At 32.6% G+C, this 72,089-nt stretch overlaps 3 protein-coding genes and 1 long non-coding RNA gene across 5 annotated transcripts; 2 read left to right on the top strand and 2 right to left on the bottom strand.

Moving 5' to 3' along the window:
* Positions 1 to 4,958: 4,958 nt before the first annotated feature.
* Positions 4,959 to 41,071, bottom strand: LOC149898092 (putative sodium/potassium/calcium exchanger CG1090). The gene is made up of 16 exons (XM_090115551.1): positions 40,769 to 41,071; positions 18,919 to 19,078; positions 18,273 to 18,406; positions 17,893 to 17,997; positions 17,265 to 17,406; positions 16,581 to 16,691; positions 13,363 to 13,540; positions 10,527 to 10,673; positions 9,897 to 9,982; positions 9,254 to 9,372; positions 8,527 to 8,637; positions 7,770 to 7,851; positions 6,780 to 6,944; positions 6,285 to 6,387; positions 5,476 to 5,606; positions 4,959 to 5,180 (listed from the first exon to the last, which is right to left on the bottom strand). The coding sequence occupies exons 1-16, from the start codon at positions 40,778 to 40,780 to the stop codon at positions 4,981 to 4,983; spliced, it is 1,986 nt and encodes a 661-aa protein (XP_089971677.1). The 5' UTR covers positions 40,781 to 41,071; the 3' UTR covers positions 4,959 to 4,980.
* LOC149898093 (uncharacterized) lies at positions 30,756 to 31,828 on the top strand. Its single transcript, XR_016458071.1, has 2 exons — positions 30,756 to 30,888; positions 31,443 to 31,828. It is a non-coding gene; the product is annotated as an uncharacterized LOC149898093 (long non-coding RNA).
* Positions 41,072 to 57,503: 16,432 nt separating the features above from the next.
* Positions 57,504 to 59,718, top strand: hkb (zinc finger transcription factor huckebein). 2 transcript variants are annotated; one of them, XM_090115354.1, is made up of 2 exons: positions 57,504 to 57,521; positions 58,780 to 59,718. In XM_090115354.1, exons 1-2 carry the CDS (start codon positions 57,504 to 57,506, stop codon positions 59,716 to 59,718), a joined length of 957 nt encoding a protein of 318 aa, XP_089971480.1. The 2 variants fall into 2 exon arrangements, with proteins under 2 accessions (XP_089971480.1, XP_089971479.1); XM_090115353.1 differs by lacking the exon at positions 57,504 to 57,521 and having other exon boundaries at positions 58,759 to 59,718.
* Positions 59,719 to 69,549: 9,831 nt separating this feature from the next.
* LOC149898095 (uncharacterized) lies at positions 69,550 to 70,872 on the bottom strand. Its single transcript, XM_090115523.1, has 2 exons — positions 70,842 to 70,872; positions 69,550 to 70,490 (listed from the first exon to the last, which is right to left on the bottom strand). Exons 1-2 carry the CDS (start codon positions 70,870 to 70,872, stop codon positions 69,550 to 69,552), a joined length of 972 nt encoding a protein of 323 aa, XP_089971649.1.
* Positions 70,873 to 72,089: the final 1,217 nt, after the last annotated feature.

A 72,089-nucleotide genomic window follows, 5' to 3' on the forward strand; every position in this document is an offset into this window, starting at 1 on the left:
AGCTTATTTATTACACACTCAAACACTCGATGAAGTTCATAAGCATGACTATAATAGTTTTGAAAATCGGTATCTAAGATACACTAGAAATTAAAATACGAAACACTTAAGTTGAGGATCAACTGACATCATCGTTCATGATGAAATGACTTAATTTTTATCGTCAGTTACAGACACAAACGTCTATTCATAATTGAACACTAACATTCGTGCATAGATTATTATTATCATATATTTATACGCTTACAATTTTCAACGCAACAATCCTTTCAAGCTGACTAGTATAACGCAATTTTAGACGATCATTCGTCCATACATAGGTTAAAATTGTATTTTTTATCTATGTACTAGCGTTTACTATCTGCCAGGCAGTGTATCGGTTGCTCCTCTAGATTTAAAATGTGCATACATTTAGCTACACCGCTCGTCAAGTATGGCTTGACCGCTTGAAGCAATCACAGTTTTCATGCGTTTTTTATATTGCTACATGTTTACGTGAAAATATCTACACATTGTAATGCTTTGGTATTTACATGTTTTGGGTTAAAACTACAGTTTTAAGTTTGTATTTAAATATTTATTTCGTTTTTATACGTGTTTTGCGATAAGACAGCCTATATGTCTCGCTCTAGACATCGAAATATTCGAATGTTAGAAATAGAAAAGAAAATAGTGACTAGAGAAGGCATTTTGCTACCACAGTACAAAAAATCATGAAGGCGGTGTATAATTTTATAGGTGCATCGTTTTTATGCTTTATTTGATGGTATTCAATATTTATAAATAAATTTTATTCAAAAGCACCCAATCACGAATCACCCGCCTTCATGAGGTAGATATAATATTAAACTACATTTTCAAACATTATAATGACTAACGTTACATTGGTACATTTTTAAGGGTTAATTTGGAACAATTTTAAATTGACATTTTAATTGATTATGAGTTTAGTTTTAGAATGGAAAAGTTTTTAAACATTTTATGTTACATTTGCTTTTATAACGAACATGCATTTATAGAAATTTATTCAACATATTACTAATTATTATCTCTTAGTCTAGTCTACGAGACAATAAAAATTAAACCTTATGAATTCATAATATAAGTCACGTTATATTTTGGAATGACACAATTATTACTCTTGAAATTAGTCAAACAGTTTTTAAGATGGAAAAGAAATATCCACAACACTTAAGGCTGTGTACGCGGTCCGTGCGCTGTTTGGCTCAAATATGTGATTTTTCAAACCAGATTGTCCATCAACCACTTATCTTACAAACATATGAATTACTAATAATTTTAGGAAATTTTATTGTCTATGTAGTTAGTTAAGAGTTTTTTTCAATTAATACAGTATTTCTGAATACCATCAAGATAACTGAGCCGATGATTACTTGATTTCACTTTTAGTGTCAATTTCGAAGCTAAAAATATCTGAAATTGCTGACAGATCTAACACACAATTATTTTTAACTAACTGCAAAAATCCTTATTAAAATAGTTAGTTAAAAGATTTTTTTTATTTTGGACTCCTAACTTACGAAATTAAAATCCGAACAATGTGAATTTTTTTAGAAATTATAGTCGACAAAATGATTAATTTCACCAAGATATTTGACTTTATTGAATATAATTTATACATATTGCAATAAAAGAATGTCTTACTTATAAGATAAAATTTAAAAAATCAACTAAGGTACCTCTATTATTTTTCTACAATTTTTTTTAAAGTACTATAAAACACTGCGCGCGACCCGATTAAAATCAGTCGGCAGCGAGCCTTTCCAGAGAGAGGACATGTTGCTCGGCGCTCTCCTGTGGACCTATGCTGTTCATAGTAAAAGGATAGCGCAAACCGCGATCTATCGTAATAGATCGCGGAGTTTTTGACTTGCGTTAAATAGAATATGCGCTCTTAAGTGGATATTTCAAAACACGATTATTACTACACACAAAAACGCTCTACTTTAAATATTGTGAATTACCTAATAATATTAATTGACACAAATATGGGTATACTAATTGTGAATTGGGTAGGCAATGTGGTGTATTGAATGTATTTATATATTATTTTATTAACTATGTCGATTTTTTCAGTACTGAGTAGGTAGGTACATACTTTGTGAGATATTTTACCTCAATTTCACCTGAGAATTTTGTTCCAAAAAAGCTTAATATCATTAAAAAACAATTTGAAAGCAAAGGCCTAATTACTATTTTTTTAAGTATATATAACTATAATGGGCCCTCTTCACAATGGGCAGCGTTGGGCGAGTAGAGGCAATCATGATAGTGTAGAGGGCCTGATCAGCCGCCGATCATAGATATTCATCGGCCGTCATTGTAGACGTTTAATTATTATCGCCGTAATGGCGGCAAACATCGCCCATCATTTGTTGGGCCAACGCTGCCCATTGTGAAGAGGGCCCATTATAGAGATCTCATTACAGATTAATAGACATATAATATAAGCGTCGCCTCCATTCTTACATAGTTATATTTTTTAAACAATTTCTACAGCTTAAATAATATTGAGCTAGCTAATACAAGACAAAGATTACATTTAATAGAATTTTCAATAAGTTAGTGATAACACATATATTTCCTATTCTAAGATAATATGATCTATAAAATATATTTTCTAACAATTATTATGAAAATAATAACGAACATAATATAATAATTATTGCTCGATAAATGATGTATATTTTAATATGATCATGACATTATTATGATTAAAAATATATGGTAACTTTGAAGATGGTCAAAACCGCTTTAAACTGAAAAGTGCGCGATTTGCATAATTATATTATGATTATTATTTATTATAGTTTAGTCTAGAATCTCAGTGGAGAAAAAAAAGTTTTTCGACAAATATTATTGGTTTGTTGTCTGTTGATTTTAATTATTGGAATTACGAAGGCTAGTAGTGCTTTTTATTATAAAAATAAATTTTAATCATTCATGATTATGATTAAAGTTTTAAGTAAAATGAGATTCTACGACAAACCTTTATTAATAAATTTATTAATTTGGGAAGATTATACGAGGTAGAAAATATATAAAATTACTAAGGAAGCATTGGTACCTACTTTCTGAATATGTTATTATAATATAAACAACTATTTTTCAATCTTATTTCAATAGGCCCTGTTTAAAAATAATCCAAGTTTGAAATAAAACTAAATTTCAAAATTGATACTAAGTAAGTATATCTATAATTCGTAATTTTGTCGATGTATTTTTTATTATTGTACGAGAATTCATTTAATACTGTATTTATTATTTTTAGGATCATAGCCCTTTCTAAATTTACTAAAAAATAAAACGTAAATGATGGAAAGTTACGATAATTTATTTGTAAATAAAACAAAAATATTATTAGTTACTTTTTTATATGCGTTTAAAATAATTCATTTTTGTCGATTTGTGCGTGTTACGAAAGTCGTACGCTTGGATTTTTATGTTATATTATATTTTATTCATTTTTTGAATAATTAATACATAATGGTAATACATATTATTGTCTATAATTTTTATCCGACTTTTGGAATAAACAAACCTTTGAAGAGCATTCGCTTCAAAGTTAAAAATGAAGAATTTTAGTAGAGTAAGAATTCTCTTAAATTTACGATCTGTAAATATAACAAAGAATAAAAATAAAATTTATTAACCTGTAATCACTTCTTCCATTAAAATAATATTTGTAGTAACGTATGTAAATAAATTATTTTATAATATTTTTTGTACACACGAAAACATTAAATAATATCTTTAAAAAATATGTTTATTTACAATGAAAACAACGAGTTACATACAGATAATAAATAATAACTTTATACAGATTATGCATAGCATAGCTTCTGAGACATTAGATCTGTCAAAATATTGCCGCTCCCCCATAATAAATTGATAGCATTGAATTATAGTTCAATTATCTATTTTTCATAAGATTTTTCATATCTTTTTAGATAATAATATGACAATTTATTAAGAAAAATTATGCTATCACAAATGCATTCTATTTATTTCTCGCATTAGTTATATAAATCAAACCTAAATTAGGAGTAGGTAAGATAATAACATAAATACTTATATTATAATATAGTTTATAGTTCTACTCACACATTTTTTATGACACTATTTGGGACACCAGCCCCCCTAGACAAGTGGCTTTCTATTAGCGTAAAGTTCAATAGAATAGATTATGAATGTATGAGTCATGAGATTGACGTTTGATTACGACGACGACGACGATTGATTACGTCAATCTCATACATTCATAATCTATTCTATTGAACTTTACGCTAATAGAAAACCACTTGTCTAGGGGGGCAGAACATATAAGATAGTTCGATCTACATACGTCGTTACATTTTAATAATATAAATATCATTTTGTATTGTGATATACGTTTTATTTTAAGCATTTAAAGCAATTTTATGCCGTAACGGCGTATCTATATCACTTGATGCGTTAATCTAAATAGTTCTAGAAGTTTCAACCAATATGAACATCTACCAACGTGTAAGAAGAGAAAGTAGACGTAAAATAACATCGTGGAAGCGGTTTTATTTTTTTAACAAAACGTTAAGTAATTTTAACGTAAATAAATTGTAGGCATTTATAAAAAATACTTTTGTTATAACCAACCAGCACTGCCGCAAAAGAAAAAACAACTTCTGTCATCATCAAAGTCTGTTTTATATTACGTTCAGGCACAGTCGTTGCCAGTGTCAAATTAGTCATTTCAAAAAAAGTAACCCGTCAAAGTCAAAACTTTTTTTTCAACGTACACGCTCAAACTCCCAGTGTCAAATTAAAAAGTCATTCACCTAGTTCCCCTTCGAACAGGCCACTAACAAAACCGATAAAGAATAAAAAAAAAACCGCTTCCACTTGACAGCTGTCTCCCGTCACCCGCCACACGCCACCTGTCACCTGTCACCCGCCACCTGTCAGCTGTCACCTGTCAAACGTCTAATACGTGGACACACAGTCGGGCGGGTGGTATATGCCGAACACGTTGAGCTCGTACAGGCTGGCCAACGTAATGAACAGCAAGTACCAAACCATGAGCACGGCGCCGAACTTGCGGTCGAGCTTCCAGCCGTTCGCATGGGTGGCGAGCACTAGGAATATTACTGTCGAGAACAGGGATAGCGTGGAGTAGATTAGGCCTGTAAATAAATGTATTTAATTAAAGTTTGTTTTATTTTCATTAAAAAAAAAGCTTTTGAATTGTAATGACAAAACTTTGAAAAATAAAAAAAGCGTGAGAGCCGAGCACACGTGTCAGGAGTGAAACTTCTTTAGCAAGATTCAAAATAGTCACTTTACTCTGTGACGGGACGGTATTGCCATGACGCGACCTTGAAATTTTACTCTGAACGCGCCTAAAGAAGTTTCACTTCAAAAACCTATACCGATTTTTTTCGAACTTAGTTATAGCAAAAAAACATAATATATGCCTACCTTTGCTAATAACATTAACATGGCTGCCGGGGTGTATAATGGCGGTCTGTATGAACCACGGCAGGCCGAGACACACGAGTATGTCGAACACGTTGGACCCCACCGCGTTGGATACCGCCATGTCACCGTAACTGCATAAATGTTGTCATTTTTTATTATACTGTTATAAAAATGAATACAAAGTCGCATTTTAAAGTCGGTAGAGTGTGTTGTAAATTCGGTTGGAAGTGTATTGTGAGGTCGGTTGGGAGTGTGTTGTAAAATTTGTTGATAGTGTGTTGCATAGTCGGTTGGCAGTGTGTTGTAAAGTCGGTTGATAATGTGTTGTATAGCGGGTTGATAATGTGTTGTAAAGTTGGTTTATAATGCGTTGTAAAGTCGTTTGATAATGCGTTGTGAAGTCAGTTGTTAATAAAACTCAAACTCAAAAATTTATATTTTATTCAATTAGACTTCTTTTAAAAGCACTTTCGAATCGTCATGACATATTTTAAACATTTACCACCCATTCGGAAAGCAGTACGGTCTATGGAGAAGAACCGGCAAGGAACTCCATATTTGCAATTTTAAATACGTTGTGGAGTCGGTTGGCAGTATGTTTTAAAGTTGGTTGATAATGCGTTGTGAATTCGGTTGGCAGTGTGTTCGATTGATAATGCGTTATTAAGTCGGTTGAGAGTGTATTGTAATATCAGTTGACAACTTGTGCAAACGTGCGTTGTAGTAAACGTGCGTTGTGATGTTATCAATGGGTGTATAGTGTGATGTATATACTTATGTGTTTCTTTATTTATGTGTGCATGTCTTACCCTTCCTTGATGACAGCGAGTGAAGAAAGCGCATCGGGCACGGACACGCCGGCCGCAACGAACGTCAGACCCATCACTGTGTCCGGGATGCCCAGCGTGTAGCCTGGAATATAATATTATTTATTTATATTATGTCATTGTAAAGAGAGTGAAGTAGAACATAATAAATATACTTTTAAGACAGAGTGCACATGTTTTTTTTCTAACCGTAGCCTTATGGCTGTAAGTCATAAGTTTTTAATAAATTGATGATTTAATAAATTATTATTTTTTTAATTTAGTAGTGAACGTCAAATTTAGTTCGAACGGAAAGTTTTTTTTTTCAAAAATGAAAGATGTAAATCTAGAAACTTCTATAAAGCAGCTTCAAATTGTACACATATTTATGATAAAATATATTCTCCAATGAGAGAAACTTCAATCAATTAACATAAAATTTCAACCCTGAAAGAAAAAATAATTGGCATCCTAGCCTTATTTTTTTTTCATACTCACCAATAACAGTAATCATCCAGACCATGAAATACGAATAGAAGGAGATCCACAGCATCGATATAATGAAGGTGATGGGATACCATCGCCCGCGGCAGTCCGGCATCGTGCGGCGACACGACCAGTGCACCGGGAACGCGACGTACCAACACGCGAGTTGCACGAAATCTGATAGATACATTATATATAAATATATACAATCCATACTAATATTATAAATGCGAAAGTAACTCTGTCTGTCTCTCTGTTACTCAATCACGCCTTAACTACTGAACTAATTTGCATGAAATTTGGTATAGAGATATTTTGATACCCGAGAAAGGACATAGGCTACCTTTTATTGCGAAATATGTACCACGGGCGAAGCCGGGGCGGACCACTAGTAATATATAAATCTCGTGTCACAATGTTTGTCCTCAATGGACTCCTAAACCACTTAACCGATTATAATAAAATTCGCACACCATGTGCAGTTCGATCCAACTTGAGAGATAGGATAGTTTAAACATGTAGGTACCACGGGCGAAGCCGGGGCGGACCGCTAGTATACTATAATAGACACTTTATTGTTCACGAAAAATATTTAGGGTAAGGGCATTGGATAGTATTTTTAAAAGAATTGTGGATACAAAAAACATTTTTTGTAATAAGTAAAAATTTGCATGCTGCTTTTGAATAACGGCTAAACATTCTGTATTTACTGCGCATGAAAGGGCTGACCCGCCGTGTTGACAATAATAATTAGCAGTCGCCGTAGCCGAAATCGGCAAGGAGTGATTATTATTATTATTTACTGTAACTAAAAAAAACATCTTTTTACCACTTTATCGTAAATAAAGAATTATGAATTATGAAAAAAAGAGCGTGAGTCGAGGATACGTATATGTGTGGGCCAGATTTCGTGAAAATCGGTTGTGCAGTTTTTGCGTGAAACAAGTAAACAAACATACTAACTTTTGCATTTATAATATAAGTAGGATTAGTATTACTTACTGGCTCCAATGGGTTTAACAAGCGGGTCGACAGCTGTCTCAGGATTGTATTCTTTCGCCTTGTAGTATGGCTGTTGATTTGGCTGAAATTAGATTGTTAAATGCTGTAAGTATAAATAAATAAAAGAAATATGTATCATGAGTATAGAACTTCTCAATTCTGTAGAAAATTATGTGCATTATACAATTATTGGACTATTTACTTGAGAAAACAACTTAAAAGGGTAAAACGACCCTATTACTGAGACTTCGTTGTACGTCTGTCTGTCTCCAGGCTGTACTCATAAACCATGATAGCTAGAAAGCTGAAATTTTCAAAAATGATGTATTTCCGTTGCCGCTATAACAACAAATACTAAAAATAAAAAAGTAAAATATTATGTAAGGGGGGTCCCCATAGTACGGAACCCTTTGTTTAAACTTGAGGTACGTAATGGTATATAACGTTTAACATATGGTTTAAACTTCTAAACGCCTATAGTACTACTAATTATTTGTAGATAAAACAAGTTCTAAGTACATTGATATCAGTTCTATCTTTTAAATGAACTGAAATGCTATTTAGTATTTTCTATTGTTTGATTTTACGCGAGTATTATACATTTAGAAATTAAAGACTTTTAACGGATTTTAAACGCGATTTATTCATTCTATAACGAAACGTCGGGAAAATAATAGAATGAATAAATCGCGTTTAAAATCCGTTAAAAAGTCTTTAATTTCTGAAATGCTATTAATAAGAAGTAATTATAATATACCTGTGGTGGTTGTTGAGGTTGTTGTTCCGCTTGTCCCGGCGTTTGTGGCGTTTGTACATCTTGTTGTTGTGGCTGTTGAGTTACATTCCAACTCTGGTTAGCTGGTTGTTGCTGGAAAATATAAAATATATTAAGTACGTGTTTGTAAAGGTTCTAGTTAAATTATCTTACGCATTTCCTAGAAATTTGGGTATGAGTTACGTGTGTGTAAGTGTAGTGCAGTGTGATTCATTCATGCTATATGCAAGTGTATGAAAGCCGTATATGAGAGTTACCAACGCAGTATCTTGATCTCATATAATGTTGGGATCACAGAAGGTGTGAGGTTCTGTTATATATTTGTTTTTAGAGGTGTATAGTGTACACTTGAATTAATGAATGAAAATCTTTTATTGCTATAAAAATACAATACAAATATACTTTTACAGGTTGCTGATAGAATTTCATGCAGCGTGTAAGTATTGTAGTGTTGTGTAGTGTAGTGTAGTATAGTATATTCTAGTGTAGAGCAGAGTATTGCCGTGCAGTGTACAATTAACAGGGCTGTCTCCTATTTCATTTTAGGATCCTATGTATAATTGTTGTAAGCGATAGTAACAGATATTATATGCGAGTTGTGGAATGTAGTGTAGACTGTAGTGTAGTACAGTATAGTATAGTGTAGTGTAGTGTAGTGGAGTAAAGTATAGTATAGTGTAGTGTAGGGTAGTGTAGTGTAATATACTACCAGCGAAGTCTCCTGGCTCCACGCGTTGTTGGTATCGTCCCACGCACTAGCGGGGTCCCACACGGGCGCCGGCTCCGCGTTGTACGCCGCGTTCTCGTACGCACCACCCGGGTTGTACGCTATATTGTACATGTTATTTACCTTGTACATTGTGATAAATTATTATGGGCGAATTGAAAAAAAAGTAGTGATAAATGAAGTTTATCACTTCACTTACCACTACGTTTTTGTTAGAGTTGAAAATTAATTGATCAAAGAGAAATTTGGAATTTAGTTGTGTGTCAAATCTGAAGGGACCATTCTTTTTAACATGCTTTTATTAGCTTCATGTGCATGTTTGTATGTAACCGACTCCTTTAGACTCGATTTTGAAACATTTCAAACGGACAGATTTAATAAAAACTTTGTATGCTTATTAAAAATCGATGACAATATAATAATCGGTAATCGATCCTTAATAAATATACAAAGTTTTAATTAATTCTGTCCGAAAACATAGGCATGTTTTTTTTAGTTTTTTCACAAATTTCAAATTATAATTGTACAAAACAGATAAATTATTATGGTCCGTTTTGTAGCCGTAAATAATAAAGATACATAACAGTAAATAGAGCCATAGTAAACAAATAAAACAGTAACTCACGAGCGGGGTCAACAGGCGAGTCCTTAGTCTGTCCGTCCACATTGCTGTAGGGTGCGGCCGGCGGTGCGGGCGGTTGGCCGCCACTTCTGTACAGTTAGATATTTGTTTTTATTAAGAAATTATTTTACTTTAATTTATTTATATTACGAAAAAGTCTCTATTTAATAAAGGTAATGCAAATCATGTTTTTTCCATGGTTTACTCCTTTTATTTGTTGTTTCCGTGAGTTGAAATGAATTGTGTTTGTACTGTTAAAATTTACGAAACAAAACGTTGTTTTTATCATCTCATTAAGAAAAATCTTATCATATAAAATCTGCGAGAAGTGGCAAATACTTTAGTAGTGCAATAATCTCCACTCTATCTTTATGTACTGTATCTTACTTTATTTAACTGTATTCTATTCCATTTTACTCTATCTTACTCGGTATAATGCAAGACATTGCATTGTACTGCATAATATTGCAATGCATTGCATTCTACTCCACTACACTACACCCTACTCTATTCCAATACACTACATTCTACTCTTTTCCACTCCAAATCAATTCCATTTAACTGGACTGCACTCTAGTGCACTGTATTGTATCTTACTACACTCTACTCTACTGCAGTGCACTCTACACTCACTTGTAAGTAACAAGCGCGGCCTGTTCCTCCCGTGTGGGCAGCTTGAAGGGCAGCGGCCACGTGAGCACCCAGGCCTCCAGCGTAGTGTTGAAGCGAAGCGCCACGCAGTACACGCCGTACATTATCAACATGAATAGCGCTTCAGGCCTGTAACATGTATATTTAATATTATGCTTTAATATACCTTATAAACCTTGTTTTATAATAAACTAGCGGTCCGCCCCGGCTTCGCCCGTGGTACATATTTCGCAATAAAAAGTGGCCTATGTCCTTTCTCGGGTATCAAAATATCTCTATACCAAATTTCATGCAAATTGGTTCAGTAGTTAAGGCGTGATTGAGTAACAGACAGCAGAGTTACTTTCGCATTTATAATATTAGTATGGATGTGCTATTTATTAAATAGGTTTGAACTTGAAGTTGGTGCCGAACATTAAGCACTTAGTATTAAGCCCGTGCACCGACATCAAACCTTTTTAATAAATAGCACATATAAATAATATGTAGTAAATAATAATGTCAAATCTTTTTTATGGTACGGGAGCTATTAACGTTTTAAAAAAAGTCATTTTAGTATAGTTGGGTTTTTGATATACTGTTTCTCTTGCTATTTCGGTTAGAGTCCGCGCTGTCTGGCTGGCGGTAGTGGTTGCGTTTATTAGTGCGCACAGGAAAATATCCGTAATTTAAAGTCATTTATTAACGCGTAATTGCACGCCTCATAAGCGAAGCGTTGAGGTGGGTACTACTGTCGCTTCGCGCAAAACATCTGATTTTTCAAACTTAAAATTTTTAATCTTTTGCCTGTAGATAGATCCATCAGACATAAATTTGTTATTGCAAGACGTCTTTTTCGTTGCATACGCAATTTTTTATTTCAAAATCATTAAAATGTCATCGAAATAAGTGAAATTACATCAATGAAAATTAAGCTCTCCGTGCGGTTATAGCTTTTTTGAAAATTAAGCCTCCGTGCGATTAGAGCTTTTTGTGAAAATTAAGCTCTCCATGCGATTAGAGCTTTTTGTGAAAATTAAGCTCTCCGTGCGATGAGTTTTTTGTGAAAATTAAGCTCTCCTTGTGATTGGAGCTTCTTGTGAAAATTAAGCTCTCTGTGTGATTAGAGCTTCTTGTGAAAATTAAGCTTTCCGTGTGATTAGAGCTTTTTGTGAAAATTAAGCTCTCCATGCGATTAGAGCTTTTTTGTGAAAATTAAGCTTTCCGTGCGAATAGAGCTTTTTGTGAATATAAAGCTTTCCGTGCGATTAGAGCTTTTTGCGAAAATTAAGCTCTCCGTGCGATTAGAGCTTTTTGTGAAAATTAAGCTCTCCGTGCGATGAGAGTTTTTTGTGAAAATTAAGCTCTCCGTGCGATTTTATGCGGTTATCAATTCGGCCGGTATATTTTTTTTTAATGTATGTACACCGATTACTCCGAGGTTTCTGAACCGATTTACGTGATTCTTTTTTTGTTCGATGCGAGATGGTGTCGAATTGGTCCCTTAATTTTTTTTTTCGGATAGGCCCAGTAGTTTTTATTTTATGAGCATTTTTGTCTGTACTCGATGACTAAGTTGATATGTAGCAAGTAACTTTGATTCACTTCCCGGTAACCGATTGAGCTGAAATTTTGAATACGTATGTAAATTTGATAGCGATGAAACATTATCATGACATGAAGCTGATTTGATGATGGAATCGGAAGGAAGCTATAGGAACTCAGTAATATATTGACTCAACTTTATCGAGTTTGGGCTCGTTTGATTCGTGTTGAAACATACACGTAAAAGTATTAAATAAAAATAACTGCGTTAAAAACAACCGACTTCAAAAACGGAAAAGTAGGAAATAAAAAAGATTTGATATTATTAACTACTACATAATATTATTGTACATATTTCGCAATAAAAAGTGGCCTATGTCCTTTCTCGGGTATCAAAATATCTCTATACCAAATTTCATGCAAATTGGTTCAGTAGTTAAGGCGTGATTGAGTAACAGACAGACAGACAGAGTTACTTTCGCATTTATAATATTATAGTATGGATGTTAAGCTCAAACACCAAAAAGGGTTATTATATTAAAACAATTCCCTTATACCACAAAAAATAGTTCCAACTCAAATTGAACCAACAAATGATGTTGATGTTAAAATCCATTTATCAAGCATATTGTAAATTAAATTAATAATAATTGATATTGTAAATTAATGTCATTTGAAAGTGTATTTTTTATTGTGTAATTATTAATAGATACTAATATACAAGGTGTCTCAAAAGAAAGTTTATATTTTGTGGATGAATAAAAAAAAAGTAAGCGGTGTATTGAAAAAATGTTTATTAATTATTAAAGTGCATAATATGGGAATTTATTTCTTAAAAATAATATTGTCCAAATGCAGTCCATTGCGTTCACGGCACTCATTTAATCGAACAGTAAAATTATTTATGACAGCTCGGCAGGTAGACACAGTGATGGCTGCCATTTCGTGTCGAATATTTTCTTTTAAATGCACTAGAGAAGTTGGTTTGTTGGCATACACTTTAGATTCCGCTTACTTTTTTTTTATTCATCCACAAAATATAAACTTTCTTTTGAGACACCCTGTAGTTTTAAGGTCAGTATTAACAATAAAATGGATGTATAATCTGAAGCAAATAAATAAATTGTTTATTTGCAAATAAACATGGCATACATAGGTCTTAAAATACATTATTACAGCATGTTTAGTCGTCATTAAACGGCATTACTTTAATACTTTATAAATTATATGTCACTTAATCCTTTTTATTTGAATAAAATAAATAAATAAAACTGCATAAATAATCAACACTTACCAAGAAACATAATTATTCGCAATAGTGCACAGCATCACCAATATAGAGATCGCATAGAAGAAACAATCTCTACACAATGGCCACCAGTTGAGATGAGACACTGTGCCCGCGCACAACGCACAGACAGATATTACGAACATTATGTTGAATACCGCGGAGCCTATTACTCCGGATACACCTGTAGACAATTATAATAATTTGAAATATATGTTATTCGATAAATATGGAAATTTGTAAAATTGCTAAGCTTGCTGTAAAGTTTTAATCGGAATAAATCGACTTTTAAATCTGTTACAATGTCAATAAATAATTTTATTTTATAATGTATAAAATAAAATTGAACACAATAAATTGTAGTCTTGTAAATAAAAATAAATAAAATCACTCTAGTATTCACAATGTGTCTATTCTACTCTACTACGTACTCTACTCTAAATTCAAATTCAAATTCAAATTTCTTTATTTGCGGAATGTAGATTTACAAAGATGTTAGGTAAATACATATTACATAGGCTCTTAAACATTCTGGCTCTTAATTGAGCATGCAAATATATTATAAATTACAATAAACAATTTTATATTACACAACACTAGATCCCATTAACATTATATATATATTAAATTATAGCAGCTATTATAAATTTTTACAAACAAATATTTCGGTCGAATATTCGGTTCGGAAATTAGTTTTTTTTACTTAATATTATTATAATAAATAAAGATACAAAAGTCAATACAATATTTAAGCCTAAGCCAAGTCCTCGTTCATCTTACATGTCAGAAATTCATTCACCGTATAAAAGCATTTTTGTTTCAGAAATGAAGTAATCCTCCATTTAAATTTATTAAGATTACAACTCCTTATATTTGGGGGAAAGTGATTATAGATTTTTATAGCCATTCCTTGACAATTGGCACAAAATAATTTTGATTTACACATGGGGAAGCGTAGTCGGGTGGGATCCCTAGTCTGAAACAGGCAGTCTTTTTCAAAAGTAACAAAATGATATGTATGTTTTTTTACGAAAAGAGCTATCTCGAGAATATAAAGGCAAGCTACAGTCAGGATCTGTAACCTTCGAAACATCGGTCTGCAACTATCAAGGGGTCCTATTCCTGTTATAGCTCTGACACACTTTTTTTGGGCTAGAAAAGCTTGGTGTACGTCAGTAGAATTACCCCATATTAAAATACCATATCTCAATATAGAGCCAACATAGCCGTGGTAAGCAACAATAGCGGCCCTTTCTGAAACCACATTACGTAATTTTCTTAGAGCATACACGAATCTATGAAGTCGTGATGCAACTGTTTGAATTTGCGATTTCCAATTACAATTCTTGTCAATAATAACACCTAAGAACTTAGTTTCTGCAAGCTCGGTCATTGATGTTCCGCGAAAAGTTAAATGTAGTGGGGTTGTTTTATTTTTATAATTGTGAAATTGAATAAAGTTTGTTTTACCTATATTAATGTTTAAATCATTAGTTTCTAACCATTCTATTACATTTTTAATTGTGTTATTAATAACGGATTGGTAGTCAGTAAGTTTGTTATCGGCAATAATAATTGATACATCATCAGCAAACAGTACACATTTATGCGGTGTTATATTGGGCAAATCGTTTATATATAGGAGGAATAATAAAGGTCCAAGGACGCTTCCTTGCGGCACTCCACTTCTGTTATATTTAGGAGCGGATCTGTGCATTCTAACGTTTAAATCCGAGTGTGCGTGGGCTATTTCTACGTATTGTTGACGATTTTTTAAATAGCTTTCGAGCCAATCAAGTGCTGGTCCTCTTATTCCATACAGATTACATTTATGGAGAAGAATATTGTGATTAACAAAATCAAAAGCCCGACTCATATCCAAGAAGATCGCTGTAACCTTTTCTCGCTTGTCCATATGCTCGATCAATGTTTTTACTAAATAGAATGTAGCCAATGACGTTGATTTGTTTCTTTGAAACCCACACTGCTCTTCTTTAATTATGTTAAATTTTTCTAAAAATGAATTTAATTTCCTATACATAGCTTTTTCAAATACCTTCGCTAGAATCGGGATCAGAGTTATGGGTCTGTAATTGTTAAGCATCTGTTTATCACCTTTTTTATAGACAGGCTTAACTATAGATATCTTTAGGCAGTCTGGAAAAGTGCCCTGTTCAAAGGAAAGGTTTACAAGGTGAGTAATAACGTCTGTCAGTTCTGTCTTGCAGTGCTTTAAAACGTGGGTTGTAATAGAGTCGTACCCAGCGGCTTTAGTATTTTTAAGGGATGCTATTATTGAAGATATCTCTAGAGTAGTACAGGGTGTCAGAAATATAGATGAATTCGATGTTTGAACACAACTAAAGTCTGGTGCTAATCCAGTTCTTGTTTGCGTTATGTTAGTAAAGTGGCTATTGAATTCATTGGCTATTTGATTCGTGTCAGTGACAATTTTTCCGTTAGCTTTGATTGGACCTATTTCATCAAATGACCGCACCTCATCTATCTTCTTTTTGATTAAATTCCAAGTTGCTTTAGACTTATTAAGTGCATTATTTAAGTAGTTTATGTTGACAAGCCTCTTGGAAGTCTTTACACATTTTTTTAGTATTTTACCGTAGTCTCCCTGTAGTTTTTTGTTTTCAGAAGTTTTATTTTTGTAATAGTTATAAATAAGTTGGCGTTTGGTTTTGCAGGATTTCCTGAGGCCTTTCGTTATCCATTTAGGTGCATGGTTATTACAACTTACTTTAATTTTAATAAATGGAAAGCAGAGATTATAGAATAGTACTAGATTACTGTGAAATTCTTCGCACGCTTTATTACTATTTAACTCCTCGTATACATTACTCCAAGTCAGGTTAGACATGCAATCTCGGAATTTGGATAGATTTTCCTTACAATAATCTCTTCTTTTAATGAACCAATGTTTAATTTTTGGATTAGTTTTTGTAATAGGTACCGAGAGTGATTGACCAGTGTTATGATCAGAAAGGTACAATTGGTGTACATCACCCTTCGCCCCATCTATATTGCTAATTATATGATCAATACAGGTCTGCTGGTCTATTGCACTGTATTTGTTACATGTGAAATAACTCATATAGCGTAGCATTTCATGACCAAATAATTAATGTTATGTTTAATACGATTCCAGAACTTTCGAAAAAGTAAAGATAATCTTATATTTACATAATCTAATCTAAAATTATAATAAAACATACCAATATCATCCTGCGCACAGAACACTCCAATCACGACGGTAGCTAATTCAGGCGCGGAAGAACCCGCCGCCATGAAAGTCGCACCGGCAACATCAGGCGCTAGCTTTAGTTCTGTAATTATTTGTGGTTTTTGAGGAAATAATATGAATAAAAAAAGACGGGTTGGACTCCGGGAGTGCCGGCAGAAGTAAAAACTTGATTATTAACGTTGAGCATGTTTGATATTACGTCTTAAGCTTTTTCGATCAGGTCACGTGTCCTGACGCGAGTTTAAGATTTTATACCCAACGCCGCTAAAGAAGTTTTCACTTCAAAAATATAAGAATGTGTTTTATTTTTGAACATCAATAATTTAAATTAAAAGCACCATTTTTACAAAAAATTTGGATGTTGTAAAACGGAGCAGTACAACACACTCACTCGCACTCACACTACTCATTCGTTTGTTAAAAATTCAATTTCATCTCAAATTTTAAATTATAAGTTGAATTGCAGGATGTGGCAACTTGCCCAAATTGAAGACTTGAAGATTGAAAAGTATACAACGCAATACAAATAATATATTTATTCGATAGGTATTGAATTGAGTCTAGTTGTTTTTTATTGATTGTGAGTCTAGGAATTTATTGTATGTGATATTTGTAATATTTTCAATATCATAATTGTAATGTTTTTGCTACTTACCTTCACAGATCCGATCCAAACTGCACACAAAGTATTCATCACACACTATCGCGAGTCCAATAAAAGTGAACACACACACAAGTATGTGTATGATGAGCCCGCCGTGCTTGCGCGCGTTTTGGCCCATGAGTGGCCGGGGGAACTGGGGACGGATGTATTTTATTTTTAATATCATTGCAATCCTACTAATATTATAAATGCGAAAGTTGTTACTCCTTCACGCAAAAACTGCTGTACCAATTTTCATGAAATGATGACGCACTATGCGGGTTTTCCTTTAACTAGTGGACGTAAGGTGGCAGGTTGTATTAAGTGACAGTGAAACTACTTTAATGAGATTTTATATCATCTTCGATATACATAAGATTAAATAGATATAAACAGTAGCAATACTAGTTGACTCATTTACGCGTTTGTATTGAGTTTCGCTACTGTTCGTATATATTTACTGTGATAATAGGCTAGGGACTTTCGGCTGAATTTTGTGTGATCATAATCAATTCAAACCTGCCAACAAGTATATAAGGATAGTTACACAACACATAAATAATTTCCATTGATAATATATGTAACTATATGGAAGTCTTCACATAGATTTTTAAAAAAGTCTAGATTTCAGTCTAAATACCTGTTCAATAGCGGGTGGAGTACAGTTATATCTCAAGGGATGTACCGTAGCTATCGACATCTCTAGTATTTCCTCTTCTTTGCGAATGTCAGCCGTTTCTTTATCCTACAAATAAATATATATTTAAATTAGAAGGTAATGTGTGTTTGTTTGTAAAAACGAGTCTAAATTTGTCACAAGTGTAAAAAATAACAACGTGAAGACGTTAAAAATTGGCATGAAGAGAAACTTCTTTAGGCGTGTTGAAAGTAAAATTTCAGGTCGCGTCATGGCAATACCGTCACGTGGAGTAAAGCGACGATTTTGGTATCTCTGAATCTTGTCAAAGAAGTTTCACTTCTGACACGTGTGCACATGCTCTTTTTTAAGTTTTTACTCACATCCTCATAACCAGCATCTTTTTGCCTTTTCTTCTCGCCTTCTTCATCCTCATCCAATTCCTTCATAGCTTTTTTCCCGCCATCAGTAACTCTATCTCCGAATGTTGCTACGCTTGGAGTCACTTTTAATGGTTCTGAAAAATTATTTGATTTGATTTGATTTTTACATAATAATTAACTTTGTCAATCTGTCTGTTACTAGGCTTTCACTTTCAGAATTTTTAAAGGCTTTAGAGAAAATGTCAGATCTAAAAAAGTGGTGTAGCAATGCTACACTGACGAAAAAACATACCTAAACCCTCATTTGAAAATACATTTACCTCGTCATCATTATTTATACGATGCACATCAACACTAAACTCAAAACTAAAGGGCATAATAATAATAAAAGAATCCTTTCAACACACTTAGTGAAACTTTTATTACATCGTCTCAAACTTTTTGGTCTGTGTAGCGCATGTCGCGTGACGGTCGAACCGTACGATAATTATCGTACAAATACGATAATTTTGTGCCTAAGTTTCACTTTTACCGTGGTTTCATACAACCACACAACATTTTTTTTTAGGTTTAAGTGAGTAGACCGTACGTTTACATAAACAAAGTCATGACCCCTAAAGAAATAAAATTATATAAATACAATTACCTTTATCATCAAGTTTAACAGTAGCAGCCGGTACGGGGGTGTTCTCCGGGAGGTCCTTGACAGGCTCCGAGGGGCTTCCGATCACGGCTTGGAACACGGAATATGCGATGAAGAATATGGACACCGTCAGCCAGCGGTGCCGGCGGGGACGCCGCATCCTCTGTAACAATTCAAATTCAAATTTGATAATAAATTCAAATTTGAATAACGAGAAAGGGGAACCGTTTTTTTGACTGACCGTATGTATTGATTTTAGTATTGTTTCTTAAAAGAGTTGATGAATAATAGCAATTTACGATTCCCCGAAATTCTCAGAAAACAGGGCTCAAAATATCTGCCTCAAAATAAACTATGTTCCTCTTATCCAAAATGACCATATTACTTTTTGAATGAATGAATGAATAAATACTTTATTTGCACCAGAAACAAAATAATAAAAAAAAATACAGACAATAGAAAACGTACAAAAAGACGGCATCGCTAATACAGCGATCTTTCTTTTTCTTTTTCTTTTAGGTACAAGATTTTTAATCAAATAAAATTCATGCAGGAAATTTATGATAATCCCATCCTACTATCCTATCCAATCCTACTAATATTATAAATGGGAAAGTTTGTGAGAATGGATGTTTGTGTATGCGTATGTATGTAGGTTTGTTACTCTTTTACGCAAATACTACTGAACCGATTACAATAAAATTTAGCACACATACAGAGGCTAAACTTGGATTAACACATCGGATAGGTTTTATCCCGGAAATTCCACGGGAACGGGAACTATGCGGGTTCTTCTTTGAAAACGCGAGTGAAGCCGCGGGCGGAAAGCTAGTTAAACCAAATTTGTGATTGAAATTTGAAAACCGCTAGTAAATAGGTATAAAATTAAATTCATATTACTACAAAAATACGCTTTGAATTAAAATACTGTAGATCTTACAAAAATAAAATAAAATCCAGACAAATGGGAATAAATTGAGGCATGCGTAAAGCACATATTTTTCCATGAAAATTCTTCTATGTAAGAAAGGTGTGCTAAGTTCAGCAGTGTGTGTTATCTTTCACGTGTGAATTATAATATTTTATTGAAGTTTTTTGTAGTTTTTTTTTTTATATTTTTTTTTTATTTTTATTACTACAACCGGCAAAGGAGCGGGCGGTACACTTGATGTAAGGTGTTCACCGCCGCAACGTTAGGTACCCTTGCGATTGTTTTGCCGGCCCTTGAGAGACGCATAGGCTCTTTTTTTGAAGGCATCCATATCGTAAACAGATGGAAACATAGTTTATAATGCTACATCTGTAATAGTTTTGTATACCTCCTGTTTAATTTCTATATAATCATGCTGTTAAGGCTGTTAAATAAGAGAAAGATGGTTACCTAAATATATTGTTAATTACTTCAATGTTCACAACTTTTCCTAACTTGTACGTTTTCTTTGAGCATTAAGCTTTGAAAGCTTAAAAGATAACTTGGAATTCTGCCAAAGGGAATCGTGTATTACGTTAATGACTAAAATTACAGCAAAATGTGGAGTTTACGAAGAATACTTTGATAAACTGTGTTTAAATTTATGTATTTTAAAATTAATATTCAAGTATTTTAAGAGCTTCTAGATACTATTGAGTATTGGGTATTTCGAGTATATGCATTATTTTTTGTTACCTGAATAATTTATTTTAAATTCTTTCTCTACATACAAACTGCATTTCTTCGATTAACGGTAATCTAGTCTTGACATTGACGGATTATGTCAATGTCATAACACCAAGGAGGGAAAAGTAGAAGATTCTACATTGAAAGCAATTAAAAAACGCAAGAGAAATTAAACGTAGTATATTCGGTTGAGTAAATAATTGCACGAATAATATTTAGGTATTCTACTTATAAGTATATTTATAACATCAATCCACTTACAATTCTATGATATATCCACATTTTTACACATTCAACAAGTTATATTTTATTGACATCTGTCATATTTCATGGAACGCGATATAAAACCTCCTTGCGCGCTTTTATATGCGGGAAAATGGCGGGAAATATATTTTTATTGATCACTTCACCTCGGAGAGACGCGTAAATGTCACTGTGGAATGGATGCCGTAAAAATTTTTGATTGAGGGACAAATTGTCGACAGTCCACGCCATTAATATCTATTGCTAATATTATTGACTTTTTATGTTATTATTAAGTTTTTATTGTGATGATGAGATTTATGAAGCTTTTTCATTTACGAAAGATTTACTTTTAAACGTGCTTACAACCTTGGTAGTAGGTAGATAAATATAGATAGTTTAAAATATATATTTTTTATACTGAAATGGACTGTGTTTGTTGAATGTTAAATGGAAATTTTCTGTCTATTACGTACGTTATGTATTGTCTAAATAACACTTTGAAAAAGTAAATAACTTTAATATCAAATACTAAATTTAAAAAAGGTTTTATACAATATCAAATACGAGAAGCAACATGAAAAGCCTAGCGATTTCAATTGAAATAAAATTGTATCGCGAAAGACTACAAATACAACAATAGACAAATATTTCCCGCCTAAATTGCGTCTAGGATACAATATGTAAGTGATCCCTGGAGCGAACTTTTTGACCTCAATCTGGAATATTCCCCACGAGGGTCTGTAGTCTTTGTGATCGGGTTACTTCACTGAAGCTTTTACAGAAAAAATCGAGGACTCCGCTTTATTTGTGCGCCTTTTATAGATCTAAAAGGATTGTTGACAATTATTTAGACTTTTTTTGGAATTATGAAAGATTGAAAGGTTCGTGGATAATGTTTTTGATATATAGGTAGATTTTATTCGTTTTCTTGGAACTCGACCATTAAATCAGTAGTAGATCATACACGTACGTATTTATTTTACGGGGTTTAATCTATACTTTAATATTAGCCTTATAAAGCTGAAAAGTTTGTTTGTTTGAACGGGCTAATCTCAGCAACAACTGGTCCGATTTGAAAATTATTTCGGTGTTAGATATCCCATTTATCGAGGATGGCTATGGACATCATCATCACGCTAAGAGCAATATGAGCGGAGCAATACGGATAAAACCTTGGGGCACAGCTAGTATTGGATAAACTCGAGCGAGATAAGTTGAATAAATATATGCTTTTTTATTGAATTGCTTCTCGATGCTTCGTATTCAATATTTATATCTTATTCGTATTTACAACAATGTTTTATTCGTATTTATAAAATAGTATAGTCAACAACTAGTATAGTCACAAACTATCCTATAATATTAGATTCTGTGTCAAAAGAATTTCTCTCTGATCGATTAGAGCGATGATCAGCTTGTCATACTGAAAATCAAGGCTTTATTCGATAAAAGGTTTCATGTATCAGGGATATAACATTTACAACCGTTTATTTGCTGACGCATTATGTGGGCTGTTCGGTCACTTAGCTAATGTCACAGTAAACATATATGAACAGTATTGAAACTCCCTAAAAACGTTCTAACGGCAATCAATAAATCATTTGAATTTGAATTTGAGCGTGGGAGACCGCAGGAGTCACGTCGATGCGTATGTTTATGTTAATACTGACATGATTTAAAAGAGCGACAATGGAGTTTCTTGCCGGTTCTTCCCCGTAGATACTGCTTTCCGAATCGGTGGTAAATGTAAAAAAAAGGAATAACGATTCAAAAGAACTTTAAGAAGAAGTCTAATTGAATAAATAAATGTTTGAGTTGGAGTTTGTTTGAGTTTATGTGAGTGGAACGTTCGGAACGTTTTGTATGGACTTTCGCTACTGCTCGTATTCTGTATACTATGTGCATGCGGTGTTACATTACAAATGTTTACTTAGTGGCTTATAACACTTATTTATAATGTACCTTTAGCTTTCCACCCTCGAAACGTTTGCTTGAATTACATTTACAAATCTGACAAACAATACGGACAATACAAACAAAGCTTTTTCATTACGTTACAGGTTGAATTAAACTTTGGTAATAAATTAACTTAATAGTTAAAAACGCGTAGCTGAATATTTTTATATTTTTTGACAGACCTTTAATAAAAGAGCGTATGTGCCGAGCGCACATGTCAGAACTGAAACTTTTTTCGCAAAATCCAAAGATACCACAATCGTCGCCTTACTCCATGACATGACGGTATTGCCATGACGCGACCTATAAAACGTGCCTAAAGAAGTTTCACTTAAAAAATCTGTAATAGCTGTGTTTTACCTGAAAATAAAACACATATTAAATACTTACCTATATTTGAAGCTTACTTCATTGAGAAGGCACGTAGCTTTTTCCGCCTATTTTGCCCTCTCTTTCCGTTGTATATATGCTATCTCTCTCGCACACCTCTCCACCAGGTGGCGGGGCGCACGATAATGTGCGGGCGCTGGATGTTTTTTCATTGAGTCGAAATCCACAACAGGTGGACGTTAAGTGTAAGCTTCAAATATAGGTAAGTATTTAATATGTGTTTTATTTTCAGGTAAAACACAGCTATTAAACACTTGACCGTAATTTGAAGCTTACTTCATTGAGACCTGTCTGTTACCCACCTGGTGTACAATGTGACGCCAATGTGAATTTGAATACATAAGTAATTACTTATTTCTTTATTTGAAAGAGTAAGGTGTGCAGATAGTATACCTACTAATAAATCACACAAATTTTTATATTATATAATATACTTATTAACAATCCCAGATGAAAAGTTAATCAAATAAGAACCAAAAAGTTAATCATAATGATTAAAAGTATTAGAACTTATGAGATTGGTTCAAGCGTACCTTAGTTAACCTTTTTGGGCTTGAAAAGTTAAAGTTACTACAATTTCCACTATCTTTAGCGTAAATCTGCGAAAGCGCCAGTAACGACTTTCAATTACGCATTTAGATGTTACTTACAAAATGAAGCAACAGCTGATCCCGACGAGGCAAAAATACCTCAAACTCAAACCTTTATTTATTCAATTAGAACTCTGCAGAAGCATCATTGAATCATCTTAACATAGAATTACCAAATGTCTCAACTCACACAGTTTTAACCCAACCTGCTACAAGCGGACAAGAAGAGACCTTGGTCCTTACTTTTGGGGTCAGAAGTAAATTTAAAAGGTCACCCCTTGAATAAGGCAATAAAATAACAAAACAGGTAAATGGTTTAAATTATAATACAGATTTTTAACATCCAACTAAACCGTGCGGTATCTTTTAATGTTTAGAGCCAACGTCGCAATCATAATCTAAACATGGCTGGTACTTTCAGTACAATGCATGAATTATTTATTTAAAACTGATAGGTCATAAACTCTGTACTGGAAACAAATATACTGAACTCAAGAGACTAAAATGATAAAGAGCTTATCTGTGTCCCAAAAATGCAATTACTACAGCTAAGTACGTTACTTTTAATCAATTCAGTTTTAAGATATAATTATGATTTACATCAGAACTTATATACCGAAAGTCTCGGGACTACATAATGTGACTTATTTATAATAGTGTTTGTGCATAACACTAGGCAGTCAACAGCTATATGAACGTCAGATAGGAAAAGAGCCAAATTTATCCAGTCAGTAATAAAGGATTTTAACTATACTTATTATAATTCAACCAACTACTACTAGCTACTCCGTACGTCTTTTGGGTAGACGGAGGCAAATAGGATTTTTATTCCAACTATATCATTTGATATTTTGAAAATGTACTCCACATTTTCATACCGTCAGTCATTTTGCAGATTAAAGCAGTGCAGCACTGAACACTGTCTATTAGGTGGCTGGTGCTGCTGACCGGGCCTTCAGTTCCGCTTTCCAGAATACCTTCACCCTTCGCGCCTACTCTATCGCGTCGTTCAGGTCTCTAACTGACAGGATTTCTCATATTATCGTAACAACCTCGCTCGTTCTAAATGCTGGGGCCACACTAACGTCTAACGTCTAATGCCCTTTATCGCGATAATTATTCCGATAATTTTTAAGGCGTTAAGTGGGTGGCTACACTTGAACGGTCAACGTGAATGCCGATTGTTGGCGATAAAAACGGCGTTAATTTTACTAAAATTCTAGCAAGATGGACGTAGTGTGACCGCTTCATTGCGTTAATTCTCGCGATAAAGCTATCGCCTCGCCAAACGGCAATGTTAATGCCGTTGTTAAATAATACTGGCTACACCTAAAGTTAACGTCCATTATCGCGTTAATTAATGGCATTTCCCGTTAGTGTGGCCCCAGCATGATGGCAAGAGAGATTATAAGCTTAACTATGCATTATTATGCTCAGGAATATGGTGGATTTTGAATACTATCGTCGTCTGAAAGTATCTCCTTTCGATTAACTTCATTAAGGATGCAGATCTGATCCCATCTTTGTTCCGTAGGAATGCTACGACAGTCTAAACGTTACACTGAACAAAGAAAATTGCCCTAAATATAGTCGGTTGTTCCAACATCCGTAATATGGCTAGCCTACCTTGCTAGCCCTTGATTGTAACTGCTACCAATGCAGGCATTGCTCTCGTGTTGTCCACAGTTGTGCGAGTGAAAAATGAAGAACAGAGCTCGTGGGGAGCTATGTCCAATGAATCTGTGTTAAGATTATGACAGTATAGGACAGTTAGCTGTGGATGCGAAGACAGGACATTACTTTATTCATCCGTAAACACGCGAGGCAGCCACGGACAGCGATATAGCAAGAACTAAACTAGCAAAGTTTAGTTCGCTTACCAGACTTATATTTTAAAAGCCGTATAGTCTGTACCTACTGCATTTCATTTATTGCCCCCCCCCCCCCTCAAAGCAAAGAAATGAACAGTCATTTGGTTTCTCGTTAGGGTAGGGGTTCCAAGTATCTAATAATAAGAGGCTTTTGTTTGGATAGATTGACTTTCCGTTATTTATCCTCTATCCTATGTAACTCAACAGTCGGTATTCTCAGTATTCGTTGAGTACTTAAACGTTTTACGTAAATAGTTGTATATAACTTTATTATACAATATAATAATCCTGGTGGGATGACAAGAAACTTGTCTAACAAACGATTATCCTAATCCCTCAGCGATTTATTGTTTGAGCCCTGAAGAAAAAACCTCATGGGTGCAATAATGAGGTCAAATGGGTTGAAAAACGAGTCAAATAAATTGCCTACAAGACCGGGCAACTAAAATAGGCCTATGAGAGGTCAAATATACGTAATCAATCGTTTAAAATTTGAAATTTGAAATTTGATTTTGAATCAATCGTCATTTGTTACATTCAATCGCTTTGCGATTAAAAAATCTCTTCCGATGTTTTTATATGAAAATTGGTCGGCTAGTGCCATTGAATGACGATACCAAACATACCGTTGACGCAAGGCTTGGTGACAATCCTCGAAACCACCGCCACAAATCATCTGCGAGATGATATTTGATCCGACTCGCCTTCCTTTGTTGTGAATAGGCTTTACATTGGTAAATACAATTTGTTCAATTCCAATTTCCATAATTGGTAAACCAATGGTGGTTTCCTGATCAAATAAGCGTAAGCGGTAACCTTTTAGGATACGAAGTATCAATTTCATGCGCCCATTATTTGACGTCTCTAACCTTTATTGTATTTATTAGGTCATATTACTATACTGCCCACTGTGAAGTAGATTTCAAAACCTTTTTCTACCTACCTTAGAAGAGTGAAGATCCGATACGGTCATATCCAAAACTTCTTTCGTGGGTCCTCGTTGACGAAAGCAAATATCTATGATCATTTTAATGATCAATCCTTTGTATATTTGCACCAATCGCCATCAAAGCCCCGCGAGGGCTGATATATTCCCCGTGGAGACGGTTGCTATCAAAGCCCCGCGAGGGCTGATATATATTTGCACCATTTCTCCGTGAGGGACGGTTGTAATCAAAGCCCCGCGAGGGCTGATATATATTTGCACCATCTCTTCCGTGAGGGACGATTGTAATCAAAGCCCCGCGAGGGCCGATATATATTTGCACCATTTCCCTGCGAGCGACAGCTGCGCGAGGGATGTTTGTAACTAGAAATAAGTAGGGCCTGCCAAAAAATGCTTAAGAGACACCCTGCGAGGGTGGATTTGACCTGGCTAACCCCTGCGAGGAGTAGTGGCCACATTTATGTATTCTGCTTCGAGCAAGAATACACCTTAGTGCTAATATAAAATTAGCAGTAAATAATCATTTAAATAATATAGCAATTAACAAGGTCCTTTAACTTATTTTCCAATGTTAGCGACAACTGTCCAGGATGAATTAATAAGAATTGATTTGACAATGGTAATTAATTATTATGTTCATATAAAAAAGAACTAACTATTTAATAAATTCATAATTCAAATCAATTCACTAAATTTTAAAATGAACTTCGATTCATATTTATTTTTGTTCATGCAATCGATGTAACATTTAGTTGCTTTATATCCGTTTTAACATTCCTTACGAACGCAACCATACCGTCGTAGGACGTTATATTTAATTGCACAAAATAATCTCCACTCACCCGCAATTTTTTACTTTTTGTCAAGGTGTACAAGTTTATAATATTATTCTAAAACGTTAGAAGTGAATTGTAAATCCTTTGAAATAAATGTATCTAAATCTAATTTATATTAAGGTATCTCGATAATTATTATACGATAACCCTTTCAGCACAAGTTCAGTAAACCAAAGAATTTAATTGTAAAATTTTGGTACTTACTCGTTTAAACAAAAAAGTTGCATCATTTGAAACATAGGAAACGTAATTTTCAATCAAATTAGCCGTGTGTAATATGTCTATTTTCACATAAAAACGGATCAGAATAATACTCATAAAAGGACACGTATAGACTACGGATAGTTTTGAATGTGTGGTACATTCATGGTACGCATCTACTATACATGAGCGAATTCCATCATTATTCAGTTGAGCGGTAACTCCCGTACGATTTATAAAATAATATCACAACATGTTCTGACATGTCGTGACTTCTTGGAGCTGACTCATCTCGTTCGATAATTTTTAGTAATAAACTATTATAGGAATTCCGAACCGTTCCTAGCGATAATGACAATGTAATAAAGTCGTAGCAATGGATTGTATGCCTGTAAAGCTTTGAGTTGGCTCATATCCATACTAAGTAGGTATTAATTGTAATTTTTCCAAGAAAAATTCACTTGTAACCTTGTAATAAAAACACATTATTAAAAATGAAATAAATAATTAAAAATATCTATATACAAGAGAGGGTATTTGATATATCTAGTAATATCAAATAATCACAAAAGTAATATTAACGATTCGAGTAAAGCCGAACGGTAACACCGTTAAAATAGCTTTACTCACAGTATTAAAAATTCAAATATTAATTAGTACATATTGCATAATGAAATATTTCAAAAGAAAAGTTACTATTTCAAGTAAAATGTAACGGTTGTATCGTTAATTTTAAATATCTTTATTCATGCTATTAAGTATTTAAGCATATTGAAAAATAAACTATTGCTGAGGGATTCATTAAAAACCTCAGCATTTTAAGTAAAGTCCAACGATTATACCGTTGAGTCAACGGCGTTGACTTTAAATTAGAATAGATGTAAAAATAACTCACTGTACCGATCCGACGGGATACACTTTTTAACACTTTTAGCACTTGCTTTAAGCAATACTTAATACTTAATAGCACCAAGGTTGTAGTCTTGTAGACAACCTTCTCGCGGCGGAAGCTAGACGCCAATGAAAAAACATCCAGCGCCCGCACATTATCGTGCGCCCCGCCACCTGGTGGAGAGGTGTGCGAGAGAGATAGCATATATACAACGGAAAGAGAGGGCAAAATAGGCGGAAAAAGCTACGTGCCTTCTCAATGAAGTAAGCTTCAAATTACGGTCAAGTGTTTAATAATTAATTAAACACACAATCACTGTAAAGCGGAAAAAACAGACGAAGTCACGGTAAAAATGAATACTGCACTTTATAATAAGTCATGCCATCAACATTTCACAAGCCCCCATTATGTCTAGAAAAGGAAATCTAAAATATTCTCAGAAAGGCACGTCTTTGATGTAAAAGAGAAGGAAATTTCATATTAAAAGTTGCGGATATTTTGAAATATTACAAAAAATTGTAATATTGTAGATTGCTGCAATTTAAAATTAATGTTTGGTAAAATCTATTTAAGTATATTAAGTAATAGAATTTTTATAGAGTAGGTATCCAAAACACACTAGGTACTTAGTTTTATATAATAACTAGTGGTCCACCCCGGCTTCGCCCGTGGTACATATTTCGCAATAAAAGGTAGCCTATGTCCTTTCTCGGGTATCAAAATATCTGCATACCAAATTTCATGCAAATTGGTTCAGTAGTTTAGGCGTGATTGAGTAACAGACAGACAGACAGAGTTACTTTCGCATTTATTATAATATTAGTATGGATAAAAAGTTAATTTCCAATATTCTCGTATATTTTTGTCGATTATTTTCGTGATGCTTACATTGATTTACTGATACATTGATGAAGCATTTCATACGAAAACGCTCACGAAGCTTATCAACTAATTGATTTAAAGATTAAAAAGCTAGGTACTAGTCATTAGGGCGTGCGTTTTTACATAAAGTAATATATTTACCAAATACAACATAGTTAATTTTAATGATTTAAAAAAATATAATACCGTATCTCATTACACCATGTGCTAATCAGATGTTTTTTTTTTTTATATTATAGTCAATTACTACTAATAAAATACTTTTTAATTCATTATAATTATTATTATTACTGTACAATTTCTTATTGCCAAAAAACACGCTATTTATAAAAAATTTGAACTTTAATAAATGTAATTAAAGCAATCAATGAAAAATGAAAAATAAATAAATGAGAAATACTCACTTGGATTTATTATACTTAATATTAAGTATATTTATTAGTCCATGCTTAATAATCATATTCTAGATCATTCTTTGTAAGGTTACTTCTTGATGATAGGTACATATTTATTATATTTTAGGCTATAAGATTTCAAAACGCACTCACATAACATTTCCACCATATAAAATTAATTTTTAAATTAAACACTAAGTTAAACACATTAAAATTACGATCAATTTCGAAACATGATGAACATATATAGATTTAAAAATAGAACGTATGAAATTTTCTAGCTTCATTTTTTATTATTATTATAGTCGTAATTTTTTAAAATAAAAAAAAGGAATTTAGATATCCGCGTGAGTTTTATTTTGAAATATTATAGTCATATCATTACAAACAATGCAAAACAATTTTCATCACACAATAAAGACTAAAAATTTCTTTCGCCTCATTTGACAGTTCGCGTCAGTTCCCGCGAAAAAGAAAAAAGGCGCATTTATTATCTGTCAAGGTTCAAAGGGCTATAGATTTCGATGACAGAAGCGTGATTTGGAGTCGCGATCGGATTAGGATAAGCCTCCCCGACTCAACATTGCGTTATCTCCCAAATTGCTTTATGAATCTGCCCCGAAATAGTCCATATCTCTAACTCGTTATTTTGGTTTTTAGGTTATGTTTTGAGTCGTACGCTTGAATTTAAATATTCGTAGTGTAAAATTATTATTCTTGAAAAATTATAACTACTACTGTTATTTTATTGCGTTTGTTTATCATATTTTTTTTACAATGTCAATAAACTTACTTTATAGTATTTACGGACTTATTCTTAAAATCTTTTAACGAATTAACTATCAAGTTAAATAGGTAGGCAATTAAATTTTTAATTTTATTGATTGTTAGGCATTGAGATAATATTAATATGGAGTCGATACCGCCTACACCACTTATGTTCCACTCAACATACGTCATGTGGCGTAACTGCGCTCATTGGCGCGAACGTCACGCTCATTTTTTATTTGTTTTAAAGTGAAACGCATCAAATATGCCTACGTGTGTGTTACGATATTGCACAAATAATACAAATAATACGGAAAAGTGCAAAGGAATAACTTTTCAATCAGTAAGTAACTAGATAATAATTTTTAAAACTTAGAACAAAATTTTTGGCGGGCGACATTTTGCGTCATTTGTCATAGATTAAAAATTTAAGATATGACATTGGGCATGAAATAAGTGTTGTTATTAATATTTGCTGGCGTATAATTTTATAGTATAAAATAATAATTTTACATATTTAGAAAAGCATAGACTGGTTGTTAATTAAAAAAAGGTGAAATCATGAAATATGAAAATCAATTACTTAATCACCATTTTTTTTTTGTTAATTGATTTTAATCAATTTTAATTGATATTGTATAAGCTACTGACTTGAACGTATTTAATTGAATTATTATTTATTTATCTGCACTAATATTATAAAGAGGAAAACTTTGTTTGTTTGTTTGATTGTAATAAATAGGCTCATAAACTATTGGACCGATTTTGATGAAATTTGGCACAGACAATCTTTAGACCCTGAGAAAAAACATAGGCTACTTTTTATTGCGAAATATGTACCACGGGCGAAGCCGGGGCGGACCGCTAGTTCAGAGATTAATATTTTTTCTATTCAAGGTTTCCATGTCTGGGCCGTGAAGAAAGGGAAAAATGGGTAAAATTTGTTCAAAACAACCGCAGTGAAAAAACCTGGTTACCATCCGATAGAACTTGCGTCTGTTCATTGCATTTTCGCGATGAGGATAAATATACCACAAAAGCGGGAAGGCGTATTCTAAAGAAGTCTGCTGTTCCTTGTATTGATGTTAGTAATAATAATAAAATTTTACGGATTTGTATAACAAATAAAATATTATTTTAGCCATCACTAACATTATTATTATTATATTTATTTTAGCCGAAGGTGTGCTACAATAGTACTGGAACAATACAAGCAATTTCTGAGCCGGGAACATGTTCTGAGGATGATGAACTAAATATAAATAAACACAATTTTTACACGGCTTTTATTTTTTTTCTAAAAAAGGCTCAATTTGTAAGGAATGAAACTTCCCATAGCCCTGACTGAACCTCCTCATCCTATATTATATGCCAGATATTGTTAGCCCCGCGTAGTAAAGTCAGTTTATATCTAAAATAAATATTAAGTAAGTACAAAGAAAATTTCAAGTCAACGTGCATGTAAGGAGTGGCACCCAATAAAATAGACAGAATGAAACAAAGTGTCGCCTCTATAGCGGTGAGTCAGTGACATCGCATAATCTATGACTGTCTAGCCGTCATTCGCGCGCCCCGCGCCGCCATCTTGGCGCACAGATTTTGTTCGTGGTGTCTGCTCCATAATAGTATTATCTCAATGTTGTTAGGTCATATAAGCCATAAAAATATAAACCAGACGTCTACAATCAAGATCTCATTTCTATTTTAGGAAATGCGTAAATTAAAATGATAAAGCTCAGTCTTATATCTACTTGTACTCAAGTAGTACTCAAAATAAAAACATTGCATAATTTAGATAATGATATACTTATAATATCTTCGGTCTAAAAACTAAATTTCAATTTTTATTCTAGGTAGAAATAAATAAATTCAAGCCCAGAAAATATACCTATAAATGTCACACCATTAAATTAAACGACAACAATAAACATAGTAATATAAAGAAGCTCTTCCGATAAACCATACTACAAAGTTCATCTTCCATTCTAGTAAAATCTGTGACGTAACACGGCGACAGTGAGACGCCCGTGTGACGTCATCAGCTTCTATAGCATAATGTGACATTCATTAAAATACTAGAGCCACAGCTAGAGCTCTTTAATTTAGCCGTATTATACCGGAGAGCTCCATAAAAATATTTGCCAATGAAGAAATCACTAGTTGGACTCTTCTTTCATAAGTGCTATGACATGAGTGAAAGAGATAGAATCTTCATTATATTAGATGACATTTTTTTTGAATTGGAATTTTATTTACCCCCGTTATTATTAGTAGGAACTAGGAATTTTAATATAGCAAATACGAAAGATTTAATGCATTTTTATGTACTTCTGAAAGTATTATTTTCAAATGCTGGAAATTTATTCGATCTATGGGATATCTTTAGAACTTAGAAGCCTTATATCATCTTCAGTGACTTTGAAGAGGGTAATTATCTTAGCTTATATTATTATCTCGTATTGTTTTGTCTTTGGAAATATAATATTTAATATCATTTGTAATGTATGTATAAGTAATTGTTAAATTAAGACGTAGCTTTGGCCAGTTTATGCAATTACAGCAAATAAATCACGTATTTTTTAAACAAACAAAATCAAAACAATTTTATTTTTATGTCAAGTTTAACAAGTGTTAAGTGGATCTTCTAATGACTCGACGTAATCATGTTTGAGCTCAATTTCATGCTTTCTGCCCAAGGTTTGGAAAATAGGTCATGTCATCAAAAAGGTATATAATATGATGATAATTATTTTATTAATGTACAACATATTATCATTAAAGCCCTGGTACGAAAAAAAACTGTTTAAAATACATAATTGTTATATTTGTAACATATTCGTCCTGGCTTTAGCTACGTTCTGGTTTGTCCTCGATAAATAAATAATTTAAAATATACCTAGCCTATATTATTCACGTATATTGTTGTTTTTTAACAGCAAAGTTTTTTAATTCAGTTCCGGGAAACGAGTAATATAACAAAATCTGACTTTTTTTAATCTGTTTGCAATTGTGGCCTTCTCAAATGAAGAATATTTGAAGCCATAACGAGTTACCAACATTATATTATATAAGTTAGATAACTATTGACCTACAGGCCTGTTCAGTGCACTCGCATTTAGGTCGTGCCCTGTATAACGAACTATTTGGAAACCTAACATAAATTGCTTGCTTTAATTTATGTTTTAGTAGTTTTTCATATCTTTAAATCTCTTCTTACTTTAATAGTTATTTAAACCCTTAAAAAATTAGTGTCTCAAGGTTAATTCAAGCCTACTAATATTATAAATGTGCGTTTGTTCGTCTTTTACGCTGCAACGTGTGTGTGAGTAATTTTATGTTATGATTTTTATGTCTTGAGATAGTTAGGAGACTAGAGAATGGCATGCGAATTTCATTTGAGCTTGCGAGGGTAGCCGTGGGCGGAAAGATAGTCCATACTAATATTATAAATGCGAAAGTAACTCTGTCTGTCTGTCTGTTACTCAATCACGCCTAAACTACTGAACCAATTTGCATGAAATTTGGTATGGATATATTTTGATACCCGAGAAAGGACATAGGCTACCTTTTATTGCGAAATATGTACCACGGGCGAAGCCGGGGCGGACCTCTAGTTCTAATATAAATGTGAATGTGACCTTTACCTCCTCTTTTTCAATCCCTTCATTTCCGAGATAAATAAACGTGATTGTTAAAGGTTAATCCGTAAAAATATCATAAATAGATACAAAAAAAGTTACTGACTGTCTATTAAGATTTTACGGTTAAACAGACCCGATTTGAAATGAAAATGTAGCATTTTTACCAATTCCCCTGCAGTTTGTTAAAATCCGATATACTTATTCTGGATATTCTCAAGTTTAATGAATAAACATTTTCAATCATAATTTTATTGTCTGTGTTTCATTAATTATTTCAGTATTTCGTCCTTATTTAGAAAGAGAAAAAAGAAAGTTATTTCGCAGTCTTCTTTTAGCTCCCTTTTCAGAATATAATTAATGACCTTTACAACGGTAGGGCAGGTTTATCTTTTATATTATAAATGCGGCACGTAATTTCCTTTTTTGCATTTTTTATTATTTACAGTCCACTTGACCCTTGTTGTTGGTATTTGCAGAAAAATAACAAATAATGTATAATATCCCATTGACCACCGAGCGGCCCGATCGGGCCGAGACACAATAGATTTTCTATTGTGTCTGTGATCCGAGGACTGACGGAATATCTTACGTAGTTTTATTTAAAACTTCGAGCAACATAGTTAGATTGTAGACGTACAATTATTATAAAAAGATAATAATTACTTATTTGTATAAGATATCTCGACGTAGTTTGATAATTTCTCAAGCATCTAATATAAATTGTTTTAGATGTTAATATTGCAGCTTCGTTTATGTATAAAAGTAACGTACTTAGGTACATAAAGTACTTTTAAGTAAGGTATTCGAGAAGTTAATATTAAACCAATTGAGTAGTCATTTTGCATCTAATAATTTACTGCACACCAAACAGTTTGGTTTCACAAAGGGGCGCTCAACCACAGATGCTGGAGTTGCACTTCTAACACATATATATATAAGGCATGGGAAAACTCAAATAATGCTCTAGGGATATTTTGTGACCTCTCCAAGGCATTTGACTGCGTTGAACATTGTACTTTATTACGTAAACTTAATCACTATGGAATTAAAGGAAAAGCCCAGAACCTCATAGCGTCATACCTGCATGATAGGATACAGACTGTAGTTGTTAATGGAGAACGTTCTAGCGGTGCGTCAATTAACATTGGTGTTCCACAGGGGTCAATTTTAGGTCCCTTCTGTTCTTGGTATATATATCAATGATCTTCCTTATTATTTGCAGGATAGGTGTGAAATAGTTCTGTTTGCAGATGATACCTCATTAATTTTTAATGTGGATAGGCATGACCCAAATGTTGACGAAGTGAACAGTGCTCTTTTACACATATCTGAATGGTTTACTGCCAATAATTTATTATTAAATTCCAAAAAAACCACTTGTGTTGAATTTTTACTTCCTAATGTAAAAAAGTTGAACAGAGGTATTACCTTGAACGGGGAGGTATTGCATCCTACTGAGTCTACTGTATTTCTAGGGTTAACATTGGACGAGAAACTACAGTGGGGAGCCCATGTCAACACCGCTGCAGGTAAGCTCAGTTCTGCTGCATATGCAGTCCGAAAAATAAGGCATCTCACCGATGAAGATACGGCTAGATTGGTTTATTTCAGCTACTTTCATAGCATTATGTCCTATGGAATTCTACTGTGGGGCAGGGCTGCAGATATAGAAACTATATTTATCTTACAGAAAAGAGCCATTCGCTCTATATATAATTTACGTGCTCGGGACTCACTAAGAGATCATTTTAAGAATACTGGTATCCTTACTGTACCATCACAGTATATATTTAATAATATTTTGCATGTACATAAAAGCTCTGACTTACACACAAGAGTAGGAGATAGACACGATTATGGCACAAGGAACAGGAATAGAATTGAAATGCCATTTTTCCGATTAGCTAAAGTTAAAAATTCATTTATGGGTCAAGGTATACGCTTATACAATAGAATTCCTCACAATATTAAAGAGTTTAGTAGTTCTAAATTTAAAACTTACATAAAAAATGTACTAGTTCAGAGAGCGTACTACAGTATTCAGGAATATATGGACGATAAAGACCCATGGAGGGTTGTCGCGTAAAAACCACAGGACAGTTCTTTGGCATATTATGTAGTTAGATATAAGTTACATATTATGTAAATTTATTGACATTATTTTAAAAGAGCAACTATGGAGTTTCTTGCCGATTCTTCTCCATAGATAGGTACTGCTTTCCGAATCGGTGGTAAATGTTAAAAATACTATGTAATGACGATTCGAAAGTGCTACTAAATAGTAGTCTAATTGAATAAATGAATGTTTGAGTTTGAGTTTGAGTTTATTTTTATTTTTATAACATGAATTGCCTTGTATCCATTTGGCAGATTGTGTAAGAAATTCCTTTTCATTTTTTCTTAAGGGTGCTATAACAGATTTTTAACAAAAACCGCTATTTTACGGTACAATTTTAACTCAAAGCACTTACACGTGAGAACAAAGTAATATCTTAATTTAAAGATAATATATTCAGTTCTACGATCATCTTATAAAAATTGTACGACGTCATACAAAATTGTCGCTGAAATACGATTTTCCCAGCACAATGATGGCATAAAATGCAAAAAAATGGGGTCAAAACCGGTACACTTTTAAGAAAATTAAAAGCCTAATCTATCTTCTTACCTATAAATTATTGAGGGATATATAGTCCTTTATAGATTGTGATAATTTTTTTGTATCTAAATCAAAATTTTATTTCAATTATAAGCTAAATTAAAAATACTTGTCGATTTCTTCATACATTTTGCTCTCGCGGGTCGTCAGACCGCGCTCAGAAGCGCTCTTGGAAGGACGGGTGTATCGCTCCTCGTCCCAAAAATAAAAACGAATTAGAAAAAGATTATTGTGCGTATACTGTCGTTTTCGTGATTTGAAATATTTGATACTTTATAAGAGTAAACTGTATAAGTTTCATATTCCAGTTATTTGTAATTTAAAATTATGTTTTAAAAATTATGTTGACTGAGATCCTCTTTTTTTATGGGTTGTTGAACGGATTGGTGGGGTAAAGCAATTTTACAAAACTTAAATCCAAAATGGCGCCGACGAAAATTTGCCATCTTTTCGTCATGGGTGTCATTTTCATGGTTTTTGGGGTAGCTATTAACCAATATGAGGTCAAAAATAAAATCCAAGATGGAGCCGACGAAAATTTTACATCTTTTCGTCATGGGTGTCATTTTCATGGTTTTTGGGGTAGCTATTAACCAATATGAGGTCAAAAATAAAATCCAAGATGGCGCCGACGAAAATTTTACATCTTTCCGTGATGGGTGCCATTTTCATGGTTTTTGGGGTGGATATTACGCAATATGAGGTCAGAACTAAAATCCAAGATGGCGCCGGTGAAAATTTGACATCTTTTCGTCATGGGTGTCATTTTCATGGTTTTTGGGGTAGCTATTAACTAATATGAGGTCAAAACTAAAATCCAAGATGGCGCCGAAGAAAATTTTACATCTTTTCGTCATGGGTGTCATTTTCATGGTTTTTGGGGTAGCTATTAACCAATATGAGGTCAAAAATAAAATCCAAGATGGCGCCGACGAAAATTTTACATCTTTTCATCATGGGTGTCATTTTCATGGTTTTTGGGGTAGCTATTAACTAATATGAGGTCAAAACTAAAATCCAAGATGGCGCCGACGAAAATTTTACATCTTTTCGTCATGGGTGTCATTTTCATGGTTTTTGGGGTAGCTATTAACCAATATGAGGTCAAAAATAAAATCCAAGATGGCGCCGACGAAAATTTTACATCTTTCCGTGATGGGTGTCATTTTCATGGTTTTTGGGGTGGATATTACGCAATATGAGGTCAGAACTAAAATCCAAGATGGCGCCGGTGAAAATTTGACATCTTTTGGTCATGGGTGTCATTTTCATGGTTTTAGGGGTAGCTATTAACTAATATGAGGTCAAAAATAAAATCCAAGATGGCGCCGACGAAAATCTTTGTTATTTTATTTTAGTTTACTTCTTTATTATTAAGAAAATTACACCTATGACGAAAAAAGTCAAATTTTCGTCGGCGCCATCTTGGATTTTGGTTTTAACCTCATATTCGTTAATAGCTACCCCAAAAACCATGAAAATGACACCCATCACGAAAAAAGTCAAATTTTCGTCGGCGCCATCTTGGATTTTAGTTTTGACCTCATATTTGTTAAGAGCTACTCCAAAACCTTGAAAATGACACCCATGACGAAAAGATGTAAAATTTTCGTCGGCGCCATCTTGGATTTTAGTTTTGACCTCATATTGGTTAATAGCTACCCCAAAAACTACCCACACTTGCAAATGTGTTTGCTACGTAGGAAAAGTTCAGATTTAAGAGTATCCTAGGTAATGTGTTATGTGACGAATACCTATAATTTATTTCATTCCGACTATTTTTCGGAATAACATACATTTACTAAGAATTGTATACAATGCCGGATTTAATACAGTGCCGGTAACATCATAATATCAAATATGTATGATAATAATTCTACATTTCTCAAAAAGCTTTGATATTGTATACAATTCATAGATTATTATTCAATGAAATAATGATGTAAAATAGTCACACTTTTGTTGTTTGAATATACTAACATACTTATTAGGATCGTACCTACTAATAAAAGTAACAAAATGAATTTTTAAAGTTCCTAGTAATCTTCTGGAATCAATTTCAATAAAAATACATAATATCAAAAATTAAAAATAATATCAAGTATGAAGATGGTCTATAAAATGGAATGCGCTATGTTTACGTGAGCGTGATATTGCCGCGAACAAAGTTACGTCGTTAGATACCTAAATTTGAGTAACGCAGATTTGTGACAGCGTCCTTAAGGGCTGATTTTTCAATCCTTGGATAACGTATTAAACTACCATTTAAAAAATGTATTCTAATTCCGTATTTCATAGTTTACAGGTGACATTTTAAAATGTTCGTGTAATACTTTATTGGACGGATAAATTTTAAGCAAGGATTGAAAAATCGGCCCTAAATCAAATAAGTAAGAGAATGCGACAGAAGACACATTAAATTAATAATTTTCATTAAAAAATAGAGAAACTCAAATTTCTAATTGTATAAGAAATTTTTATTCAAACATAGATACGACTAAATAACGAGAAGCAACGTTATTTTTAATATTAATCCAATTTAAAAGATAAGAGGGTCAGAGCATATCAGACAAAGGTTAGAGGTCAAAATAATAGCTGCAATCGAGATGTACCTAAGTAAATATTGTTATTATTTTTTAATTAGAAATGTTGTATGCTAAAAATATAAGGACAGACCCACTTATTTTTGTGATTGGATTCGTCCAGACAAGAAATGGCTTCAGATTAAAATTATATTTTACCATTACATAGATATTTTGTTAAATAATGAATTTTATTGACCTCTATAATATTATGTACAACGTACTATTTATTATATTAAAAACGAATACAGGGTAAACTAACTAATCCAATGCCATCATAGAAAGAGTTTGACCTACAAAGAAACCGGAAATTCCGATTTTAATCGTGATGTACTACATACCTATGCGATTAATATGTAAAGTATACCTTTGCATTTACACTTATATGTATTACAAAAAGGGCTTTGATGATTGTTAATTGTTATCTGTATAAAAACAATGTAAACTAACATAGTAACTAAGAAATAATACTTACAAGTGGACCTCTGATGTTCTATTAATAAATAAATTATTATTATTATTAAATTCGTTATAAAGTCATACCTAATTACTACACTTGCCTGAAAGAGATCAATCTTTAGTGATAAGGCAGCCCTCTGTGCTATTCCAGCTATAAGTTTTAGTTTTAAGAAATAATAAAAATATGTACCTATACCTATTAGCAGAGTAAAGTGTGAAAACACCAAAGATCGCTTCATTGTTTCTGAATAAATTCCTGAATTTTATTAATAGTCTGGGCGTAACAGGAGCAAACGATTATTTGTATTTCCTTACTAATAATATAAATAAGTATGTGTATATTTATAGCGATTTGTTATTTTATAACGTAAAAAAAAACAAGATAAGTAACGGTTATCCATCTCTGTTTCGATGACTCTTGACATTTCGCATCAAAATTTCAGCCCAAAGGGGCTTTTCCCTTTTAGATTGTTTTTGCATTAATAAGCAGTCTATTTTCGTGTGTATGGCATTTAGAAATACGTGTGAGAATGTAGGATAATATGCTACGAAGATGAAAAAAGAATATCATGTACAACAACTAATAAAAAATCTATCTACTGGTCAAATTAATATGAATAATGACTATCGTTAAAAATATCGAAACTAAAAATAACATAAAATATACCGCTTAGGTACAAAAGACACAACCAATTAAAAGGTTGCTACGAGCATAAAAAGATGATGGATCTTTGTTCGTTACATTATGACATTTAAATAACAAAGATAAAGCGAGCAGCATCGTTAATCCAATAAAAAGTTAAATGAATATAAACGGATTCTTGCGACAAAGGCTGACGTCTAAATCTACGAACTTTTTTAATAAAACACATTAGCACTTACCGTAGGCTGCATGGCTTTCGGCCAGCTGTTCTCAACCGCCGCTATTTATACGACTAGGATATTGATTTTCCCCGGATAACTTACGTAACTAACACACGCCACCGGAAAATGTTTTGTACCCCCGACGCTACCGGCATTCATTCAGCCCTGCACATTACGTTATTAAATACGTTAAAAATGTCAAAAATTCCCAAATTCCTATCTCGACGGGACGAGTATCGCGATGTAAATGGAAGGCAGAAATTGACTGTGGGGTTTGCGACAATTGACTAGCGTTACGGAGCGAGCCTCTTCGTAGAGACGTCCGTGCTCAGTGGCGCCACCGAGCCTACTAAACGTGAAAAGGGGGCGACTGCGCGGCGTTCCACGCACACTTCGACACCGGCCATTCAATCAAGGAAAAACCAACATTATCACAATGAAATAACCGTAATATTTGATTGCGCGTTTCGTGAAGTTATAACCGCGTCGTAATTCGTCAAATAAAGCTTTATTGCTTGTTGTTAAAGTTGAATTTTGTATGGCTGAGTGTTATTTGTAAAGCTGTGTTTCAGTTTTTCATGCATTGACGAAGAGGCAGACATTCTGGCGACTGCTTCGTACGTCAGTACTTATCCGTAGTAATTGTACTATGTGAACAAAATGTATAGATATGAAATAATCAGATGTAACGATAATTAAAATAGTTTTATGGGCACGCTACGGTGTAGGTAATTAAGATAATGAGCTTTTATTACATGTTTTGTTATAATGACTATACCTATTGTTATTAAAGCACACGATTATGATTTTTTAGAAATAGTTGATCGCCGGCGTTTAAATGTGGTGGATTAAAAATATTTCTTGTACTTACGTACATTTCGAAGTTACATATTTCCTGCTATGATTTGAAATAGAAAGAAATACATATTATATAACTGTTAAATAATGATAGTCGAATAGTCCGTTCGACTAAAAATTAGTGTACCATCGATCAATTAATATTAATATGGCTCTATTATTGAATTTAACCTTTTCTTTATATTATCACTACATAGTATCAAACAAAGTCGCTTTCTCTGTCCCTATGTCCCTTTCTATGCTTAAATCTTGAAAACTACGCAACGGATTTTGATGCGGTTTTTTTTAATAGATAAAGTGATTCAAGAGGAAGGTTTTAGTATATAATTTATTAGGCTTTAGACAAAGCGAGCGAAGCCGCGGGCGGTAAGCTAGTTACGACCTTATACGACCTTATAAACGATTCCATGAGATGTAGAACGATGACGTCAGACATGATACAATAAATAAGAACTAGGAACAAATACAGAGAAAACAGGAATTTAAATTAGAAATATTACAACAGCTACGCAGCAGTTGTTTTCGTTATTTTACTTGTTAAGAAAAGCAAACTGCGAATATAATAACACAAACCATTATAAACATAAATATTATTCTATTAGATTTAGATTAGGTAAGTTTCTTTTTAGATTTAAGGTACCTAAGTACTAATACTGCTTCAACTATTTCTTATCTAGGATTTAGGTTTTTATATTTATTTTTATGCAACACGGTTACTTATTTTATAATATAATATCAATTAAATGTGTATTTAAAGAATTCTAAGCAAAATACTTATTTATAAGAATACAACAAAACACAATGCCCATTTATTTATAAGTTTAAAATAGAATAAGTAAAAATAAAGAAAAACACATTAGCATGTAAATTGCAAAGCAATGAAATGGAAGAACGTTACGAATCGTAGACGCGTGCTACGACGTAGCGTCACGTAGCGCGTAGCATGTAGCATCAAACGTCACGTAGACCTTAATTTGGATGATTGAAACGCATTGTATGGAAGAATCCACAGACTTTATTGAATTTTACAAGGATTTTTATATATATTATATTTGTTGAAATAGAGGTTACGACTTTATGTTTTCTAAAATGCCTTTTTTTTGAGACAATCTATACAAATAGAATCAAGAGAGGAGAATAGATAGAGATAGTACTGTGTCAGTTCGATGTTAGCTTTTTACTTTTTAGTAATTATCTACTGATTTTAAAAATTTCCACCAAAAGAAATATATAACTTGCAAAATAATGTTTGAATTACATATAATATTGTTTAGTTTTTTTTTCATTCATTTATATTCGTTAAAAATAGGTAAAAAGTATATTTTTGAGGTATGATTGGACGAATTTAAAGACTTAATAAAAAGACTTACTACGTTTTGAATTAAGAAGTTCATATCGTAATTTGTTTTACTCTCTTCAAAACAAAATATATGAAGCTTTTATGAAAGAAAAAGAATGCATATTGGAAACTAGTTAGAATGTTCTTCTTTTAGGAAATGTATTGGTGACGAGACCAATGGGTCCAATATTTGCAACACAGCATTAAAGTTTGTGGTTGCTGTGCCCCGCGGTTTAACCTGCATTGCTCCGCTTCCGTTGGTCTTAGCGTGATGATAATATAGCCTTCCTCGATAAAGGGGCTATATAATACCGAAATAATTTTTCAAAACGTAAGTAACGTTCAATAATTCCCGAGATTAGCGCGTTCAAACAAACAGACAAACAAATTCTTCAGCTTTGTATTATTATATTAACGGTGTTAGAGCGTAAACGCACTATGCGGGTAGCCGCATTGCGGGTAGCCGTCCGGCTGACCGCAATCACAATTATGTACGTAATATTCATTTCTATGCGTACTGTGCGGTCTGCGGTAGCCGCATCGCAGTGCGCATAGAAATGAATATTACATACATAATTGTGATTGCGGTCAGCCGGACGGCTACCCGCAATGCGGCTACCCGCATAGTGCGTATACGCTCTTAATATCAGGAAATATACTCGACAATAACAAACAATTAAAATAAATATTTTCATTAGAAGATCTGTTTTGAGTTTTTTGCCCTATATAATATATTCTTATATGAAACTAGAATTATGATAATTTCGTATTATTTTAATTCTTATATGAATTAATCAGGAATCGAATAAGGATTGTAATTAATAAGACGTCGCAATTTTATATATATAAATATATAAATTTAAGGAATTTAATATACACGTTAACATCCCCATTACCGTTAGTTATATATTTTTTTCAACATAGCGTGCTGAAATTTTTCTCGTGTATCAAACGCCTTAAGTATTTAACTGAAGCATTAAGTTCAGCGCCATCTGTTGTCGTCATTCACGCTTTTTTTAGATAGCGCTGTTCGTTCCTATTGCAATAATGTAGATGGCACTCCAATATAGGCATAAAGGAAAATTTTGATATGAAGTGGATTAGTATGCTGTGGAATTTTATTAAATCGAAATTAAATATTATATTTTTATGTAAGAGAGATTAGATGTAAATTGAACTTTTAAAACGTAAAATAATAAATAAAAAAATAATTAAGTCGGTGGTTTGAAATTTGCGAAATACCCTTCGATTACAATTTTACTCTTGCCGCGATAGTTCTTCTTAGTTCTTTGTAGTAAAAACAAACCTAAGTTAGCTGGATACTTGTAAAGTTTACTCTTTAGCAAAATCGTTTGTGTACCTAACACTATTTTTTTAGGTAAGTATATATTTTTATGATTAATGTCCCAAGCTTTTAATGCTTTCAATTTAATATAAAAATGCCCAAAATATTTAATATTTTGTCACATGTTTTAAATGAATAAATATAAATGGAACAATTAGAATAATTTTTCATTAACATGGACCCTTTGAGATCCCCTCGAGATCAACATTATTTATAGTATTTAACCATTTGACAATTAAGAAAAGGGTGTTAAATAGTTTGGTCGGTAAATGTATGGGTGTGGCGTAACAGATGTGTCGATTTTGATGTTCTTTTATGTTTAGATTTTAGGGTCTTTTGGTATAGACCACAGATACACGTAATTAATGATATAGTTTTTGGATTCTGGAAGTTTGTGATAGGTTATATTGAAGACATTTCAAATTTCTCATAAGCATAAAATATTTAAATCTTTTTAAATTTTAGTTTGTAGAGTTCTCGTTGAAATTAATATTTTTTGTTTTATGGCATTCAAATGCATTCAAATAAAATATCCTCAGTTGTTTGAATTTTATTTTGTTGTTAGCATAGATACCTACCTAACTATAATAATAGACGTAACTAGCTTAACACAGTAATAGACGTTTTCCTCCTGATTTTCTCGGAAAAAGCATTTAAAATAATGAAAGAACGAGAAAAAATGAAAAGCTTTAGTTTCAAATACGTTTTCGACCGCGGTTTCGCCCGCGTTTTCTGTAACAAAATACATATTATGCACAGTCACAGCGTGATATATCAGCAGATTTTCAATAATAAGTTAGATTTTGTGGCAATGGGCACTATAAGGTCATTCTCAATTTACTTTGTATTTTTGTCAACTTTTTATACCTCTCACCATGCCAATACTAAGATGTATGTGCGAACTAAATTAATATTATGATTTGAAATTTGTAAAGTATCACATTGAGTCGATTCGCTTCGCTCTCTCGCCCCGTCACACGGTTTAGAAAAGTCAAATATTCAATTATCCATCGTTACAACATTATTGCAATTATATCATCAAAACTCATATAAAACTGAACCTTATTCCTTCAGTATAGAATACACTATAGTTTGTAGCGGTTCAACAAAAATAAGTACTTAGTATAGATGATATTGTTGAAAAGATCATGAGTGCATTAGCCATTGTGGTTGCATACAATACATTCAATAAGTCAACGGTTTTAAATTTGGAAGGAAATATGATTCATTCAAAAGTGTACTCTATACCTTATGGGATATGGTTGAAAATTGTAGTGAACTAGTTTGACAGTGCATTCTTTTTTTATACTTTTTTTTATTTGCGCTCGCTAAATTGGGTTAGGATCCGAGTATTATGTCAGCTTAAGAATTTGACACTTCAATTTAAGAGGCTTAAATGTTATACGTTTTGTTCATAAATATGATTATCTTGTGTTTGTTATTGTTTGATTCATAATACTATTGTTGGCAGGTGTTGATTTTGTACAAATGATTGAGTTTTTGAAGTGTTTGTGTCAGTGAAAGCACTTTCTTTACAGTTAGGTACAATTTACAATGAATCTATAGTTTTGTCTATGAAGTTGGTTTTATTTTTGTTAACGACAGGTCTTATATGGCTATTAAAAGTGAAATAAGTTAGATTGTAACAAATTATTAGTTAATTATATTTTAAATTTATAACGTAGGTATTCTTAATTTAAACTTAGTGCTAACTTAACTAGTGCAATGTAAATTATTGTCCTTGTCACTGGCATCACGAGAGCTTTCTTAATTTTCAAGTGAATTATCGATTATTCAAAAATATAAGGTTCAAGTCTAAATAGTTAAAAGGCACAGTGATCTATTAAAATTCTAGTAGGAAGGCAATTATCTACATTCTACTGTTATGTAATGAGGTCGATTAAAAATAAAATGTGCAATTAAGAAATACAAAAGACGCGTTAAAATTAAAATTAAGTGTCTAATCGATATACATACCTACCTTCCTTTATTGTACATTTTTGAACTGGATAGACTATAGAGCATTGAGTTTCATTATTCATATTATCAACGCCAACTCTTAATAAATAACTTTAAGTGTTATCATAAAGCAACAATGGGATTGGCGGGAAATCTACTATCGATTTAAGATGAAAAGGATAACAAATGATTCAATGACAATAGGTGTGTTCGCGCGGAAATTCGGCGGCTGACCGCGAAGCACGTGTGACATCTGGCTGGAATATTATATAAGCAGCTGGCAACTAAATAAAAAAAAAGAAATTAAGATTCAAAAAGAAGAAACAAATGAATTTTGGCGGGAATGTCAACTGTCATGTGTGTCAATCTTTACCAAATCGTTTCGAAACATGAAAACAAAATATTGTCTATAAAAATATAAGGTCTATAAGTACCTACATTTAGTGGAAGCATTTACAATCTTTACTTTTTGATATAAATGAGCCTAGGTATAAAATACCCATCTCTTCAGTAACAAGGCAAATGCTTGAAGTTTTCTATTAGGTTAGTAATTTACTCTGTGAAAAATATTACCAAGGTAAGTACTAAGTACTTAATTAAGTAAAGCACAGAGATATAATCAGTTCATATAACATTTGTATTTTTAGCCATTATTATTATTTATCTGTCATATTTGCACTTATACCAAGACTTATACCGAAAGCTCTTAAACGATCATTTTGATAATAATTATACAGGGCATAAATTTAACGTAGACGTTAAAATAACGTAATATCTAGAACCTAAACAAAATTTATAAACAAGGTTAGGACTTAAATAAGGTTACGTAACTCTAGATGACCAAATAGGATCTTACTGATGTTGTTTTCTATTGGTAAAAGTGGTAAAAGGACTTTCAGTTCAGTGCTTTTAGAGATTATGCATAGATAGGTAATAAAGTTAGGATTTTAAAAAAGAGTTGGTACAGATCATGAGAAATAACTTTGTATATGTCTATAAGATATTTATATATCTAATTTAAAAAAATTGTTATGATTTTCTAGCATTTAGGTAATTGCTATTTATATAAATGTGACAGTATAGTATTTTTATTTTAGATGGTAATAATAACAATATTATAACGATCTACAACAAAAATACTTCTTTCCTCTCCACATTCACAAAATTGTGTTACAATTTCATCGCATACAGGTTTAAAAAGCAAAAACAAACAACGCAAGTGACATCTACATCAAAAGTAATTCAGAAAGTAGGCGACGACAGCCTACCTGCTTACAATGTGTTGCAAACAAAGATTCGCCACATCAATCGACTGACCGATCACCATCGGCATCTTTGAGAGTATAAAAGTAATTGTCACAGTCCTTTGACAGCGGCCGCCATTAAAGTTTGAAAAGTGCCGACAATGTATTGAAATAACTACACGACGGTCGCGTAAATATTTTATTAGTATTAATGTTGAATGCTGTGCAAAAAATTCGGTAGAGCAAAAGCGCTTTTGGGGTGAAATCGTGTTCTATTAACATTATAAACACAAATACTTATAAAGTTAAGATGTTTGTTTTTTCACGTAATAAATAGGGTGGTGGCACCAATTATCGGCCATGTCAACTTTTTTTGAACTTTGACTGGATGTAATTTTTACATTAATGGCTTTTTCTTTCTTACAGTGCCTTTTTTGGGTAGATAGTCTATATTGAAACTCCATTACAACATTTGCAAAATTACGAATCTATTGTTATTTTATTAAATATAGAATTTTTATTTCGACATTGCCGATTTCCCTCAATATCGGCCACTAACACCAAGCTAACACCCTAATATCTGCCGTCTTTGGCCCTAATATCGGCATACCTTTTCTAAGGTGAAGTTATATCAATAAAACTTAAAACTGGTTAGATTTTTATTATCAATTGAGATACACATCATTTTTTTAACTTACCTATCATGATCGTCTTTTCGTTACATTGTCTTAAATTAAAATTTAATGTATCAAGTTCAGTATTCTTATAAGACAAATAAAGATACGGGGTTAAATGAGACTTGTGTCAATCAACTAGAAAAAGAATTGGCTTGGAAATGCTATAAGAAATCACCCAATCATTTAACCAACATATTCATAGAATACTACTTCACTTCTCATCCACTCACTATTTGATAAACGAAAAAACCAGGAGGATGGTGTGCTATTAAAGATTACTTTTGGTGGTCTACGGATGTAGGGAAAACAACCATAAAGATTCTCCTGCTGCAGACATGACTAGCAAAACATTTATTGTTACTTTTTCACTGCCCTTAGCAACTTCATAAATGTTCTTCCATCCCTTAGGCCCTATTACTTTCCCTGTCTTCGAAAAAATACTAAAGCTCGTCTCATCCCCATTAATATTCTCCGTGGGTCTTGTTATTACAATATGTCTTCCGTGTCCGATTGATTTTATATTATATTCTAGTAAGTCATTAAACCACTTTATTCTGTAACTACAGCCCTGGCCAGCTTCTTTCATTTTAAAAACAAGGAATACCACTTTTTCCCTGGTTTTCCATTTTTAAACAGATTGGGTCTTTTATCTTCTTTTATAATATTTTTAACGCTATTTATGACATTGCTACGTGAACTAGGAAAACCGCAAATAGGTAAACCGTAGATCCGTATCAACCATTGAACAATTTCTTCTTCTTCATTTCGGTTTAAGAGTTAAGACGGTATCTCTACCAACTGTGCAATCTGTGTCTATTTTTCCATGAAGTCTATCTTGTAAAGTGGTCCTCGGGATGTCGTATTGTCGAGATGCTTCTCTGATGCTCATATTTAGATTTTTGACGGCATTCACTGTCTCTATAATTTTACTATGGTCAACAAAAAGGACAAACAAAAAGGTCAACAAAAAGGAAAACGTTTGCAATAGCCAACGTTTTACTTTTAGTTGATCTTTTGCTAGTTTAGATTGTGCCGGCATGATTTTGACATAGCTATTAACAAAAATTAATGTATCACCTCCCTGTTTAGTGTAAAGTCCGACGGTAGTAGAAAAGGTTTTACTAAGGTGGCCGTTATTACGCATCGATTCGCTTTATATCGGCCGTAGCTAACAAAAATCGTTTTTAGGCGGCCGACTTTAGGATCCAGTGATCAAACAGAGCTGTTGTTTCATTTCTAATCTTATTAATATCACTGCTAACATATAAAATAGCTAAACATGTGATTTGAAGTTTTCGTGCATTACCCCAATATCGACCACCCGGCCGATATTGAGATTTATCAGCAAATACAGATGCCCAATCTCGGCCCCGCAATTATTTCATTAAAAAGACAAATAAATCTAAAAACACACTGTTTTATCGATAATTTGACTGTTTTTCTTTTAGAACACATAAAATTAAATACTATAGGTATGTTTAATTCCATTAAAATACTTATCCACGTAAAGCGTCGACTCAGGGATTTGACTACGCAATGCCGCCAAACTACGCACGTTTGTACCTGCACGTGCTCTATGGCCAACTGAATTTTCTACAGTTGAGGTACCCACACCGAAATTTGGGAGGTTTTGCTTATGTATATAGAGTCTCTTTTTGCATTAAAACTTTTATGATTAAAGATCAATATTTATAGTTATATTCCATTTTCTCGAAAAGGCCGATATTAGGAGCAGGCCGATAATAGGAGACTCCACCCTACTGATTTAACTTAAATTTTATAGAGATTATAGCCTGAAAGAACGAAACATATACTTTTAAAACAAGTGTACATAGCAAAATATTGTGTTTATATTTTCTTAAGTTACTTATAATGAGCTTTGGTTAAGTTTATACCTAATGGAGCTTTTCAGGCGTATGAAGTCGATAGACTATGTATTTGTAAGCAAGTAAACAAGTGGGGCTGTTATGAAACCTACGCTTTCTTATATTATTATCCCGCTCTCCCAGTAATTTTCCTAATCCTGCTATTCATTGGTATATTTTCGTCCATATGTAGTTGCTTTACTTATTTTCACGTAAATTGTATTCGAAAATCGAAAGTTATACTTAATTCTGATACCCATATATATAATTAATAAGATATCAGAAATTTTAGATACGCTAAATGTTAAATAATGCGTATCAGAGATTACTAAATAGTTACCTACTACGTATATTATAGGCTAAGATTATAGGTATTTTTAGTGTAATTTTCATAATCAATATCTTAGCTAATTACATAAATAAATAATCGCTACCTTACTTAAATCGACGAGAATAATTTTTACACCCGCTTCGAACCCAAAGCTTCAGAATATAAAGGGTTACATTCACGTCAAGTATTTGTTAACAAGCCGCCACACCTTGATTCGCTTGACACTTGCGAAAACCACTCATGCGTGAGGGTTGTGTCACACGGACAGACCTATTGTGTATTTATGTGACTTTTGAGCATTATGTATTGAATATGTGCAATATTATGTAGAGATTAAATTTACAGATGTGTGTAACATAAAATTGCAATACTCTATAGAGGTAGGTTTATTTTGATTGCCTGTGAAACGTAAATTCATACTTAAATAAATTCTATAATTAAAAAAGACGGGTTGCACTCCGGGAGTGCCGGCAGAAGTGAAAACTTGATTATTAACGTTCAGCATGTTTGATATTTTGGAATGGTATCCGTCTTACGCATGGAATATAAGGGCTAAAAAAAAATCCGTCTTACGCTTTTTCGATCAGGCCACGTGTCCTGACGCGAATTTAAGATTTTATACCCAACGCCGCTAAAGAAGTTTTCACTTCAAAAATTGAAACACTATTATTTTCAATTTTAATATACATATTACGCGCTTTTTGTATTCGCACAGATAACAATAATTCTATACTTATATTAGTATAGGGTTTTACTTTAGTTCATCGCGCTACGCGATTCCGTAGCTACCTACGTGGCTACGTCCGTACCTATTTCCTGCTTTATTACAGTCGTGATATAAATAGCGTACAATCGTTTTCAAAGCTCCTCTTGTATAGGTATATATCATAGCTGTTGTACAGTGTACCTTTTTTTATAGTGGGGAAATCTTCCAAAGATACCCACTGCCCCCGGGGAAGGAGCCGTGGGTTATATCGGATTCTTACCGACTAAAACCCCACTGTGTTCCATCGAGCCGCTTTAATGATGGGGCCGCGGGTATTGGTTGGAATTCTTCCGCGACCTTGTACAGTGTACCTACTAATACGCAATATGTACATAGTTTTCTTAGTCTAAGGTGTTATAAATAGTTAGATTTATTATTGGAATGTTTTTATTAATCTATTTGCCGCGTAGTCCGCTCGGTCAAAGGAAATTCCCAAGGGAAAGAGATATTTCATCGCAGTAAAGGCCTACATCACTCTCTAGCCTATCTTCAGACATAAAAACCATAGGCATACGTAAGGGTTATTGTATTAAGGTGTCATCAAAAATTGAGAACTAATCATCACACTACAATAATTGTAAACGAGAAAGCATGTATGGATGTTAGTCACGTTAGTCACTCTTTCACTAAAAACGGATGTTCCGAACTTTATTGATATTTCGCATCTGAATTAACACAAAAGCCAGCCGAGGATAATAAACTAAATTACTTACATTCTGCCTGAAATATCAACGTACCGCCGAAGCATCAACTTTGATTCAACCTTCGAATAAGACCTTCTTGATTTGCAACATGATTCAGAATGAATCGACTATAAAACAATTTTTCAAAATTCAGGGAGCTTATCCCGGCATAAAGCTTTGGTAAGTTTGCATAAAACTCAAAGTATTTTAACTCGCGCGAATGTTATCCGTTTTAAGAAGCTTTATAAACAAAATATGTATCTTCATAGTAAAAGTTATTCGACGATACGTCGGGATAGTTCTACTTAGTTCTAGTAAGAGCTTTGTGGTCGATCAATCATAATTTTTTAAAGTTTACAGACTAGATAGAAGACAAATAAAGATGGATGAAACCCTTTATGTTATTTACGTCATAAATCATAATATTGCATCATATTTGTTGCTATTATTGTTAAAATTTGATGTGATGAAATAGGTGGAAGTTTAGTAAATCAATGCAATGCCTACTCAATTAGTTTTGTGTGTTACTTGAAGTCGGTTTGATATGAATATTATTAAAATGTAGACCACTAATATGAAATTTACTAAATTGTATCTAGGTAGGTACTCTTAACGTTGTTCAATTTGAAATTAATTAGTCGTAAATACAAAAAAACCAAAAGAAATTGTTTATTACCTACTTTAATTCATTCTTACCTTACTAAAGCAGACTAATTTATTTTAATAACTTGAATTACAATATCCAAACATGTTAATTTATTTGCATTTTCGCATTATAAATAGATATTTGGTTTACTTATCTTAGTTCTAACAAAACAACGAACAAACATATAGTTTATTGAATTATGCAGAATTACTTGAATTACTACGAAATTAGTAATTACTTTCATACCCGTATCTTCTTATACATATATATAAAATTCTCGTGTCACAATGTTAGTCTGCAATCTGCATACTCCTCCGAAACGGGTGGACCGATTCTCATGAAATTTTCTGTGCATATCGGGTAAGTCTGAGAATCGGCCAACATCTATTTTTCATATGTACCACGGGCGAAGCCGGGGCGGGCCGCTAGTATATATACTATATATATATTTAGTTTTAACTTTTAATCAGCATCAGTTTAAATAATTTCATTAAAGTATTCATCGCTACATTTAAAATGGCGGGACTCTGAGACCATAACCCCAATATTTGAACCCCAGAAAGGGGACTACGCCCCTCCCCATTGACCCCACATGGCCCTAACTACAGTGGGGTTCGATTCCCGACCGCAATAACTTGTAATATTTCATTTTTATTCAATTATATGGGAAAGCTTTTGTCGATATTTTGTAGTTTTATTTCATCTTATAAGATAGTTATCTATTTTTAAGGTTTATATTCAAACTTGTATATTCTCTAAATCTAATTATTTTTACTACAATTATCTATAAATTTATACTAATACTAGATTTCCACCCGCGGCTTCACCCGCGTTTTCAAAGAAAAACCCGCATATTTCCCGTTCCTGAGGGATTTCCGGAATAAAAAGCCTATGTTTTAATCTGGGTCTTCAGCTAACTTTCATTGTAAGATTCGGTTCAGTAGTATTTGGGTGAAAGACTAACAAACATCCAACCAATCCATGCTTACAAACTTTCGCGTTTATAAATAAGTAGGATGTACAACAAGCACAAAAACTTTTTTGCATTCACAATTTAAACGTATTTTATTATGTTTTGTTTTGGCAAATACTGGCGACTCTCTTTTGCATGCAACCTTCTTTTTGACAATTCAAAGTTATAAGTGTGTTAACCACGTGTTAACCCAACATTATATTATCACGGAGGTCTCAATACGAAGGCATAGATAACATAAATATTAAATCGCTAGTTTAGTATACTTATAGTAGTAAATTATTGTACAATTCACAGTCGTTTAGAAACATGAAATCAATAAATCTCGCGATACTATTTAATACAGTGATCTTTATAAAAATCATATAAATCTCCAATATTGAAAGCTTTGGATATCGTTTAAGAATTGCGTGACGACTTCATAAAATGAAATTTGGTTCACTTTTTATATCACATTGTGGTACGTTTACTACGCCTGTCATTATTTTGTAGTCAATGGAACGTAGTAGGTGTTTATACAGCGTGTTCACTAAATCTTTTTCTAGCCAAAAGTGTAGAATATAAAGTAACAGAAATGAGTAAAAAGATATGTTTAGGTTATTAAGTAATGTATTCAACACTAAGAACGTAATCAACACTTATCAGTCGATCGGTCCACGACACAATAGATTTTCTATTGTGTCTGTGATTCCGGGGCTTGAGTTATTCTAAGCAAAAATACACAAAAATGTTTGTATTTATTTAAAGTTATTCTTTTAAGTATGTACCTACTACTAATTATATTTACCTATCTAATTAAGCATATACTGCTAAAATTGCATCAATATGACCAACAACCGCAACACATAAAACAAAATCTAACCAAATTTTGCAATTTAAACATCACATTTCATTACCTAAAAGTATTTAAAATTAAAAAGAGGTTACTTACAAACATCCTTTATACTAAAATAGCAACTAGTGTGGTCTATGTTTGGCATAATCGCGGTTAAGTAAGCTAAGAACAAAAACTGCTATAAATTTAAAATGGCTGACAACGTATTGTCCGGTTTCACCATTCATGCGGCGCGAGACTCCTTGACGCCAAGTTTCATTCAATACTAAGGAAAGGTTATGCTATGGTTTTATTTAATATGTCGTTTTATTTATTTATGATCTATCAATTGTGCAATTAAAATTATTATAATATTGGCCTTTTGTAAATTTATGCTGAAGATTTACTTTTTCCAAAATTCTACAAAAAGACGGTCGCGAGCCGACGGAGCCCCACGAAGTGGGGCTCCTATTTCTGTGTAGTTTTAAAAAACACAAACCTAACTTAACCCACCCCCTTATCCAAACCAAAAATGTCTGATTACGAATTCTCGACATATTACAAAATGCCGCACGTTTGTAAACGGCGAGATTATATACAATTTGCTTGCGACATGTAACTGTTAAATAAGTCTTGAGCTTGTATTAAAATTTCAGTTCATTCTTGTTGAAAGTCGTTTTAAATAAAAACTGCTCATTACTTTAATGAAATTCATTTAAAAATGAAAGAATACTCATAGAATGTTTAAAATTAAAAATGTAAGTTACGAAAGTGATGATAGATAATAATATTTAATTCCAGGTTTAATACCTACCTTTTTTAATATACTAAATAATAGCATGTACTTAGTCGTGAAAAAGTGCTAGTACAAAAAAATATTTATGATAACTTTGAAGCAACTGTTAATGAGCCAACAAAAGTAAACAAATAAGTTTTGTTATAGTTTCTTAGATACAACTTTGAAACTTTCTGAGTTCTTTCAAAACGTATAGATTCATTTATTAGAATAGTAGCTAGTGACCTACTTTGTAAAGCTATTTACCTACTTAACATAACTTTTCTATGTTTACTGAAAGTTCTAGAATACTTGGATTGAATCTGGATATACTTGTTTACAAGATGTCTTGTTATGTTCTTTATTTTGTATTCAGTTTTAAAGTCGTTGTAGCATTTTTTTTGTAAATTTATACTATTGTGTATTGTAAGTTAAATCTATTTGTTCTTCGATTACAATTTTTATAGGCATATATTCCTCTAGTTTTTCAACAGAAAGATTCAAGTTTTTTATTCGTACATACTTCGCAATACAAGGTAGCCTTATGTCCTTTCTCGGGTATCAAAATATATATCTCCATACCAAATTTCATGGAACTTGGTTCAGTAGTTAAGGCATGATTGAGTAACAGACAGACAGACAGAGTTACTTTCGCATTTATAATATTAAGTGGGGATTTGTCTTCATTTATACTCACTTTATAGTTTAAAATAAAGTCGATTCACGCCTGTCTGTCTTTCAGTCTGTCCGGAGTTTGATGCGGCTCCTTTTTAACAAATAGAGTTGTTCTAGTGGACTTAATAATTTGTAAAGTTCTATAAAAGCGGTCGAAACCGCGTGTTGAAAGCTAGTAAACATTAATAACTATGAAAAAAGAATCCACACTATAAACTTGTGTTGTAGGTATTTAATATTAAATTTTATTAAATACCTATGCGAAAGAAAGTATCTCTGTCTGAATATGAAATACTTTTTTTTATAACACTACAATAAAAATATTCCGTATTACGTAACGGTAAAATATTTTATAACGATATTTGCATCAATTGTATGATGAAGAAGCCCATTGAATCCAAAGATTGTGTGCTATCGATCACACAAACCCAACACAAAAAGGCGGGATTTTATAATCTTGAAAATAATTTCTAGCCTCTTATAAATGTGTCATGTTTGATGAATCGCATTTGATACAGTTATTTTTAAATGAATTTCTTGGAAAATGATAAATTTAAGTAAAGCAAAGCAATAGTAGCTCTATAGGAAACATAACTTAGGGAATTCAAAATAAAACAAGATATTTTTTTTCTTTATTGTACCTATACGGTCTACAGTAGGTATATAAAATATCAGTAGGAGCAATCAATTTTTGTTAGGTAGTAAAATGTGTACTGACCGAGTAAAATGTGTAGTAATGTTAGTAATTTTATGTAAAAAACTTAGATTCTAAATTATTTAAAAAAAAACTTAACGAATGGCTTCAACAGAAATGTTTTATACTGTTGAGGAATTCTTGGACTCATGAATGGGATTGTATATTTGTGACTCAATTTTATAATGTAGGTACCTATGTTATATAAATTTTGAAATTTTTATTGTTTAATGAATAATGTGAATGAATGACAAATGAATTAGACACTTATAAACACTTAAATGCCAAACATGGAAATTCACTTCAAAAATAAAAAATAAAATAAATAGCTGCCAAAGAGGGATAGAACGTAGTATGTTGAAGATAAAGAGATTAGACAAAATTAGGCACACTAAAATAAGGTCGATTACCAAAGCAACTAATGCTTTGAGTCATGCACAAAAACTGAAGTGGAGGTGGGCAGGACACGTCGCCAGACTTACTGATCAAAGATGGACAGCGAGAACGACAACGTGGAATGGCCCACTAGGCAAAAGGTACAGAGGGAGACCGTTAACACGCTGGGACGACGACATCAAGAGAACAGCCGGCCCTCTGTGGTACCAAATAGCGCAAGATAGAGACGGGTGGTCAGCTTTGGAGGAGGCCTTTACCCAGACAGGGGTTCATGCAGATTGATTACTTTAGTTCATTACGTTAAATTAATTTCTTTTATTTATTTACAATAACTAAATAATTAATATTAGCATTGGAATACAACAAAATTACAATTACTAACACTATTAACAATCAAGTTTTGTATACACTTATTTTTTTTTACCGCGTAAGCGTTACTTTGTAAAAATGTCAACATATTTGCATGAAATAAATAGGCTTTTTTATTTTATATTTATTTATTAAACACTTAAATAACATCATGCTGTAATATTATATTGTAAGTTATAACACCCTAAAATACCATGTTTTAAATGCAAATAAAGGATTTATTTATTTATTTAAATTGTACCTATCGTGCTATTTAATAAAAAGAAATTGACGGGCAAAATCAGCAAAACGCGTCTTTCACACACTATTTTTTATTGACTTACACCTACGTTATAAAAAGTACAATGTTTTTACTCCAAAACGTTCAAAAACAAGTTATTTTATTGAATTGTGAACGCGCGATCAATCCATCATGGCCGACACAGAATTTGACAGATCGCGCCAAAATGAACAATTTCGTTCGGTCAAAGACACGCAATCAAGAGCATTGTATATCAATGGATAGAGGATTTGTTTATTTAAAGATTGATCCGTTCCATCAATTTTATTTTGGTGTCAGACCCGTTTTGTTGTAATTCAGGAAATCAATGTTTTGTGATGTTTTTCGTAAGATTATTTGGTAAAGCTCTTCTTTGATGAACTATTGACAATATTCTATAAAAAAGCGCTATTTTAACTACATAATAATATGTTCTATTTGAAAGTAGGTAGTATATTTTTTATTATGCACGGTCTTACATGAAGATATTCTACCCGCTCCTATTGAGCGGTTTGGCAAAACAATATAAAGATTATATAAACTCAAAGTTTATTCAAGTAAGTATCCACCAGAAAACATACTTGAAAAACATATTATAAATAGGTACTATCATTTTCTTCCAATAATTATTGTGATTGCAAATATCCCCATAAAAAGTAACCTTTTCAGGATCTTCATAGTGAATCCTATTTTCCATTTTCCCATTTCCAATATAAATTATATGAATTTAAATTTACATGAATGTATCATATCTTTATTAAAATTCTGTCATTAGCATATTAACTAATGAATAAATTAAAAAAAGAATATAATTGCACACTCTCCCATAAACCGTTTACAATTTATGTCTATGTACATCGCGTGTGCATGTCACATAAAATCTCTTTCGGAACCGCAACAATCGGCAAAACCATTAAAACAAACAAGCTTGCAGCTGCAAGGGCCGCAACCACTCGAGTAGAACGCTCTGCCCTCAAGCCCGCCTCCGAACCACGCACAAAAATCAACATAAATAACATTACACACCCCTATCTCAAACACCATGACAACCTACTCGGAGAAAATGACGTAACTGCACAGATAATACTAAACCAAACTCCACTCAGCGTATCCGAACGCAAGACTCAATGTGGCGCCAAAACTAACAGCGCATAGACAAAAAATACAATAGCGGTTGAAGTGTGCAACAATTGAATATTTTGTCTCTTTCGACCATTCAATAGTATCCCTCCTCTTTGGCTTTTATTAAATTTATTGTTAAAGGAATGTATATAAAAGTTGTTGAAATGAAAAAGGGTCCAGTCTCGTACTTGACTTGTGTGTGACATCTTCTATCAACGATGCTGTCGTCTCAGCAAAAGTTTTCCAAGCTATTCAGACCTTGGGACGTTAGTGAAAATCAACAAATGGATGCTAATAGTGAAATAGACATTGGACAATCAACGCCGAAGAAACGTAAATTAGATGCAAATAAGCGTGAAAATCGTTTACGAAAAATTCGCGGTACATTTAAGAAAAGTGACGTTAATCAAGATTGCACCGTTTCAACGACAACAGAAGATAACGAAGACAAAAAGCCAATCAACGTTGATGAAAATTCGGAAAGTTCAGACGCATTCGATTCCCCCATGCACAACTTAAGCTTATGCTGTGATAGACTGCTAGAAGAACCAACTAACGCAACAAAAGATGATATCAAACATAGCAAACCCATCCAGAAAGAAATTCATGAAAATTACACGACAACATATCCTCCTCCTATACCACAAAGTACTACACACTATCCGGGATACATACCAGAATATCTTCCTGGAGATATCGCGCAAACCCTCGGCATTCCACCAACCGACCCGCTTCTCCTTGAATCCCTCGCCCAAGGTTACGCGATGGAATTAGAATACGCCAGAATTCTGCAACAAGAAAGCGAAGCGAAACTTCTGAACGCGAGAAAACAGCGTCCGAAGAAATACAAATGCCCACATTGCAACGTAGGTTTTTCCAACAATGGGCAGCTGAAAGGCCACGTTAGGATCCACACGGGCGAGCGACCTTTCAAATGCGACGAGAAGGACTGCGGAAAAACGTTTACCAGAAATGAGGAGTTGACCAGACACAAGCGTATACATTCTGGTGTCAGACCGTATCCGTGCCAGACCTGCGGGAAGAAGTTTGGGCGGCGGGACCATTTGAAAAAACATACGCGGACACATTTTGTTCAGGCAGAGAGAATGATGCCGGTATTCGTGCCTCTGTCCGCGATGCCGCATGTGGCTGGGTTTCCTTATTTATATGGTTACTAAATGTTAAAAAGTTAACTTAAAAAAGTATGCAAAATATAAGAAAAATAATATCTTTAATCTTTATGTTGTGTCGTATTACCGTGTGTAGCGACGCTTACCGTAAGGCCGCCTACAAACGTGCTACGGCGATCTAACTTATTCTAATTGAAGTGTATCTATACAAAATTTACAACTATTTACATGCAAATAAACCATTTGTGGCCCTTTTCAAATATTTGTAAAGATTTAAAAGCGATTAAATATTTTTATAGACATTTTTTACCGTGGTTAAGATGTAAATTCTAAGAAATGCCTGTATGTAAATAATAATTACTAGATAAATTAAAGGCTAAATTATAAAGCAAGGTTGTGAAACAAATTTATTGTACAAAATTATACGTGAACAGAATATATCGGAGTTTTAAAAGAATATATTTTATGACAAATCATCGTATTTTAATTGACCTCCCAAACATACAAAGCTATGATTATTATAATTATTTTTGGTGCAGTATTTTTATTTCTTTAGTGAAATAAAAAAATATATATAAATATAATTTGGAAAATCCAAAAGTGCACGCCTCATAATTTTTTTTTAATAAATATTTATTAATTATTATTTTTGTTTATTTAATAACAATTAAACCACATCGAATCATGAAAGATGAAAGGGTTCTATTCCTGAGCATACTCAAGCGTAAGAGAAAAAAAAAGACTCGATTAGTAAAGTATTTCGGTCGCTATCGTGTTAACAAGAAAAAGGATCCGCACATACAGACACACGGACGTCCAAGACAGAACTTTTTTAAACTGTTTTTTAACTAGCTTAAATAACAAAAATGACATCAAAAATATCATGAACGTTAAAAATAGTGTTTTTTCTTAATATGTGTGTGTATGTATTATCTTACAAGTGCAATGTATGATACATAAAGACATTTTAAGTTTGAAAAATCAGATGTTTTGCGCGAAGTGACAGTAGTACCCACCTCAACGCTTCGCTTATGAGGCGTGCAATACACAAAAATACATACCTCCCTTACTTATTATTGGTTTTAAAATTTAAATAGTACTTAATATGTATTAGCTAACACTACTAACTTTTCTTGCTACCTAATAAAATAAACGCTAATTTTCTGTTAGAATAATATATGGATGTTTGTTAATCTTTTACACGAAATCCACTTAACATATTTTGATGATATTTTGCAGCTTAATCTGTAGTACTAGCATCACTTGCTTTTTCCCGCGGGTTTCATTCGTGAGTGAAACCGCGCGGCACATGCTAGAATCATAGAATACTAAAATCACAGAACTATATCGAGATATAGCTCTGTGACTAAAATAGTAAGTTTATTAATAATTTATTTATTTTTTCTTCTAGTAGTTAAGTCTGTGCCACTACTTATTTTCATAAATAAAATAACCTTTGACTGTTGTCACTTTGGAAGAAGTTTTCCTCTTTGAAACTTTTGACGTGATAACGTCTTTAAAATCGTTTTAGTCGGGTGACATGTTCAGAAACTTGTGTCACACCAAAACCTCACGAGCGCGATCGCAGGTATAACGAGAGAGAGACGGACTGATCTCCCGTCTCATCTCGAGCGCTGCCACTGCATTATGTTATCACGTAAACATCTCGATCGTAAACCTACTTTACAAACAATCAATTTTTTAATTAAGTTAGGTGTTATCTAACTGAAGCTTTAATACCTACATTTACACCTAAGGGTAGGGACTGGCTCTCTTAACACATTACACAGGCTATGCCTAGCAAGAGAGCCAGAGCCTCATATTGTGTAATCTAAAGGTGAAATGAAATAAATGAAATATTTGTGTTCATTGAAATACTATGTTATAAGAAAGTAAGGGCTTTATCAGCGTTTTGTTCTTTAATTGTTTTAAGAGAAAACGGAAAATGGAAATTATTTTTGTGTAATCTGTAATTTATATTTAAAATGTATCGTTTGATAAATTTAAGTGAAAAATAGGAAAGTTTAAAATATAGATTCAGTAAATAATTTGAGTGGTAGAGTTAGAGACTTCATCGCTCTTTGGTTTTGTGATTATTATTTATTTTTTTATTTAACTAGCTTTCAACACGCGGTTTCGTTCGCTTTCTATAAATCCAGTTATAGCCTTCCTCGTGAATCACTCTTTCTATTAAAAAACCGCATCAAAATCCGTTGCGCATTGTTCAAGATCTAAGTATACATAGGGACCGACAGACAGCGACAGCGACTTTGCTTTATATAGGTACTACGTATAATATTTTAAAGTACATAAATAAAAACATATTAAACCTATAAAGCTTATAATTTATAAAATATTATAATATGTTATATGTAGTATGTACCTAGGTAGTTAAAGTACAGTTATAGGCTTGTTTATAGGCCTCTCTCTTTATTTTTTTTTACTTAACTAATTTGGGGTTAACTACATACCTACTAAGTATATTTTTGCCGATACCTACTAAAATATTTTATCGTTGATAAATAAATTGAATTTATTAATATAAGTAAATTTACTTTATTATAAAGAAATACAAATAAAATAGCAGTCGCTTCTAAGAAACCCATCTAATATTTTTAAAATCAAAATCGACTACAAAGCGCACATATCAATCAAATTCCATTTTTAAATTCAATGGACAACAAAATGCCTTCATACATGCGCAATTCATTTGAGAAAAAAAAACACAAAACGTCAAAGTACGAACTTCCGGTCTATAGTGTAACAGATAAACAATTAGTATTCGCAAAATATTTTGACTCTGTGTCATTGTGTCATGAGAAGCACACTTGCGTCTATTATGGTTTAAAAAATCAATCATTATTTACCGTTGACAGCTTTATGGGTGTGATGTGTATAAAAATTTCAGGAGATAGTTAGCTCTGGACTCGCCTATGTTTGCCGAGAATTAAATTTAATAAATCGCTCAGTAACAATACCTATACGGCTTTCACCTAGCAAAATAATTAATGAAAACCTACACTTTAAATTTATACTTTGAACTAATTCCTTTTACGCTGCCAGTCGCCAGAGTATTTATAAAATACTAGCGGTCCGCGCCGGCTTCGCCCGTGGTACATAATATTTACGTTTTCTCTACATAAGAACCATCCTCGTACTTCAAGGAATATAATAAAAAAAGAATTATCGAAATCGGTTCAGCCGTTCTCGAGTTACGCGCTTACCAACACATTTTGCGATTCATTTTTATATATAAGATAAACTTTGACTTTATACTAATTAGACCGACCGTCATTTTGAGAATATTAATAACTAGGCATTGACCAAAATAAGTGCAATTTTAAACGCCATAAATATTAAAATGGCGCAAATGATCTTCGTTCCCACGTGTGTAATGATAATCGGATGTCCGTCTTCCCAGCGTGATATCAACACAAAATTATACAATTTAACGTCTTGTTGAATGAGATGTCAATACTTTGTGATACGGAGATATTTATGGGCTTTTGCTAATAATTTCTGAGGTGTAAGGCAAATGGCCATATATTTCTTGTAATGTATGTTTTCAACATACTACGAAATTGTAGAGTTGGTATCATAACCTATGACTAATATTACAAAAATACCGATAAAATTATTAAATAAAAGCTCTAGGTAGTGTAAAAGTTTAGAATTACAATAAATTTGATAGGTACATTATAGGTAAACATTCCCCGTTTTCCAATTACAGCACTAGAGCGCATTATGCGGCATAATGCTTAACGTTGAATGTTCCAACTACGCTTCGCACAATCGAGCACTAGAAAAAGTAATGCGCGTGAATTGATGCGTGCAATCGATTTATCGTTAGTAATTATTAATTGATGGAAAAAATTTTAAAGCTTTCGTTTCATTGTAGTTTTTTCGAAATAATCAAAGTTAATTCAAATTGTGTTAAAAAAATAAATATAAGTATGGATGAAAAAAATGTTAATGAAATAATCAAAATCCAAATTACTTAAAATAACCGTAAATATTTTTCAATTATTATGTATACCACTTTATTTACACATTAATGAGGTTATTGCTAACTCGAATTTTTTTTTTCAACACTGAACTTAGCGCAACCTGCTGGTGCGTTTCATGTTCCAATTAAGCATCAGCATAATTCGGCATTGTGCGGCACTGAGTCGCATTATGCTTTGTAATTGGAAAACGGGGATTGACACTAAGTACAATGTATTATGTACATAATACAAATATGTGGATAGAAGCAATACAACGAATTCTATTGTTATAGATATTAATTGCTGGTAGAATAAAAGCTATCATAGCTCTAAGCCAAAGGTAGATTAAAGAATAAAGTTCTCTATTAAGCTTAAAAAGCTATTTAAATATCTACATGATCACAAAATCACAAAATCAAACTTTTAAAATAAAACACGCAATTTTTTTGAAGATAAACTGTGAGAATCTTAGAGTTATTTAAAAAATGTCCTTTATAAATTTTATTTCAGCACCAACCCGCCTACAATCCTACAAATTTGTTCAATAGATAATTTATTAGATGAATCAGTTAATAAAAAACTACATCGTGAGCAGGTGATCCGAATGAATGATTTTTTTTCATCTAAATTAATGACCAAAGTTGTGTAAACATTTATTGTCTGTGGAAAATACGTTCATTCATTGTTATTTTACAAATATGAATAAAGAAGGTGGGTTTTTGTGCGTGCAAAGGATTTGTATTTTGTGTTGATTTCATTCATGTTTGGCAAAAAGATTTTGGAATGTGAATAGTTTTTAACTTTTTTAGTTGTATGCATAACTTTATGTTAGTACTACATATTGAAATACAACATTTTACGTAATATAATATTACCGATTACATACGTAAAAAATTAAGTAAGTATAATGGTATAAGTAAGATAGAGGAGATGTAAGTAACAGAGATGAGTGAGCTTCTACATATTATAATAGTTAAATTATTCTGTTTCGGAAAAAACAATGTTTGTTCACATAAAAATTACGTAAAATACAAACGCTGTCCACCTTTGCCAAACAAGTCCGAAACCACTACTTGAACTTGGCATTTAACTCGGATTAGTAAGATTAATTAATTTATTTATTTGTGTTTTACTTTATTTTTTCTATCTAAACTACAGTATGAGTTTATGTATATATATATTATATTTATTATATTATATTTATTATTTGAATGTGTATTATATTATATTATATGTAATATATATAATATTTTATATGTATGTATTTATTATAGAACATATATAGCTATATATATATTTTGTACTTCCTACCTACCTCCTCTTTCATAATATTACTCCACACAGTAGGTTGCCTGGAAGAGATCACTCTTAAGTGATAAGGCCGCCTTCTGTGCTGGACTAGTTTTTAAGTTTTATTTTTAAGGATTAATTTGTATGCCAGCACAATAAAGTGTAAATAAATAAATAAATAAATAAATAAAATTAAGTATTCCCAACACTACTCGTTTAAGAAATATATGTATCTGGGGGGGCTTGGCCGTTCGTTACTACAAGAACTATTGTATAACACAAAAGTAATGAACAGTGAATTAATTTTTCACCTTACGCCGATGTGAATGTAGCGAAATGGCCAAGCCACATATTTTGACTAAGGTGTAGAGTTTGTGAAGTTAGGCCTTGTAGAGTTGGGGCGTGTAGTGGAAGCTTGGCTCTACATGAGATCTGATAACTTTTGACAGTGCGAGTCATATGGGCTCGTCTTGGCAACATTTTACATGAAAATTTTTTTGGTGGGATGTACTTATATCCGTAGCACTGACAATCATCACCCCATCAGTAAAATAAAATTTTAGAATAATTATTTACTATTTCTTGAATAATGTTTATATTGATATGTATTATCGTACTGTAAGAATAAATACTAGTACCTAGATATTTACGTCTTAACAATCCCAACAAACACAGATTACAAAAGTTTCAGAAATACCCAATAATATTCCATGCCTAACATCTCTATTTAATGTAAGGATTATTTGGGATAAACGCACTTTGTCCCAGGGTCATAAATTAGCAACAATTAACAGCAGACCCTGGGAACTTTAGTCAGGTGGTCTTTCACGCCTACGCTTACGTTTTTTTCACTACCTGGCTACTGCATGCCAATTATAGTAGTGACACCATGATTACTGCGATATTTTGTTATATTTATTAGTTTATTCATGCTTATAATTTTAAACAAATGACATGTATATGAATGTATGAGTGTTGGTTATTCTGTGTTCAAGTAATAGTAGTAAAATACTACGTATGTAATTAATCGTAATTGATTAGTATTAGCACAGACTAATATTAATATACTGTATTAGTATATAATTAAGAAGAAAGAATTTTTGATTAAGCATTTAGTTTTTAGAGTTAGTGTTGAGTTGATGAATCTTTTATTTCTACATGGACACCTTGATGAAATCTTATGTAGCCATTATCAAAAAGCTATTTTAGTAACTCATTAAATTATTGAACAGGCTTCTAACCAACTTTTATTATTTCATATTTTGATTTTTTTTAATGAGACGGTTCCTTATCCTAGGATCTCATGGCGAACCTAAAATTGTTCAAATAGAGTGCTAAGGATTGCGTGTACAATACAAATAGCCGTTTACCGTGGCCATTAAACTACAATGCTCATTCATGACTTTAAAAATACAAAAAAGGTTGCGATTATTCTCACGGGCAGCACTTGAAGATTTTTTTTTAATTCGTTCTGGCAGGTTGTATCATAGCCCGCCAATTTTTACGTGTTTGACATTTGACAGTTGAATAGCCGCCACTTTTTTATTTACCGCGAAAAATGTGATCGATTCGATGCAATATTTGTATTTGTTTATCCGGGCCTACGGACTTGTAACACCTTATGTATACTCCCACGATTTGGTAGAAGAGGAAGCTGGTATAAAAATGTAGAAAATTATAATATTTGCTGTGTTCATTTTTTTGATGATGCATGTTAATCCTATTTTACACGAAGATTTTTACATCCATAACAAAAAAGATAATACGATGAAACCCAATTCATAGAGGCCAAGAGGTTGAGAAGTTTTATTTAAAATATTACAGATTACAAAAAAATCAAATTGTAATGAGTAACATTTTTTAATAGGCACCTTAATGTATGAATGGTGACGATCGGAATCAAATATTCAATTAATTTAAATTGACATACAGAAAACGGAAGGAAGCACACAAAAGATATAAAATGGCGGCCACCCAGCGCGCGATTTGTCATTACCCTAATGATAGTGTGTGAAAGAAATCAATAAATAAATTGCGGTTTTGGGGACTCTTAGTGGGGACTGCATTATATTAATGCAAAGTATAGTTATGTATTTTCAAAATAGTAATTATGTTTTGGAAGTACACACCTACTTTGATTTTGAAAAAACTTTTAGCAAAAGGAAACGTATATATTCCTAAGTAGCAGCAAAATCTTTAATTTCTAAATGTATAAATCTCGCGTAAAATCAAAGACAAGAAAAAAGGTACTATGTTATGTTATATTTTATTGTAGCTTTTATCCCAGCCCCCCTAGTCAAGTGGCTTTCTGTTAGCGTAGCGTTCAATAGAATAGACTACGAATGTATGAGATTGACGTAGGCTGTAGATAAACGTATCTACCTAAGCGGAGCCGCAACTGGAGCTTGTAAAGAATAAAACCGGCCAAGAGCGCAGAAAGGGCTCCGACCAAACCAAATTTTTTATTATGTTGTAACTTTAAATTTAGGTTTTTAGCAATTATTCCTATATCTGTGCTATAAGACATATTTACTTTTTACCAAATTTCAATACTGTATGTTCTCGGGTTCACTGTAGGTTTTGATTCCCTTGCGAATGTCGAAATTTGCCAAAATTTGCAACAAAAAAAGCTGTATCTTTTGATTTTGTTGGCTTATATGTTTGATTTTTTCACAGCTTGGGACCGAAGACTTGACTTGACTAGATACTGCTTTCCGAATAGGTGGTAAATGTTAAAAATACTTATGTAATGACGATTCGAAAGTGCTCCTAAATAGTAGATGAATGTTTGAGTTTGAGTATTCAATGTAAATATAAAGAAAAGCTTTTTAATACAGTTTCACTTGCATAATTTAATACTCGGAGTAAAATAAACCTAATACTTATTCCAGAGCAAATTCTATTATATAAAAAATATTTAACTACGTTCAATCCTCTGGTAGGTAGGTATAGTAATTGTAACTTTTATATTATAAGCTAATATAAGCAGGAGGAGGACATATTATTATCAACAAAGATTTAATTATAACAAAGTTAATTTTTTTGCGTTAACACAATCCTTATTATTACTGCAATCAAACACTGCGATATTAAATTGGCATCCAAATAATAAATTAAGTACCTAGCAACAGCAACAGATCCAGTCAGCGTTCCGAACCATAAATCATAGACCAACAATTGACATTTCGATTTGTATTGTATCCTTGTCTATGCTTTACTCTATGGTCTATGGAATCATTGCACAATGGGTTGGGGAATCAAAATTATTTGCGGTCGGTAGACCACACCAGAGGGTCGTAATTATGTGTTAGATAATGATATTTATCAATGTGGTTCTTTACAATTGTAGCTATTATGGATGCAGGATATTTAATATTTATAAGTACTAAGCTTTTATTGCTTCTAATTTGAATTCAGATATTACACAACACAAAAGTAACAAAGTATTATAATTTTATCAAGTTCTTAATCAACGATAGGCTGCAATGAATAAACTTTTATCTATCTGCGAAAGAATAAAATTAGTGAGTTACTATAGGTCTACCAGAATCTGATGGCATATTTATATTTACGAAATAAAAGATTTTCATATGGCAATTTTATTTGACAACTATCAAATTGGTTGTCAAATTATTTGTCTTCTTTGCAATTGATGAATAATTTTTAGGATTTTGTCTAAAAAATCTTAGAAAATGTCGAAAAAGCCGCTGCGATCACAAGCAAGAGGTGTTGTTTATAATGTGTATAGAAAAACATTCGATGCAGAAGGGTCAAACACGTCACAATTTTCAATTTTGAATATTTTATTGGTAAATTGGACTTACCCGTTTTGATACTTAAAATAAAAAATATTATAAGTAGGTAACTATAATATTATTTGTTGATTACAATATAATTTTATGAAAACTTATTACAGGAGTTTCCAATACGGCTATTCGTCAAGTCCAAGCTGTCCAAGTCAATTTTATAATGAGTGTATCTTTAATACTTACGAAAATAAACATAGTTTTATTTTATTTTATTTTATAAAAAATTATTAGCAATCTAGTTTTGATCTGCATTATCATTACATCCATATTTTTACATGGCATACTGATAATGAATATACAAATATAGGTATGTGTAAATAATAATATGTATTACATAGATAAAAGTAATATGTATATTATACATGTAAGTATGTACCTACATGATATTAAGTGGATATCTCATTATTAAGTACAGTATTGCTCACTTATGTAATGTGACTAATGATGTTGAGGACAAAATAAAAAATAAGCAGTATCAAGATCGTTCAGTCCATTTTCCCTAGGGTTGCACACTCAAAATTTTGATTTCCCAATTTGCCATCAGATTCTGGTTTACCTATAATAGACAATTTATATTTTGGTAATTTATGCCATAATTCTTTTCATTCGTTTTGTAGTGTGTAATGTATCATGTATTGGCAATAAGGAAATTGTAAATTAGAAACATCATTTTAATTATCAGTCATATGTCTACCTTTTATTTTTGTATGGTATGGAGTAGAGGATACTAGGAAAAAAAAACAATTTAATTCCATCTTTTTATTTCATAGAGCATAATATAAACTAACAATATTTTAAAATTCATCCTTATAATGTTCCTTCACCTTTTCGTTATATTCAGTCAAAATTAAATCTATATCCGTGACATTAAATTGCACGTCGTTAAACAATTCCTTCTCAACAGATTCTTTGAAGAAATCATGAAGATTCTGAAATATATCAATCGCTGTATTCTTACCCTTGTATAGGTTTAAACAAAATGGCTGAATATTCTTCAAAAGCTTAGCAACCGGAACGAATATTTCCCTGCTATTACCACTAAAAGAAATTGTATCCTTAAATATATTAAGAAGACCATAGCAAACTGTTGGTGTAGACATTCTTTCCACCAAACCAATCATTTGATAAAACTTAAACATCTCATTTGGTTTTCTTTGTTCCTCAGTTCTAGCACGCAAATGTTCTTCCAATATAATATTGAATAGATCTAGAAGCTTCTGTACAACGTTCGAGTCCAATTTAGATATTTGTTCATAGAACGGTTCCAGTCCCTTTAGTTTCATGACCCTAGCTTGCAGTTTGGGGTTGTTAGGTAACCATTGGTACATAACATCCAACGCGTGAGCTTTTAGGGCAAGATTATCGTCATTTTCAAATACATCTAGCAGCATATCTATTATATTCATCGGTATGAATGTATTGGCAGTCGATGGGGCATTTTTAAACAATGTTTTGAGTAGGTAAATTAATTGAAGTCGTAGTGCTGTGTATGTCGTTCTAATATTTGGAATGAGAACTCTATCTATGCCTTGAAGAGTAAAGAATGTGTCCGTGTAGTTTTTAGCATCGATAAGTTCAGTCAAATCGTTGAAAGATGAAGCTATTTTGTCAAAAAGTTGTTCTGTGTGATCGTTAGAGATTCCTTCACGTCGAGATTTCTCCGCTAATGCTGTGAGATGTTCAATTTGTTGGATGACGTTTTCTACGGTAAGTTCTTCAGGCTCAGCGGAGGTTTCTGCAGAAAAGAGTAGGTATTAGTGGATAAAATATATAGAATAATGTAGAGAAGACATCTTAAAGAGTACCTAGGTAATAATGACAACATATCCCTACAATAATTAATAATTTAAGCTTTGTAGGACTACTCAGGATTTTACTGATAAATTGTACCTACTACATAGTACATATGCGGGCTGATTTGGAGGTTGCGTTATATGTATTAGATAAAATAGATTTAAAGTACCTACCTATAAATATAGGTGTTATGATTGTGCTTTTAATAATATAAAAATGTAACTAAATGATTTTTAATAAACACCTGTAACATCTTCATCCGCAAAGACGCATGTCAGCAAACATAATATACCAAACACTGATACAGCAAATAAGCGAACCATTTTGCTAATTATTATTTCACTCCAAAGTCAGAAAGAAGACAGCAGAGATGACATTGGTCAAAGAAGAATATTATAATATATAGAAATGTTTTTAAAGAAGAGTAAATATCATAGACATAGAGCAATTTATAAAAGAGGTCTGTCTTTCGAGAGTCATTTGATTTCTAACTTGTTTTATTTTTATATCCAAAATCGAAATAATAGGTCTACAAATAGGTCCCTACGCAATACGCATATATACCTATAGACATTGATTCCTATGCGTAGGTACTTACCAATATAAGGTGATTGCAACGATCTGTTCCCAGCCAATATCCCGCTAGATGGCGCTGAATTCTACATTTCTAGTTTATTTGAGTTTTTGCGTAATTGGAATAGTCATCAAACCTAGGAATAGTCATGGCGGTTACTGAATATTATATTTTATTGAAATATGTTATATCATTGCCTTAAAATCCACCCAATTCGGTAAAATTATGCGTTTTAACATCTGTCATTGCATACAGGGTCGTTTACACACACAGACGTATACAAAAATGATAAAGATTTAACTCTAGATGGCGTGAATGTAAAGCGCGTCACACACGGTGAAGATACTACCTATAATATTTTATCTAATCTAGTAATATTTTATATTACAGTATCTTAAGGTATCCGGTATCAGCGTTCTGACCATCATTTTTCTTTTTTCGCTGTAGAACCGCCATCCTGTTACAAATGACCCACAAAGGAGAATGACCACGGGTGGTATCGGTAAAATTTTAGTTGTGCCACGTATTCGTTATATTGTTAATTCCTATTTGTATTTATAATGATCATATGTATCAATATTAAGTCTTAATTAAACCGGATAAATTGAAATAATAGTAAAAGTAAAAGTTTTTCTTTTGAAACATGTATGACTACGTATGGAATCGGTAAAATACTAGTTGTGTCACGTGTTCGTGATATTGTTAATTCCTATTTGTATTTATAATGATCATATTTATCACTATTAAGTTGTAATTATACCGAATAAATAGAAATAAAAGTAAAAGTTTTGTTTTGACACATACCTATATCTATCTCTCTTGCAAACGTCATATGTCATAGTTTCTATTTGAAATGTCAAATGAATGTGTTCGACGCATTGTTCGATGTTATTTTGAAATAATGTTTAAATTACGATTTACTTTTCACATTTGTCTTGTAAATTAAAATATTACCTATGTAATAAA

The sequence above is a fragment of the Colias eurytheme genome, chromosome 23 (assembly GCF_061535395.1).
Source record: "Colias eurytheme isolate Ceu_HAF_F1 chromosome 23, ilColEury1 Martin Lab GWU primary, whole genome shotgun sequence".
Taxonomy (NCBI): Eukaryota; Metazoa; Arthropoda; class Insecta; order Lepidoptera; family Pieridae; genus Colias; species Colias eurytheme.

What these genes read in the sequence shown, in the direction of transcription:
- hkb (XM_090115353.1), top strand. Translation starts at nt 58,759, where the DNA reads ATGCTGTCGTCTCAGCAAAAGTTTTCCAAGCTATTCAGACCTTGGGAC.
- LOC149898092 (XM_090115551.1), bottom strand. An exon ending in GGAGCCAGGAGACTTCGCTG is followed by an intron (nt 8,638 to 9,253) that starts GTAGTATATTAC and finishes TATATTTTCCAG; the next exon opens with CAACAACCAGCTAACCAGAG. An exon ending in TGTTAAACCCATTGGAGCCA is followed by an intron (nt 6,945 to 7,769) that starts GTAAGTAATACT and finishes TGTATCTATCAG; the next exon opens with ATTTCGTGCAACTCGCGTGT.
- LOC149898095 (XM_090115523.1), bottom strand. Translation starts at nt 70,872, where the DNA reads ATGGTTCGCTTATTTGCTGTATCAGTGTTTG. An exon ending in ATTTGCTGTATCAGTGTTTG is followed by an intron (nt 70,491 to 70,841) that starts GTATATTATGTT and finishes TCTTTTCTGCAG; the next exon opens with AAACCTCCGCTGAGCCTGAA.